General features: G+C 35.0%; 3 protein-coding genes, 1 long non-coding RNA gene and 1 other non-coding gene across 17 annotated transcripts; 4 read left to right on the top strand and 1 right to left on the bottom strand.

The window, feature by feature from the left end:
* Positions 1–6,740: 6,740 nt before the first annotated feature.
* On the bottom strand, positions 6,741–6,848 carry LOC112752555 (small nucleolar RNA R71). Its single transcript, XR_003176986.1, has one exon. It is a non-coding gene; the product is annotated as a small nucleolar RNA R71 (small nucleolar RNA).
* Positions 6,849–14,420: 7,572 nt separating this feature from the next.
* On the top strand, positions 14,421–16,784 carry LOC112750943 (uncharacterized). The gene is made up of 8 exons (XM_072217001.1): positions 14,421–14,710; positions 14,806–14,871; positions 14,954–15,452; positions 15,541–15,626; positions 15,695–15,823; positions 16,179–16,282; positions 16,353–16,446; positions 16,533–16,784. Exons 5-8 carry the CDS (start codon positions 15,698–15,700, stop codon positions 16,704–16,706), a joined length of 498 nt encoding a protein of 165 aa, XP_072073102.1. The 5' UTR covers positions 14,421–14,710; positions 14,806–14,871; positions 14,954–15,452; positions 15,541–15,626; positions 15,695–15,697; the 3' UTR covers positions 16,707–16,784.
* Positions 16,785–23,289: 6,505 nt separating this feature from the next.
* Positions 23,290–28,419, top strand: LOC112750945 (uncharacterized). 3 transcript variants are annotated; one of them, XR_011872365.1, is made up of 8 exons: positions 23,290–23,435; positions 23,741–23,818; positions 23,922–24,020; positions 24,128–24,196; positions 25,125–25,174; positions 25,472–25,593; positions 28,007–28,083; positions 28,200–28,419. It is a non-coding gene; the product is annotated as an uncharacterized lncRNA (long non-coding RNA). The 3 variants fall into 3 exon arrangements; XR_011872364.1 differs by having other exon boundaries at positions 25,376–25,593; XR_011872366.1 differs by having other exon boundaries at positions 23,736–23,818.
* A 3,685-nt stretch (positions 28,420–32,104) lies between these two features.
* LOC112750941 (uncharacterized) lies at positions 32,105–38,166 on the top strand. 9 transcript variants are annotated; one of them, XM_029293306.2, is made up of 6 exons: positions 32,105–32,745; positions 32,884–33,823; positions 34,893–34,936; positions 35,110–35,231; positions 35,336–35,433; positions 35,538–38,166. In XM_029293306.2, exons 1-2 carry the CDS (start codon positions 32,675–32,677, stop codon positions 33,812–33,814), a joined length of 1,002 nt encoding a protein of 333 aa, XP_029149139.1. In that variant the 5' UTR covers positions 32,105–32,674; the 3' UTR covers positions 33,815–33,823; positions 34,893–34,936; positions 35,110–35,231; positions 35,336–35,433; positions 35,538–38,166. The 9 variants fall into 9 exon arrangements, with proteins under 9 accessions (XP_029149139.1, XP_072073086.1, XP_029149136.1 ...); XM_072216985.1 differs by having other exon boundaries at positions 35,033–35,231; XM_072216981.1 differs by having other exon boundaries at positions 32,106–33,823; positions 35,538–37,786; positions 37,863–38,166.
* An 8,208-nt stretch (positions 38,167–46,374) lies between these two features.
* On the top strand, positions 46,375–49,676 carry LOC112750939 (uncharacterized). Of its 3 annotated transcripts, none has more exons than XM_072216977.1 (3): positions 46,375–48,107; positions 48,942–49,134; positions 49,239–49,676. In XM_072216977.1, exon 1 carries the CDS (start codon positions 46,509–46,511, stop codon positions 48,096–48,098), a length of 1,590 nt encoding a protein of 529 aa, XP_072073078.1. In that variant the 5' UTR covers positions 46,375–46,508; the 3' UTR covers positions 48,099–48,107; positions 48,942–49,134; positions 49,239–49,676. The 3 variants fall into 3 exon arrangements, with proteins under 3 accessions (XP_072073078.1, XP_072073079.1, XP_072073080.1); XM_072216978.1 differs by having other exon boundaries at positions 46,377–48,107; positions 48,942–49,141; XM_072216979.1 differs by having other exon boundaries at positions 46,378–48,107; positions 48,942–49,119.
* Positions 49,677–63,135: the final 13,459 nt, after the last annotated feature.

Here is a 63,135-nt window from a genome sequence, read left to right as displayed (position 1 = left end):
CTCAACAACAACTAAATAAACTCTTCGTAACTTCTACGCCCATATCCTGAAAGGGGAAAAATGTAGGGGGTGAAAACATCATCCTCGAAAGGGTTCTCAGTAGAGGGTTTTTGGGAATTACTGTAATAGGATACGTGAAGATAACCGCACCAGTGATTCATAACCGTCTTATGCCTCTTTTCAAAAACAACGGTTTACAATAAAAGTAAAGTCGGAAATCTTTTCTGAAAGAAGAACCGTTCAATTCTCAAAAACTCAAAAGCCTTTCAAAAAGGTTTAACCATGTTGAACCAAAATAGCCTTTCATATCTTTCCAAATCAGAAACACAAAACCGAAACCAACCATCGGCCCATCTCAATTCAACCACGGCCCTAGGCCCAAACAATCCAACCATCAACCAAATCACCACAATCCACCAGAGTCCCAGATGCAAACACAGATAAGAAGTTCAAGCACAAACAAACAGTAATTACAAGTAGAACAGTTAGCAATTAATCACATAGGCAAGCCAAGTATAATATGCACACCCAAACAATGTCACATAAATGCATATGATGCATGCCTGTCCCTAGTGGCTGATGATATCATCTGTCGATTATAGAGCCAACCCGACAAGTCCTGGTAGCTAACCATTGGACTGTCCCTCTGTCGTGTCTCCCCAACTCGAGTTATACTCAATATAAGCTTGATCATAATCATGATCCATATCCATCACCCTCACTAGTGAATATTTATCCATCACCATCACTAGTGAATATTTATCCATCACCATCACTGGTGAATATTTATGGGGGTGAGCTCGTCCGGGAATTTCATAGTGCCCGGCCACCCTGACGACATAGGGAAACTCAAATCTCCGATAGTGAAAGTGCAAATCACAATTATCAATATCTCAGCATATATGTTTTCATTCTCAGCCATGGATCAACATCCATGTCAGCCATCCGGCTCTCGGTTCAATCCAGAACCAGCCAATATTCATAATCATACACAGCCATTCCGGCTCACAACAAAACAGCACTTCCACATTCAAAATCATCAAATTCATGAAATCAGCATTTAAGCCATAAATCATTTTCTGAATTCATTTCATTTTGAAATCAAGTTTCAACCCTTTTCAGCCTTGGCTTTAGAAATCTCGTTTCTCAAATCATCTCAGGCTCATAAGCCAACTTTACTCAAAGTGAGTTCCCTTTTTAAAACAAAGCCACTCTCGACATTCTCTTTCCAAAACTTCCAAAACCATGGAAAGTTAAAGATTTATTTCAAAGTATTCAAAATCACCCACCCAAGAATGGGATTTTATATTCAAAGGTTTCTCGGCAGAGTCCCAAGTCTTTAGGGGAGAATAACATAACTCATTTCGCCAAATTCATTTAAAATCATTAAAACATTGGCTTTCCGATTTGAGTAATAAAATAGGATCTAAGCCAAACCGAGTCACGTAATCATTTACTTCTTTCAAAGCCGTTTCCTTTACTTAGGCAAAAACCAACTTCAACCCCATGATAAATTCTAAAGCGTTTCAACTGTCCAAAATTGCCTTAGTCTTGCAAGAATTCAGAATTCAAAGAGTACTTAAACCTTTCTCAAAACATTTCAAAATGAAACTTGTCAATAGAGATTCAGGTTCTCTCAAAGTCATTGAAACTTCTTTAATTGAAACCCCCAAGTCAAATTCAAAGGCATAAACCCTTTTCACATTCAAATAGCTTTAAAACACAAGTTTCATATAAATAACTTTCTCCTGAAAGAGATACAATGCATTTCCTAAGAAGCAAGACTAAATCACAATTTCTTCTTTACTAACTCATTTCGAAAGCATGAATCATCTTTTTCTTGATAATTCAATTAAAATAGTAGAAGTCTTTAACTCATCATTTGCCAAACAACATTTCAATAAAGACTTGGATTTTATAGAAATTTCGGTAGCACCTCCCCTAAAACTTGGACTTTGCCACCCGGTTCGGGTCCCAACTAAACCGTTTCACAATCCTTTTCAACAGCCCAAATTTCAAAATCAGTCCAAGGCAAGCCAAAATCCAACAGTTATCTCAATTCCATATTTCAAGAAAACCGTTTCAACATCAAATCATTATCAGCCGAATAAACTCATTTCTAAAGCTTTAAAGAAACGGTTCAGCAACAATCATTTATCAAAATCCAGATCATTTAAAACCAGCCAGGCTGAAATCAAGAGTGTATTCTATTTTACACATTCTCAAGAAAATCCATTCAATTCAAATCAATTTCCAACGGATTCAACTCAATCTCAAAGCTTTAAAAGAATCAGTTTCAAAAGCATTTCGTTTCACAAAGCCACCCAACAGTCGAGTCAAACAAACACCCACAATCATACAAAACAACCAAACAATACATAGGACTGATACAATCACCAAATACACATCCTCACATCAGTACCCATATGTAATAATTCCAATATACAAAATATAGTTTTCGGAAAGTGCTCCTACCTCAAAACGCGAATCCATAACCCAAACGCGTCACAGGAACCTTCTATCTCAAACCGAAATCACCAACAACCACAACCTCGGCTCCAAGCCACTCCTGCGGTAACCACAGCAACACTAATCGCGACATATAACAATAGAAACTCAATCTTATAGCAATTGATGCCGCAAAACCTTAGTGTATGAAGCCAGAATAGTAACTAGAGAGCTTTCAAATCGAAAACGCTTACCGAATAAAGAAGGAACAGTTGAACCGACACAACGGCGGTCTCCGAACCGGCTCGGTGGCAGCCCGGCAGCCACCTCAAGCGGCAGCGGCGACAAATTCCAATCACAATGACTGAAACCAACAGGCAGTGACCATAGTAACCTCGGAATTCAAAAAGGACAGGAACCTCAAATAAAACCCTTGCCGGAAGAGTTCTCTAGCGACGGCAGTGAGGTTCTCCGACGACAGAGGCTCAGCCTGAAGTTCCGGCGGTGGTCCCGGAAGTCAAAGAACTACTCCTTGCGGTCAGAAACATAGAGGCGCAGCTCCCTTCTTCAGCAGCGGCACCTGTGGCGGTCTGAACCCTCTTCTGACTGCGGTTCAGCTTACCATCACCAGCAACGGCAACTACCATCAGCAGCGGTGAACGGCAGTAGCTCCGGTATGGTTCCGACGGCCACAACAACTCCGGCGGCCGTACGCGACGGGCGACAACCACTGCAGCATCTGGTTGGGCAGCGACAGCTTCTGACGGCAATGGAAGCTCCGGCGGCGTCGCGGGTGGCCTTCCCTACTCTCTCCTGTAAGGCCGTCTCTCTCTCTCTCTCTCCTCGGGTGTCTCCGACAACAACGGTGCGAACGTCGGCGACCACCGTGGCTGCGAGCGGCTCCTTCGACGGCAAGGAACACGGACCCAATGACGACGGCAATCGGTAGCTCTTTCCCCCTTTTCCGCGGCACTTCTCAATCTGTCTCTCTCTCTGTTTCGTGCGGTGTCGGCGGAAGCTCGACGGGATGGCAGCGGCGCGAGCTTGGCGGTGGCAAGATGGGACGGCATCATTGAGCAGGACGGCGGCGCGATGGCGGCAGTGAGACCAGCACGCCGGCGCAAGTCTTCCTCTCCTTCTTCCTTAATCCGCGGCCCCTTCCCCTTACCCCCATTCTTCTTTCTTTTTTTGTTCTTTCAGAGGAAAAAGGAAAGTTTGTGTGTGTGTGCTGCCGCTGCTGGGTGTTTGGGGGAAAGGCTCGGTGGCTATTAGGGAAATATGGTAATTTCAAATAAAATTGGGTATAATATAGTAATTGAAACCCAAATTAAATCCAACACTATTGTACATAGAAAATACTATTTGCTCATCAATCTTACAAATTATTTTTAATAAAATGCCCAAATCCAATAATTAGAAATAATATAATTAAATCATTTATTTTTCAAAGCAGCAGTATTAATATTTAAAATATTACTTATCTAATCCAAATCATATAAAATCCTTATTATTTCATAACTATCAACCTTATACTTTAAATATAGAAAATAATCCAATGATTATAAAATTGGATAATAATCATAACTTATCTCAAGTTCAATAAATCAAAACTTGCCTTAATTATCTTTAATAAAATAATTTCTGAAATTAAGGCTATAAATAACTATATGATTTGAGACTTGATCATAAAAAGACTTTTCAAAGATTCTGGGTCTTACATATATAGTTGAATCTAATGGACAAATAAAAAATATCTATATGATAATGTCTTAATATTTTAGTATATTATAAATCATATTATAAATTTATATATCATATTATAATTTTAAGTCAACTCTTTAAACACATTATAACATAAACCATCTAAAAAGATACACCAAATTAACAAATATCACATGGGTCACACACAACATATATACACTCTAAATTATTACGATATTTCAAATAAAAAGAGTATCAATACAGCGAAATTAATGAATATAATTAAAATTAGGGATGACAAAACTCTTCGAGACGCAGGGATACCTGCGGGTACTGCCTCGAATGGAGATCCGACTGTGGGAAATTTTCTCCGCAGAGATGGGGACAGGGGACAAAATTTTCCCGATGCAGGCGCGAAGACCTGAGCGGGGATCCCTGCCCCATCTCCGCTAATCCCCGAAGTTCATAAATTTACTGAATTGTCGTTAATAGTATATTTCTCATATATGTTTTTTAGTAATTTCACACACACACACACACACACACACACACATATAGATATATATAAACCCAAAACTCCTAATCCTAATTTGCATAACCCTTCTTCAATTCAGAGATCCCTAACGCTGTCCATACTCCATCCAACCTCTCTGTAGCCACCCCCTCGCCACTCTCCCTTCTCACCGCATCGTCACACCTCACCGTGCCATCACCCTCATCGTGTCGTGCTCTCTATTTGTGACGTTCCTTTCTGTAACTCTGCCATCGTGTCCATTCTCCTCTCTGTTGCCGTGTTTCCCACCTCGTCCACTGCTCTGTCCTCTAGCTCGCCATTGCATTCCACCACTACGTCATTTTGAAAGAAGTCATCATCTTGTCGTCTAGATTTTTTGTATAAAATATTACTGTTTTTGTATATGATGGATACTTGCAGCTCTATTCATATGAAAATTAATAATTAGTTAGAACTATCAGATAGATGGAGAATGGGGATGGGGAAGGGGAGCAATATTCCCCGACGGCGGGAAACGGGGACGGGTACGAGGAGCAAATCTGGGGGTGGGGATGGAGAGCAAGGAGGCATCCCCCGCCCCCGCCCTATCCCATTGACACCCCTAATTAAAATAAAGAGCAACAAAGAGACACACGAAAAAAATAATAATAAAGAGAATCAATAAAAATATTAAAATATAAACTACATACACGAACAATGTATATATTAATTGTGAATCACAAAAAAAAAGACAATATATATATATATATTTAAAAGAGTATGCACCTAATAATAAGAAATTAAAATAAACAAAAAATTTAAAAAATATAAAAAAATAAAATTTATAAATAAAGATAAAGAAAAATAAATAAATAAATTACGAAAATTGTATCCTAAACGAGAGAGAGAGAGGGGGGGAGAGGGAGGGAGGGAGGGAGGGAGGGAGGAAGAGAGAGAGAGAGAAAAAAGAGCGAATGAGTAAAAAATATTTGATCTTGTATAAATAGATGGTATTAAGAAAAATAAACTAATTAAATTAAGGGGCCTGCTACACATACAAGCAATTAAGGCCTACAAGCCTTACAAGTTGGCCCAGCCCAGAAACTTATCTTTTCAAAATTGGTTTTCAAAATTTGTTTCAACTAACTAACTAACTTTTTGTTTGTTTCTTAACTTTTTCAAAACTACCTAACTAACCCTCTCTCTCTAAATTTCGAAAATATCTTCCCTCTTTTTCAAAATTTCTTTTTAATTAACTAATTATTTTTATTTTTTATTTTTGATTTCAAAAATTTTCGAAAATTACTAACAATTTTTCAAAAACAATTTTCAAAAATCACTAACTCCTTTTCAAAATTAATTTTCGAAAATTCCCTCCTTCTCTCTCATATTATTTTATTTATTTATTCATCCACTAACATCTCTTCTTCACATCATCACCAAATTCGAACCCCCTCCTCTATCTGTGTTCGAATTTCTTCTTCTTCTTTTCTACTAACAATAAGGAACCTCTTTACTGTGACATAGAGGATTTCTCTTCTTTTCTTTTTCTCTCCTCTTTCTTATGAGCAGGGATAGAGAAAAAGGCATTCTTGTTGAAGCTGATCCAGAACCTGAAAGGACTCTGAAGAGAAAATTAAGAGAAGCTAAATTACAACAATCCAGAGACAACTTGATTGAAAATTTCGAACAAGTAAAGGAGATGGCAGCCGAACCCAACAACAATGCAAGGAGAATGCTTGGTGACTTTACTGCACCTAATTCCAATTTACATGGAAGAAACATCTCCATTCCTGCCATTGGAGCAAACAACTTTGAGCTGAAACCTCAATTAGTTTCTCTGATGCAGCAGAACTGCAAGTTTCATGGACTTCCATCTGAAGATCCTTTTCAGTTCTTAACTGAATTCTTGCAGATATGTGATACTGTTAAGACTAATGGAGTAGATCCTGAAGTCTACAGGCTCATGCTTTTCCCTTTTGCTGTAAGAGACAGAGCTAGATTATGGTTGGATTCTCAACCCAAAGACAGCCTGAACTCTTGGGATAAGCTGGTCACGACTTTCTTAGCCAAGTACTTTCCTCCTCAAAAGCTGAGCAAGCTTAGAGCTGATGTTCAAACCTTCAGACAGAAAGAAGGTGAATCCCTCTATGAAGCTTGGGAAAGATACAAACAGTTGACCAAAAAGTGTCCTTCTGACATGCTTTCAGAATGGACCATCCTGGATATATTCTATGATGGTTTATCTGAGCTATCAAAGATGTCACTGGACACCTCTGCAGGTGGATCCATTCACCTAAAGAAAACGCCTGCAGAAGCTCAAGAACTCATTGACATGGTTGCTAATAACCAGTTCATGTACACTTCTGAAAGGAATCTTGTGAGCAATGGGACGCCTATGAAGAATGGAGTTCTTGAGGTTGATACTCTGAATGCCATATTGGCTCAGAACAAAATATTGACTCAGCAAGTCAATATGATTTCTCAGAGTCTGCATGGAATGCAAGCTGCATCCAACAGTACTCAAGAGGCATCTTCTGAAGAGGAAGCCTATGATCCTGAGAACCCTGCAATAGCAGAGGTAAATTATTTAGGTGAACCTTATGGAAACACCTATAACTAAACATGGAGAAATCATCCAAATTTCTCATGGAAGGATCAAAAGCCCCAACAAGGCTTTAATAATGGTGGAAGAAACAGGTTTAGCAATAGCAAGCCTTTTCCATCATCAACTCACCAACAGACAGAGAACTCTGAACAAAATGCCTCTAATTTAGCAAATCTAGTCTCTGATCTATCTAAGGCCACTGTAAGTTTCATGAATGAAACAAGGTCTTCCATTAGAAATCTGAAAGCACAAGTGGGCCAGCTGAGTAAAAGGATCACTGAAATCCCTCCTAGTACTCTCCCAAGCAATACAGAAGAGAACCCAAAAGGAGAGTGCAAGGCCATTGACATAAGCGCCATGGCCGAACCTGTGAGGAGAGGAGAGGACGTGAATCCCAAGGAGGAAGACCTCCTGGGACGTCCAGTGGTCAATAAGGAGCTTTCCTCTGAGGAACCTAAGGAATCTGAGACTCATCTAGAGACCATAGAGATTCCATTGAACCTCCTTATGCCCTTCATGAGCTCTGATGAATATTCCTCTTCTGAAGAGAATGAGGATGTTACAGAAGAGCAAACTGCCAAGTTTCTTGGTGCAATCATGAAGCTGAATGCCAAATTATTTGGCATTGATACTTGGGAAGTTGAACCTCCCTTGTTCATCAATGAACTAAGTGATCTGGATCAACTGACATTGTCTCAGAAGAGACAGGATCCTGGAAAGTTCATAATACCCTGTACCATAGACACCATGATCTTTAAAGCTCTGTGTGACCTTGGTTCAGGTATAAACCTCATGCCCCTCTCTGTAATAGAGAAACTGGAAATCTATGGGGTGCAAGCTGCTAAAATCTCACTAGAGATGGCAGACAGCTCAAGAAAGCAGGCTTATGGACAAGTAGAGGACGTGTTAGTAAAGGTTGAAGGCCTTTACATTCCTGCTGATTTCATAGTCCTGGATACTGGAAAGGAAGAGGATGAATCCATCATCCTAGGAAGACCTTTCCTGGCCACAGCAAGAGCTGTGATTGATGTTGACAGAGGTGAAATATTCCTTCAATGGAATAAGAACTCCCTTGTGTTTAAAACTCAAGGATCTCCCTCTGCAACCATGGAGAGGAAGCAGAAAAAGCTTCTCTCCAAGCAGAGTCAACCAGAGCCCCCACAGTCAAACTCTAAGTTTGGTGTTGGGAGGCCACAACCAAACTCTAAGTTTGGTGTTGAACTCCCATATCCAAACTCTAAGTTTGGTGTTGGAGAGTCTCAACAAAGCTCTGCACATCTGTGAGGCTCCATGAGAGCCCACTGTCAAGCTATTGACATTAAAGAAGCGCTTGTTGGGAGGCAACCCAATGTTTATCTAATTCTTATTTTTATTGTTTTTCATGTTTTCTTAGGTTCATGATCATGTGGAGTCACAAAATAAACAAAAAAATTGAAAACGGAATCAAAAAACAGCAGAAGAAAAATCACACCCTGGAGGAAGCATCTGCCTGGCGTTCAACGCCAGAACAGAGCATGGTTCTGGCGCTGAACGCCCAAATGGGCAGCATCCTGGCGCTGAACGCCCAGAACAAGCATGGTTCTGGCGTTCAACGCTAGAAATGGCAACAAATGGGCGTTGAACGCCCAAAATGGCCACCAACCTGGCGCTGAACGCCCAGAGTTGGATACAAAGGCATTTTTACATGCCTAAGGGGTGCAGGGATGTAAATCCTTGAAAACCTCAGGATCTGTGGACCCCACAGGATCCCCACCTACCTCCACTCACCTCTTCTCACCACTCTCTTTCACACAACCCCATAAACACTCTTCCCTAAAAGCCCTTCACCAATCACCTCAATCTCTCTTCCCCATTAAACCTTCACCACTCACATCCACCCACTCTTCCCCATAAACCTACCTCATAAAACTCCACCTACCTTCAAAAATTCAAAACCAATTTCCCACCCAAACCCACCCATATGGCCGAACCAATACCCCCCTCCCTTCCCTATATAAAGACCTCCATTCCTCATCAAATTCACACAACACACCCCTCTACACTCTCCTTGGCCGAAACCACATCTCCCTCTCCCTCTCCATATTTCTTCTTCTTCTTCTTCTATTCTTTTGTTTATTGCTCGAGGACGAGCAATATTCTAAGTTTGGTGTGGTAAAAGCATAGCTTTTTTGTTTTTCCATTACCATTGATGGCACCCAAGACCGGAGAATCCTCTAGAAGAGGGAAAGGGAAGACAAAAGCTTCCACATCCGAGTCATGGGAGATGGAAAGATTCATCTCCAAAGCCCATCAAGACCACTTCTATGATGTTGTGACCAAGAAGAAGGTGATCCCTGAGGTCCCTTTTAAACTCAAAAGAAATGAGTATCCGGAGATCCGACATGAAATTCAAAGAAGAGGTTGGGAAGTTCTAACAAATCCCATCCAACAAGTCGGCATCCTAATGGTTCAAGAATTCTATGCCAATGCATGGATCACCAAGAACCATGATCAAAGTAAGAACCCGGATCCAAAGAACTATGTTACAATGGTTCGGGGGAAATACTTGGATTTTAGTCCGGAAAATGTGAGGTTGGCGTTCAACTTGCCATACATGGAAGAGAACGCATGCCCCTACACAAGGAGAGTCAACTTTGATCAAAGGTTGGACCAAGTCCTTATGGACATATGTGTAGAAGGAGCTCAATGGAAGATTGACTCCAAAGGCAAGCCGGTTCAACTAAGAAGATTGGACCTCAAGCCTATAGCTAGAGGATGGTTGGAGTTTATTCAATGCTCAATCATTCCCACTAGCAACCGGTCTGAAGTTACTATAGACCGGGCCATCATGATACATAGCATCATGATTGGAGAAGAGGTGGAAATTCATGAGATTATACCTCAAGAACTCTACAAGGTGGCTGACAAGTCCTCTACTACGACAAGGTTAGCCTTCCCTCACCTCATTTGCCATCTATGTTACTCAGCTGGAGCTTTCATAGAAGGAGATATCCTCATTAAAGAGGATAAGCCCATCACTAAGAAAAAGATGGAGCAAGCAAGAGAGCCCAGTCATGGAGCTCAAGAGGCACAAGAAGCTCATCACCATGAGATTCCGGAAATGCCTCAAATGCACTTTCCTCCACAAAACTATTGGGAGCAAATCAACACCTCCCTAGAAGAATTGAGTTCCAATATGGGACAACTAAGGGTGGAACATCAAGAGCACTCCATCATGCTTCATGAAATAAGAGAAGATCAAAAAGCAATGAGGGAGGAGCAACAAAGACAAGGAAGAGACATAGAAGAGCTCAAGGACATCATTGGTTCCTCAAGAAGGAAACGCCACCATCACTAAGGTGGATTCATTCCTTGTTCTTATTTCTTCTATTTTTCGTTTTCTATGTGATGTGCTTATCTGTGTTTATGTCTTCATTACATGATCATTAGTAGTTAGTAACTTTGTCTTAAAGTTATGAATGTCCTATGAATCCATCGCCTCTCTTAAAAGAAAAATGTTTTAATTCAAAAGAACAAGAAGTACATGAGTTTCGAATTTATCCTTGAACTTAGCTCAATTATATTGATGTGGTGACAATGCTTCTTGTTTTCTGAATGAATGCTTGAACAGTGCATAAGTCTTTTGAAGTTGTTGTTTAAGAATGTTAAATATGTTGGCTCTTGAAAGAATGATGACTAGGAGACATGTTATTTGATAATCTGAAAAATCATAAAAATGATTCTTGAAGCAAGAAAAAGCAGCAAAGAACAAAGCTTGCAGAAAAAAAAAAATAGGCGAAAAAAAAATAGAAAGAAAAAGAAAAAGCAAGCAGAAAAAGCCAATAACCCTTAAAACCAAAAGGCAAGGGAAATAAAAAGGATCCCAAGGCTTTGAGCATCAGTGGATAGGAGGGCCTAAAGGAATAAAATCCTGGTCTAAGCGGCTAAACCAAGCTGTCCCTAACCATGTGCTTGTGGCTTGTAGGTGTCAAGTGAAAACTTGAGACTGAGCGGTTAAAGTCAAGGTCCAAAGCAAAAAAAGAGTGTGCTTAAGAACCCTGGACACCTCTAATTGGGGACTTTAGCAAAGCTGAGTCACAATCTGAAAATGTTCACCCAATTATGTGTCTGTGGCATTTATGTATCCGGTGGTAATACTGGAAAACAAAGTGTTTAGGGCCACGGCCAAGACTCATAAAGAAGCTGTGTTCAAGAATCATCATACTGAACTAGGAGAGTCAATAACACTATTCGAAATCTGAAGTTCCTATAGATGCCAATCATTCTGAACCTCAATGGATAAAGTGAGATGCCAAAACTATTCAAGAAGCAAAAAGCTATAAGTCCCGCTCATATGATTGAAGCTCTGTTTCATTGATAGTTTGGAATTTATAGTATATTCTCTTCTTTTTATCCTATTTTGATTTTCAGTTGCTTGGGGACAAGCAACAATTTAAGTTTGGTGTTGTGATGAGCGGATAATTTATACGCTTTTTGACATTGTTTTTAGTATGTTTTTAGTAGGATATAGTTACTTTTAGGGATGTTTTCATTAGTTTTTATGTTAAATTCACATTTCTGGACTTTACTATGAGTTTGTGTGTTTTTCTGTGATTTCAGGTATTTTCTGGCTGAAATTGAGGGACTTGAGCAGAAATCAGATTCAGAGGTTGAAAAAGGACTGCTGATGCTGTTGGATTCTGACCTCCCTGCACTCAAAGTGGATTTTCTGGAGCTACGGAACTCGAAATGGCGCGCTTCCAATTGCGTTGGAAAGTAGACATCCAGGGCTTTCCAGCAATATATAATAGTCCATACTTTGGCCAAGAATAGACGACGTAAACTGGCATTCAACGCCAGCCTTCTGCCCAAATCTGGCGTCCAGCGCCAGAAAAGGATCCAAAACCAGAGTTGAACGCCCAAACTGGCACAGAAACTGGCGTTCAACTCCACAAATGGCCTCTGCACGTGCAACACTCAGGCTCAGCTCAAACACACACCAAGTGGGCCCCGGAAGTGGATTTATGCATCAATTACTTACTCATGTAAACCCTAGTAGCTAGTTTATTATAAATAGGACATTTTACTATTGTATCAGGAATCTTTTGATCATCTTAGGATCTTAGGATCATCTTTGAACGCATTGTTCTTAGACCATGGGGGCTGGCCATCTCGGCCATGCCTGGACCTTCACTTATGTATTTTCATACGGTAGAGTTTCTACACTCCATAAATTAAGGTGTGGAGCTCTGCTGTTCCTCAAAGATTAATGCAAAGTACTATTGTTTTCTATTCAATTCTTCTTATTTCTCTTCTAAGATATCCATTCGCACCCAAGAACGTGATGAAGGTGATGATTATGTGTGACGCTCATCATCCTTCTCCCTTATGAACGCGTGTCTGACAAACACTTCCGTTCTACATGCAACAAGCTAGAATGAATATCTCTTAGATCTCCTAACCGGAATCTTCGTGGCGTAAGCTAGAATGATGGCGGCATTCAAGAGAATCCGGAAAGTCTAAACCTTGTCTGTGGTATTCCGAGTAGGATTCAATGATTGAATGACTGTGACGAGCTCCTAACTCGCGATTGCAGGGCGTTAGTGACAGACGCAAAAGGATAGTAAATCCTATTCCAGCATGATCAAGAACCGACAGATGAATAGCCGTGCCGTGACAGGGTGCGTGAGCATATTATTCACTGAGAGGATACGATGAAGCCATTGACAAGGGTGATGCCTCCAGACGATTAGCCGTGCCGTGACAGGGCATTGGATCATTTTCCCGAGAGATGACCGAAAGTAGCCATTGACAATGGTGATGTATCACATAAAGCCAGCCATGGAAAGGAGTAAGACTGATTGGATGAAGATAGCAGGAAAGCAGAGGTTTAGAGGAACGAAAAGCATCTCCATTCGCTTATCTGAAATTCCTACCAATGATTTACATAAGTACCTCTATCCCTGTTTTATTATATAATATTCGAAAACACCATTATCACTTTATATCCGCCTGACTGAGATTTGCAAGGTGACCATAGCTTGCTTCATACCAACAATCTCTGTGGGATTCGACCCTTACTCACGTAAGGTATTACTTGGATGACCCAGTGCACTTGCTGGTTAGTTGTATCGAAGTTGTGACAAATTATAAGTGTGTAATCACGATTACGCGCACCAAGTTGCTCACGTTGCCAGGGATTGTTCGAGCCTGGACATCACAATTTCGTGCACCATTTGCCTACCAGAATTGAATCCAAAAAAAGGAAGAAAAATCAGGAAGATTCCGATTCAGAAACTGAATCGAACGATGAGTAATGTTCTGAAATTATCATCGCTTTCTTTTCTGTTTATTCTCAAAATTTCTTGTATTAACAGTGCGTTTCTTATTAACTTTCAGAAGCGAAAAATCATCACCAATAGAAAAATAAAAAACATAGAAAAAGAGCAAGCTCATTGTTGAGGATTCATCTCCTGAACAAACTCATTCCTATCATGGGTGGGATATTTTGTAAACCTATACTACCATTTGTGTTCAAAATTATATTTATTAACATGTTGTTTTATGCATATGCTATCAGATCTGAAATTGGAACTGAAGAATTAGAAGAATTATTGAGGGAATCTAAAAAGAAGAAAAATAATGAAAAATCTGCTGCATAGGGGTTTGTAATTTTTGGGGTGTATATTAAACTTTTTTTTGGGTGTTTTCGTTGCTAATAGCTGTTTTTGGTTTCCCAGGGAGAAGGGAGCTGGCTTGCAATCGACAGAAGATCACTATGACTCATCTGAGATGTAAGAACCTTTATTTGATAAAATCTTGTTATTCTGATTTAACCATATGGTATTTTTACTGAATGATATCTATTCCATCTTTAGAATACTGGACATAAACTTAGGAAGTGATGATCCTTTGTCTCAAGGACACACAGATCAAAGCAGCATAAACAAACCAGCAGAGAGCATGTAATTTTTCTTTCTAATACCAGTTGCTTTTATCTTTTATTACCTTATGCTTCTAATTCTGTATATATTTTTTTTAGAAAAAAAAAGCCTTTTTATGTTTTATTCGAGAAAAAAAAGGCAGGAAAAAAAGCAAAATCTGCAGGTACGTAAGTTCTCAAAAAAACAAAGCTTGTGTTTCTTTTGATTACTTCGGGTGTATTTTTTACTTTCTTTGGGTGTATTTCAGGTTGAGTCTGGTTGAAGAGTCAGCCAGTGAGCCAACTGAAGAGAACATGATGGTTGTCCGGTTAGAGACACAATCACAAACGGAAGCGCTTTCAATATGAGTTTTTCAAGAAAATTTCAACCTTATAACCATTTTATTTTCGGTGGCGTTGTTAACCTTTTGTTTTTCTTCTTGTTTAGAGTTCCGATTCAAGTTTGTCTACCACTATCCCAAACAGCCCCTGTGCCAGAAATTGAACCAACCCCTGCAAAGTCTCCAAGTGAAAAAATTAATAAAGAAACTACAAAAAGGTAAGGAATAATCTTGGGGTGTATTTGTTAATTGTTTGGGTGTATATTGTCCTTGTTGGGGTGTATATCCTCACAATTGTTCTGTAACACTGCAGTACTCCAGAACCGCCGCCAAAAACTAAAGAAAGCACACCCACGCTTCCACCAGCTTCATCTAAAGTGTAAGTTCAGCAGAGTAAAATTTTGTTTTCAATATCATTCATCTATTCTTATTCTTATAGTATGTTATATCTCATCACGCAGTAATCCAGCCCCAGAAGATGTTGCTGCACTGATGATGATGGCACGGACAGCATCGTACATTCCTAAAGAAGGTTCGATGCCATCATTCAGCCTCGACTTGATTGGTTCAAGCCAAGAAGAAGCAGCAACGCAAGAGGGTGCAGCAACGCAAGAGGGGTAGAGGGCGAAAACTCCTGAAACGCCAAAACTAATAGAACAGTTAGGGGAGCTGGTGAAAAAAATTGTAGGCAGTGGGGTGAAAATAGAAGGTAAAACTCCAGCTATTCATAAGCAAAGTGGTGAACAAAGTTTTGAAAAGTTTGAAACTCCTGCGAGGACAAATGAAATGAGTGCTGAAATGAAAGAGAAATGCTACATCTGGGCCACACGTGTCAAAACATCCGCAGATGGACGTACTAATGAGTATGACGCCGTGTGCACACTCATTGCCCAAGATAAATACATTTTGTCAAAACTCCACTTCGCATCTCTCCAAGCTGATACACATATAGAAGCTGAGGTAATATTATAATAACATTAATGATTTTATCATGAAAAGTAACTGCAATATCAATTTATGTAAAATTGATTTGGGCTTTTATTTCTAGATTGTCTCTGCCATGTGCCTCATCCTTAACTAGCAAAAGATTAAAAGGTTTCAAGAAGAAATATACTGTCTCCCCCTGATATTTTGGTAAGTTGTACTGCAACAAATCTTGGGTGTATTTTCTGTATTCATTTAGTGTTTCACAATTTTTGCAGAACATGGCCATTGCAAATCATCCAGAAGGGGTATTCTTACAGCCTAAAACTAATAAGCCATTCAGGGTGGAAGACTACCCAATGTTTATATCCTTCTTGGACCTCAAAAAATTAGCATCGCATCGTTATGTAAGTTTTCATTTCTAAAACTTCTTATTACCATTCTTTACTTATGTGCCAAATAAATTAAAACACTGTTCAATCTGGACATACTTCAAATTTTTGCACCTATTTGCCAATCACAACATTGGTGGTTATGGGTGGCTGATACAAGAAAAAAAACTTTTGTACTCGACCCATATCACACGACTTGTCCAGCCGATGAAAGAAAGAACATAAATTTATTCGCTGTAAGTTGGTTTGTGTTCTGTATTTTAATATTTGGGTGTATTTCTGTTCAGTATAAGGTGTAGGTTTGTGCTCATTTGTTTATATTCCTTTATTAAATTTATTCATATATTACTGATTTGTTTTGTGTGTTAAGGGACATGTAATTTCAAGAATGAGAGTATATGCTGGGGCACCTCTAAAGAAAGACGATCACAAAATTCATACACCATACATTGACATCTCAGGCCAAAAGACAAGGTATAAATCTTTTAATCTGAAAGTTAAACTTTCCTAGATGTAATTTGCTAAGTTATTTCTTGTTTTTCAGCTATGACTGTGCTATTTATGTAATGAAGTGGTTTGAGATAATTCAGCCCAAACACGTTAAAAGGGAGAAGTATGAGTGGGACAACTGGACCAAGGTAATTGTGTTTAAAAACTATATAACTCTATATTACCTTACTAAATTCACATAGTTGATTAAAAAGAAAATTCTTTTAAACTTCAGGACGAGGTGGACCACTTTAGAGTAGAATATGCTTTCCGGATTCTATTCCATGAGATGAATCAAGACAAAGTTGAAGCCATTAGGGAAAGTAATGCAATAAGACTGTCCAAGCCATCCTCATTGTTATTGAGTTCATATTGTCAGATAGATTCTAATGATATTGACACTGATTAATGTAATTGTTATATAGTCTTGTAAGAAATTGAATAGATGCTGTAAAAATTTGCCAATTATGAGTAAAATTTTTTTCCATAATTAAATTCTCTCTGCTGTATTCAAAATGTCTGAATTACAGGTACTATAATATGAAGAAAAATATCAAACCAAATATACACCCATGCATAACCTGATATTTTACACCCAAAGAAAGTTGAATATACACCCAAACATTTATCCTCTGATGATTTATCCCTAAAACCCTAAACCATAAAACCCTAAAACCCTAAACCCTAAAACCCTAAAATCCTAAACCCTAAAGCTCTAAAACCCTAAACCCTAAAAATACTAAACCTTAAACCCTAAATGCTAAATCCTAAACCCTAAACCCTAAACCATAAACCCTAAACCCTAAAACTCTAAACCCTAAACCCTAAACCACCCAACCTACTATACACCCAAATCATTGATTCTTTACACCCATAAGATCTTATTTTAAACCCAAGGAAAGTTAAATATACACCAGACTTCTATCCACTAATGCTTTATCCCTAAACCCTAAAATCCTAAACCCCTAAACCCTAAACCCTAAAACCCTAAACCGTAGTAAAAAAAAAATAAACAATATTTTATAACATAAACAGCAGATTGTGAAATATATGTGTGTGTGTAAAATGTGAAACACAAGAAAATTCAGAAATACACCCAAAAAACAGTGCTTTACACCCATATTCTATAATTATATACCCAAAAAGTTATCCACTGCTACTGGTTCCCTGAACTGATAATTCATAACACATCCTTGATATTGGCTGGAATTTGGACACACCACAGATGCAACATCAACGAGGTTTAACTAGATATAATAAACTCACATATTAGCTAAACTATTAACGAGAAAATTAAACTCAATCACCACATATTTAAAGAATATCACTTTTACCTCGTTTAAAGCTTTCGTTTTCTTCTTCTTTGAGGCATTTGCAATCTGTTTGTCCAACTTTGAACCTAGCCTATTTTTTGGACGTCCTCTTGTTCGAATCCTTGGAGTGCTTTGAAGCTCGTTAACGGATTCCAAGTTGGCGTTTTCGTGAGATAAAGAAGATGTCCCCTCCTTTTGGCTTTCAATGATTCCATCTCAACCATGATGTTATCGTACGCACGGTGCAGAATTGCAGTCAGCTCCTCCGATTCTGATGCAAATTCGCAAATATTTTGCGAACGAAAAATCAATTCGTCAAACCTCTTACTTCTTGGCTCCAACAATGGCTCGTCGTGGCTGCTCTTGATGTGTGTGTCTCGCCTCTTTATCTTCTTGCTCCATCGTTCCAATATATATCTCGATGACACTTGGCTTACTCGTTCAAAGCTTAACACACTTAGTGCGTGACGACACAATATCCATCTTGACTCGAATAATAAGCATTGACATTTTACCTCGGCTGCTACTGAGTCGTAAGTAACCACAAATTTGTTGAATATTGAGCTGGAAACTTGTTCTCCAACTTCGTATACTGAATAGCCTAGAGCAGAATTCGTTAATCTAGTGATGCAATTCACCTTTCCTCTAAATTGTGTTTGGACTTCCCTAAACTTTTGATGAGTGTACACATCTTGAAACTGAGCTTCAATGGAGGATTTGGTTGCACATGGTATGACCGTATGAAAATCTGCAGCATCTGATTCTCTCTCTGCTTGCTCCCTGCTTCCGAGGCAATTATCATATTGTTTGACAAATTGAATAAGCGAGCTGTTTCGGGTAATAAACTTGTTAAAAAATGAATGCATGATCTCGCTCCTTTGTGTGCTTTTCATCCCTGCCCAGAAGTGGTGATCCAGATAGATTGAAACTCATATATGACAGTCTTCATAGAGATCTGCAGAATACACCCACAAAAAGACTATAAATACACCCGAAAAAACATGCAATTTACACCTCTGCTGCAGATTTTAAACAACATTACCTGAAAGCCACTTGTTGTCCACAAGACCAAAATTCAGCAGAAAATCATTCCAATTCCTATCAAATGAATCTTTACTATGAGAGTTCCAAACAACTTGGCTCAATTCTTGTTCAATTTCAGCATGTCCCTTGTACCCATTTAATTTGCTTGGGATCTTCTTCGTGATGTGCCAAATACACCAACGGTGAATTGTTGTTGGCATACAAGCCTCTATAGCCCTTTTCATTGATGCGCATTGATCGGTGAGAAACCCTTTTGGAGCATTTCCCCCATGCAATGAAGCCAACATTGAAATAACCATTTAAACGACTCAATTTCTTCGTTTTTCATCAAAGCGCATCCAAGAAGTATTGACTGACTGTGGTGATTCACCCCGACAAAAGAACGACAAACCAACTTATACCTGAAACAAATTACGACATTGCAGAATGAAAATCATTACGTACATCCATATAATGAATTTATACACCCAAGGAACATCCAATATACACCTCTGCAGCAGATTCATAGAACAAAATTAATTTAGCAACATAAACAAGAACATCATATTACCTGTTTGTATTGTAGGTGGTGTCAAATGAAATAATATCTCCGAAATACTCAAAGACAGCTCTGCTCCTTGCATCGGCCTAAAAAGCAAGCTTAATCGATTGATCGTCCTTGAGTTCAAGCTCGAAAAAGAAATTCTGATTCTTCTCTTTCATTCTCAATAAATATTTCCCGAATTTCTTTGCATCTTCTTGTTCCGAAACATTCCGCAATTCTCTCGTGATGTAATTCCTCGCGGTGACCCCCAGCTGCCGCAACGAATGATTGGAATGTTTTGCTTGGTCTGATACCGGCCTCCTCATTATTCTCTATTGTACAACGAACGGACATGCTTAGTTCCCTGTGCTGTTTGAGCATCTCTGCTTGCGTTGGACAGCAAGGGTGCGAATGATGCAGCACGACCTTTGAAATGATCCAAGCACCAACATCCTTCAATGTGTGTATATAAATTCTTGCAGGACAATTTAAACCAGCTGTGGGATTTGTCTTCTCGGTCGAAGATATTTTAGATTTCCATTTTCCCTCTCTGCTACATGTAATCAATTGATTCTTACTTTCGTTTCTCTTTTTATTTGTACTCTGAACTCTTGTAGAAAAACCTGCAGCCTTGGCATAGTCCTTGTAAAATTTGTCAGCATCTTCAAGGGTTTTAAAGGTCATTCCAACCTTGGGAACAAGCTGCTCATCAACAACAGAGAGGGGCTGCAAAAATACATGTTTAAAACAAGAAAATACTATAGAATTTCTGCACCTCATAAAAAAATAACAATCAAAGTAAAATACACCCAAGGACTCCTGATCTACACCCGTTACGACAACAAGTCAACTAAAATAACAAGAAAAACCATAAACTGTAAATACACCCAAACTTCCCCTAAAATACACCCAAACTTCCCTAAAAATACACCCAAAAAGTTCTGATCTACACCTGAGCGTCTGCTATAAATTGCAGATAATTAATCAAAACTAATACATTAGATTCAATCCACAGATTATGTTCACGCATTAATTTCACAGTCTATGTTCACGAATTATTCAGCTAGACAATCATAGACGAATAACTGCATCAAATTCAGATTAATCTTAATTAGCTGAATCTAAATCAAATCTCAGGAACTTTGTTCGATTCAAATTCAAAATCCACTTCGCCCTGATTGAGCTGACAATCTGAGGTTGAATCATCCATTATCTTCAAGGTTCGTTCAAAATTTGATTTCAGAAACCAGAAAATCGAAATAAAATGAAGCTAGAGTTACAGTAAGAGAAACTGAGGTGAATGACGAAGAACAAATCAGTAATAAACGCAGAAGAAAGAACGATCGAAAATACAAGCAAAGAACGCAAGAAGGAGAACGAAGAAACTTGGCAAGAGATTCGAAGAAGGTAACGAAATCTTTTGAAAATTGGAAATTATATTATTCACGCGTTAATTGATTTTGATTGATATAATATTCTGTTATATAGCGCGTGACTTGTACGTAACAATTGGAGCGCATTTAAGGTGTTAGTAAGCTTCAGGACTTGTAACACTTGTAAGTGTTAATCGCTTGTATGCTAAGATTAATCCTTAAATTAATTCATATATTTTATTATTATATTTATTGTTTATTAAATAATTTGATATTTACTTCAATCAAATCAAATAATTAATATAATTAACCAAATTAATTAATTGATATAATTAATTATAATTAATCAATTCATATAAATTATAATAAATGGTGAGATTTGAATGTCTAATCAAATTAATTAATTGATATAATTAATTAATTATAATTGATTTACTTTAACGACTTAAATGAAATAAATTAGGAAACACCTTAAGAGTATGCCACATCAGTTCCATCATTAAATGCAAAAATTCGATTTTTATATAATAGAATAGAATAGATAGATAATAAAGATATTTTCTTAAATTAATATAATTATGCATTATTTATTAAATATTAATTGTAATATTGTAATATAATTATAATAAAGATATTTTTCTAAAATAAATTTATTTAGAGAAATATAAATTGGTTATTAATAACCAGTGCCATTATCATATCATTATCATATTTTTTATTATTATTATTATTATTATTATTATTATTATTATTATTATTATTATTATTATTATTATTATTATTATTATTATTATTATTAAATGATTAAAAATATTTTCGATTGATAATTGATAAGTAATTTAATAATGCATTAAGTATTGATTTTATATAACTATAATAAAGATATTTTCCTAAATTAGTATAATTATGCATTATTACTTAAATGCTAATTATAGTATAATTATAATAAAGATATTTTTATAAAATAAACTTAGAAGAGAAAATAGTACATTCATTTTGGCGGAAAAATGGATTAATGAAAAATCGACACCTCACTTCCATTAGTTGAGGAAAAAACCCAATTTTAGTATATAAAGTAGAAGTAGATAGATAAGTAGATATTTTCTCTTAATCCCATCTATAAAATATATGGTAAGAAATCACATTTTATCCCCTCAAATAAAAAAAATTAAGAGATCCAATCTCTTAGTTCTTTAGTTTTGACAAATTTTAAAAGTAGAAACAATTAAACAAAGAATAAATATCCATCTCCATCCCTAGAAATTTCTTCTAAGGACCAGGAGCCCCAACCAAAAAAAATATCAATTTTGGCCCTCGTTCTTTAACATTGTGAGACTAATTAGTCCTCACGTTAATGATATCTCTTCAGAATATATTTATGTGACACATTAATCATGAATATATTCTCAATTTAATTTTTATAAGTAAAAATAAATTAAAAATTACTAATATTACTTAATTTTACACAATAAATTTAACCAATGTATTTAAAAACGGTAACAAAAATATATAAAAAAAATCTAAACGACCCCAACAACTACCCAAAATACCAGACTCGCAACAAAAAAACTATCAATCCTAATTAGTTTTTAACAGATAAATCAATAGTTTAATATGTCACACAGGTTTATTTCGTTAATATAGAAAAAAATATTAACAAAAAGATTAATTAGTTTTACAGAAATAAAGATTAAGGATTGGAGACGTAATTTTTGAGTAATTACCCATATCAATCCCAAGGATTTTAAAAACGGACATTTTAGTCTCCAAGAAAAATTAATGTATAAACCAATCTCCAACATTTCTCTCCATTAGACATGACAGTCCTTCATCCAAAAATAAAATAATAATAATAATAATATTATTATTATTATTATTATATTATTATTATTATTATTAATTGCACAAGGTGTATTTTTTTGTATTTTTTTAATGATAAATTTATTCATTAGATTCTTATATATATATAGTCACTTAATAATAATAATAATAATAATAATAATAATAATAATAATAATAATAATAATAATAATAATTATTATTATTATTATTATTATTATTATTATTATTATTATTATTATTATATTTTTGGACGAAAGATTATTATGTCTAACGAAAAGAAATATTGGGTATTGATTTGTACATTAATTTTTTGGGGACTGATCTGGATAATTATTCTACCGGAAAATGAATTGGGGACTGATTTGTCTGTCAAAATAATTGTAAAACCTTGGAGATTAATGTGTATTAATTTTTCTTGGGGACTAAAATGTCCAATTTTAAAATTTTTGGGAACTGATTTAAATAATTACTCCGTAATTTTTTATTAAACCTCACTGTGAGAGCCGTTTAAAATTTTCTCTTAAAAAAAATAATCTAAAATAAATTTGATACTATTCTCACTCTCTAATATGTTTAGTTAAAAGAAAAGAAATAAAAAAAATAAGAAATAAAAAAAATTGAATATATTTTTATTTTTCTTAAATATATTTAAATAAAAAATATTATAAAAAATAATTTTATTTTTATATTATAAAATATATTAAAAAAAAGAATACTATTAAAAATAAAAAACATAACAAATTTTTTACTCCTTTTCTTTTAATATTAAAAAAATTTATTAAATCCCATCAATTTTTTTACATTATTCAACTTTTTATTTCTAACTTTTTTCTGACTAAACAATAAAAAATAATCAATTTTCTTTAATTAGTAATTACCTTTCCTCCCTTTTCCTTTGCTTCTATTTTCCTCGCAAACCAACATAGTAAGGTGGAAAGCACTCTTCGACTCAACGCATTCCATTTTACCATACTCCTCTAGTCCTCTTGAGTTTTGATTGCAAGAATGTTGTCATTGTTCTCATCCTCACCAATCAAATTAAGGTATGCTTTTCAATTCCCAAATTCTGTTCCCCAGTCCGCTCTCCGTCTTTGCTTCCCTTCAACTTCATCCCTACACTCTCCCTCTCAGTCCCAATTACTTGATGAAGCTGTTGATTCCTTCACTCGCATGCTCTTGGATTGTGTGTTGTTGTGACGGAGGTGTTAAAAGTGAAACAATACAGAACTCTTTGAAATTGAATTTGATTTTATTTGATGAATTTCTTTACATTTATTTATTATTTTGATTAATGTTGTTCTAGAAGGATTACTTTTAATGAGTCTGAACTTTATATTTGCTAGTGCAGAGGAAGTTTGTATAGACTAATTCATCTGCCAAACAATCAACTAGATGAGCAAAGGCAGTTGAGATGGCCCTCGATACTGTAAGATTCGTTTTTCTTTTATTGCGATGTAGTTTCATTAAGCAAATTATTGCCATAATCAGTGAAACTCAGTTGACGTGACATATATCTCTTGAATCTACAGGCCCGAGGAATAAACCATTTGCACAACTGCACTCCAGTGATTGTACACCGTGATTTGAAGTCACTAAATCTTCTTGTTGATAAAAATTGGGTTGTGAAGGTGTCAACTAATTGTCATGTTTGAATTTTCTTGATAGCATGCTGAATGCTATCTGTAGATATGGTTTAATTGGTTTTTTTCACCCTTTCTTTTTTTCTTTCGTATAGTTATGTGATTTTGGCTTATAAAGAATGAAGCACATTACATTCCTTTCTTCCAGATTAACTGCAGGAACAGTAAGCTGTCATAATCCTTATTTCTAAGCTCAAATACTGTGTCATACCCTCTGCATTCTGAATTATTCGTTCTTTCATGTTCTTGTTCTACATTTTGCTGCATATTTTTTATGTTCGTTGTGCTTTATATTCTTCTAAATCTATACAAACATACACAAATGGAGGCATTTGCTATTATCTTTTAACAAAAAATTTGGAAAACCAGGAGCTTCTTGCCGTTTAAAAATTCATTATGTTTGGCATGTTATATTAATCCTTTTGTGATGATGAATACCTATCTTTAGCCTCGGCTTATGTTATGTTCAATTTATAATACAATTACAAGTTCTATGTGCCAAGAAAATGTCAATTGAATAGGGTTTGAGAGAATGAGAGAAGGAAGAAAACAGAGTGAGAAAGAGAAGAGGATTTGAAGAGAAAGACAAGAAATTTATGATCTGCATTACTAGTGAGCTTATCACTAATCTGTGCTTATGTATAGAGAAGGGTAGCTTGCTGTGCAAGCTAGTACAAAAGGCACAACAGTCCGTTCATTCTTAAGTTAGTTATAATAGCTGTAACTAACAGCTCTCCTATGTAGCTGGCACTGTTCTAACAGCCAACAGTTCTTTCATAACCAACTCTTGTAACTCTTCTCTAGACTTTACCAACTCACTCTACTACGATGAATGGTCTTTGGTAACAAATGAGCAAATCTTTCTTAATTTTGTTGAGGCCTAAAGTTATTGTTTGGTAAGAGTTTTAAATAGGTCAGTGTCCTCTGATAATTGCCAAATGGGGCCTTAGTGTAACTACATGCTTTTCATCTCTACCTCAAGCTCCTCTCTTTCATATGCGTGATCAGTTTCAATATTCTGCACGCATTTAGTTTTGCTGCTAAGCGTTTGTTTGGCATTGAAATATATTCATTTTTTATGACATGTTGCAGGCCGAGTGGATGGTGCCTGAAGTATTAAGAAATGAACCTTCAAATGAAAAGTAAGCTCAGTTATCATTGGTTTTCGTCATTAAATTTTTCTTTATTTTGCTTGTGGAGGAGGATTTCATAGTCTGTGTTCCTCTCTGACCTGAATCATCTGGCATAGGAAAAAATAAGTTGGAGTTTTTATTACATATAAGTGTTGTTCTTTGGCTTCCTTGTCTCGTCGTTCTTCTCATTGGTTTTGCCACCCTTTTAAGGCATTCATAATTTTATGATAACAAGTGGTGATTGGATATCCCGGTGCGATGTTTATACTTTGAGTCATATTATGGGAGCTCTCTACTTTGCAACAGCCCTGGGGTGGAATGAATCCGATGCAAGTTGTGTGTGCTGTCGGTTTCTAGCATTGTTGCCTTGTCATTACAGATGATATGGATCCTGCTATCACGGATATTATCAATCAATGCTGGCAGACGTGAGTGTACTCTTCAATCATTTTATCCGTATTCTAAGATATCAGAACTCTTGCTTATAGCATTCTGAAAACCACTTGTTCTATCTGATATGAATAATCACATGAAAGGAAATACACATTTGATCTTGCCAAGGTACAGTTTTGTTTCAATATAACCATTTTTTAATAAAAAATCTTTATAAAGTGCAAGCCAGTTTCAAGAAACCCCTTAATGACGACTCGTTCTCTTAAAGATTTTTATGCTCTTAAAGATTTTTATGCATGATAAGGACTTGATTACACAATTCTTAAAGGAAAAGTCTAGGAGGCGAGCAACTTTTTCAAATTCTAGCCAGCATGTAACCAGCAAAGAAATGTGAGCCATTGGATGAAATTTCACACCAATCTCACACCATTAAAATCATCATTGATGGTTATTTGATGGCTACAAATCACAAAAGTTGCTGCCCCCTAGCACTCCTCATTTTTAAACTAGAAGACTTGGTTGAAAACTAGGGACTTGACGAGTTGTATAGTATTTTTGCTCATTCAGTCCTATGAGGCTCTGATTCTTTTCAGTCTTGACCCTTTCTTTTCTTTTTTTTTATTTTCTTTCTTCCCAGTTACTTTTTTTTTTTCAGTGGAGTCATTGTCAGTTTGTACCATTTGTTTGTGTACACAATTCTTTATAATTTTGCTGTAATCAATTCTAAATTTTAATGTGCATAAATTATGAAATGTTGCAGTTGTAGCTTGAATGGAAAAAAAAAAAAAATTGATAGTGCATGGAAATTGTTTGGTGCTGGAAATGCAAATTGGATAAGCTTTTTATTCTTTTTTTGTTTTACATTTTTTTATTTGGATGGGTCCAAGTGTTACGTCTAACGCTTTGGTTTGGTAAAATTTTTTGAAAAAGTGTTTTTCATTTAAAAACACAAATTTTTTATTTTGCATTTGGTATATAAGAAAGATTATGTATTTGTACTTGCAAATTTTAAAAGATAGAAGTGTTTTTAAAAGCATTTAAGATGGAATTTTTCAAATATAATTTTGCATATTAAAATTAAAAAATCTAATATAATCTTATATATTAATTGATATCTAAATATAATTTTTATATTAATGTATATTATAGTATTTTTAAAATTTAAAAATTATTTACTAAATGCTATTATTACTTATATTTATTGAAAATTAGTTTTAATTTAATTTATTAAGTATAAATGTTATAATTTTTAAAATGTTATCTTTTAAAAGTTAATTTCTATAAATTACTTTAAAAAAAAGTAAAAATTTTACTAAATAAAGCATAACTTCTTCACCTTTCTTGCTAAAAAATAATATTATTTATATTTTTATCAAACTCGTAAAAATAATGTCTTTTGTTTAAATTTGATGGAAAAAAAAAAGTATAAAAGTGCTTTAGTATTTTATTATATACATATATTTAATACGTGATGTTATATTTGTAAAAATAATATGAATAGTTATTTAAGATATAAAATAATTTATATTTTCTGTATATTAAAATTAAATGTCTTTTATCTTTTAAAATGACCTTTTTAGCCGATCAAACATAAATTTTTGTTAGTTTAGTCAACATTTCTTTTTCTTTTAGAAAAGTAATTGAGAAGCCAATTCAAACGGATTAATTGTAGTAACAAAGGAAAAAGAGTAAATACTCAAATTGATGCATGAAAGATTATTCGATCTTTAAAATTGGTCTTCGAAAAATAAAATTAATCAGAATTGTCCCCAAAAAATTTAAAAATACTCACGTTAGTCTTTTTGTCTGTTATTTGACAAACAACGTCAACATTTGCTTACCTGTCCGTTAGTGTCACAAGTCAACAAAAGCTTCAAAGGTGTTGTTTTCTTTGGTCACCTTTTTCAATCCTTTTTCATTATGGTCTATTCCATCTTTCTTCTCAAAATAGAACATCTCTCTAATCCAATCCTTCGTCTTTGATTCTCACCTCCAACAAAAAAGGATGTTTGGCTTTGTGACGTTTATTGATCCACAAACGGTTAAAACCATTTTAGACAAAGGGAATCCCCATTATATTCGTGGGTCTCGAGTGCTTGTTAAATCTTATCGGGAAAAGTAAAAGGTTATTAAAAGGTACTTCCTTGTCTAATGTTTCTTCGGTTAATTTACATTTGCAGCTCAGAATTAAATGCTTAAACTTGACATTAGAAAGGGTTGTTGTTATAATTTGATTGTTTCTTGGTATAATTGTATCAATATCTGATTATCTTAAGGTTAATTTAGAGAAATTTATATACGATAATAGTATATATTAATTAATTTACTTTCGTCCTTTGTGTATGAATGAAATTTAGTAATTTAATTTTATCCTTTGATCATGCTAGTTATGTTGACAAATACCTCTTTTTCAAGAAACTTTTCGTATCAACTTTAATTTGGTTGCAGAAAGTATGCTGATAGAATTTAGCACTCTATGTGTTACTCACCTCACCACATAGACATGGATTCTAAAATGAACTCAAGTGAGTATCATATTATCTTGTTTGGAATCTATATTACTTGTCCTGTTCATATGGCTTGTTCTGTGATCATTCTCTCATTAGTCATTAAAATAACTATTTTCAATTTTTTTTTGTAGTTCCAAAAAATTGTGGCAATGCTAGATTTCTTAGGAGACAACTGATGAAATACAAAGGAGACGTTTTTGCCCAAAATTGTCTGCCTACTTCACCCCATTTTCGCTTCTCCACGAATGTAACGAGAGCTTCAGAATGTATGTAGTAGTAATATGAATTGCATTTATTTATTATGAGTACATTCTTTGTATCATTCTTTATAAGGCTACTTTACATTTTTCAGATCATTTTAATTTCAACTTTCATCTTCAAGAATCTTTCAAAAACACACACGGAAAGAAATATAGAGTTTAAATAGCCCAAGGCCAAAGGCATCAACTTTCTTTTGATACACTATACAGTACCAAGTAGCTTTGAAGTTTAGTCAAAATCTCTGGCTTTTAAGATGAAGGTAGCAGCAAGAGGATTATAAGTTATTAGCAGTAATATATATTATATTATGCATAGTTTTCAACCATATTGTATCCTTGTCTAGACTCCGGCCAACTAGATGCTGCCTATGATGTAGTTCAACAACAATGGTATTTAACGAGGATAAAGGATTAGGGTTTATTCTCTTTAGGACTAATTTGACAAAAATTTCTAAATATATCTTGTCATCAGCCATTCTGCACTAACCTGTCATGTTGATATAACACACTAACGACTACATAAGTAAGATTTAACGTCGTTACTGACAGAATGAACGGAGGGGAGACGGAAGAACTAACGTGACCATTTTTAAATTTTTTGGGAACAATTTTGATTAATTTTTTCTTTCAAGAACCAATTTGGAGACCGGGTAATTTTTTAGGGACCAATTTGAATATTTATTCAAAGAGAAAATATATCTTTTCAATTTGTTTTTTTTTAATTAATGTTATAAAATAGACTTACATTAAATTATCTTTATATAAAATTAATAATTAAAATTTTTGTTAAATAATAATTTAGTAAAATTTATTAAATTATTTAATAATTTTTAAATATTATTTTATATAAAAATATTTACATGTAAGTTGTTGTCTATAAAATATAATTTTTATCGGTATTTTTTAAGTGAAATAAAAAAAGTAAAGAAAATGTGATATAATAAAAGACTATTGCTATGCTAATGAAACTTTTTTTTTCTTCACATGATGAACACAAGTAGCATACTCTAGAGCAAATACATTTACCAAGTCTTGCACAGCTTTTCTGCTTCGTTACAGAAGTTTTGTTTCTTCTATAGGATAAATAATTAGTGAAGTTTTTCTACGGATGGGCTTCGAGACCTTTTTTGTGTTTTTTTTAATTTTATTGATTGTTGTTCCTATATTTTCTCTTTGCTTTTTGAGTTTTTTTTGGAATGATGTATATTAGAATCTCTTTTTGGGGGGGGGGGGGGTTATTTATCAGGACTCAGATTTGGTCTTCTGCAGGTTTTCTATTGTATGTCCAAGACTCCAAATAGTAGTAGCTATTGGGTTTAGTTTGGGTAAATAATTTAATTAAATTCTTTTTAAAAAAATAGCTTAAATAATAAATAATTATATTAAAAGTAATTTATCAATAAGTTATTTTGTGTTTCGGTTTTTAATTTTAAAAGTGCTTATTTTATAGAAATGTAATAAAAAGTAGTAGTATTAAGAGAGAAGTTATTTTTTTAAATTTTTTTATAAGCTCTTAAATAGCTTCTTAAAAAGCTACAATTTGATTTTAAAAATTGCACTAAACATTAATACTACTACTTTTTATAAGTCAAAAAGCTTAAAAAATATATTTTTGAAGCTTCCCAAAGTCCTTAATGTTTAGAAATACATTTTACCAAAAAAAAACATGTTTAGAAATACATATTGTTGAATGAAGGTTTAATTCGTTTCGCGAAATTTTCAATTAGGTTCCTATACTTTTTTTTTTCTTTTAATTAGGTTCTTGCACCAAATTTTTTTTTTCAATTGAGTTCTTATATTTTTTTTATTTGAGTTTCTGCACCAATTTTTTTTAGTTGGGTCCCTATATAATTAAGTCAATTACTACCAAGAGAGACATAATTGAAAAAAAAAATTGGTGTAGGGACCAAATTAAAAAGGAAAAAAAAATATAGGAACCTAATTAAAAATTTTGCGAAACTATAAAGATCAACAGAATAATTAAACCTTAAATGAATTCACATTAAAAAAAATTATTGAAATTAATAGACCTAAAGAGTAGTCATTATTTTTTGGTAAAAAATTATTATTTAGCGTCTCTAATTTTAATGATAATAACTAATAGCTATGGGTGCAATATTTTATTAGGTGACAATTTTTTATTTATTCCATTCAATTTTTTTCTAATAATAAGTTGATTTGTCAATATTATTTGATAATTTTTTTAATATAAATAAACAATTATCAAGAGATAGAAACAAAAATTAACTCTGATTAATTGTTAGAGCATGAATATTCTCCAAGTATAAATTTCCTAATATATTCTTTCCTAGCATAATATTAAATATTTTTGGTCTTCCACTTCACTCGAAAAAATATATAGTAGAGTTGGACAAAATTTTATAAACAGGTGTATATTAAGTGTATCAGCAAAATTATAGTAAGTGTGATGCTAACCACTTCAAACATACTAATTCAGCCTCTTTTAACTTTATATTATTCAACAAATTTTCTAAACCATAAACCCTAAAATTATCTGTCCATGTTATACTTTTCTAAAGATAACATATCTCTTTGTTGTTATTATTATTATATTTAATTATTTTATTAACATTTATAATTTTATCAAGTTTTTAATTAATTTTTTATATTTTAAAAATTTGTAATTAAATCTATATACTAGATTAAAACTTTCAGTTAGATCATCTCATTTTTTTAATTAAAAAATACTATTTATTTTAAAAGTAAATATTTTAAAATTATTTAAAAAATTTAAATAAGATTAAATTACACAGTTGATCCCTATACTTTAATAAAATTGTAAATTAGTCCCTACGCCAATGAAAGTCTTTGATTCTGCCAAAATAACGTCGTGTTTCTGACACTACCACCATTAATTTCAAAAACGGCTTGGCGGTGAGGCATTGGCAGACGTTATGGAAAGGGAAGAGGATGAGGAGCTTCCTGCGTTCCAAAATGGTGCGTTTGAGGTTGATGGCGGTGATGGTGTTGGAGCAGTGGAGGAAAAGACGTTGATGGATCGTAAATTCTTGGATCGGTATGTGTCTATGGGTGGGATCCAAAGACATACTATGAGGGATTTTTTTTTTGTGACTTTTACTATGAGGGATTTGATTAGTAAAATTGAGTTGTTAGAGAGAAGGATTTTGTTTATGATGAGAGAAAGATTTTAATTATTGATAATTTAAATATAATTGGAATGAATTGAATTGAGTTCATTCATGATAATAGTTCATATTATCGTGATAGTTTGTATAATTTTCGTTAATTTTAGTTTTTACTGTGTGTTCATAAATTTGATCATCAGCAATGATTTCGGCATTGTTGTTGTTAAAGTCGTATTATTGTTAAAGAAGAACAAAAATGCAAGAGAAGGAAAAAAAAAAGAGAAAAAAAAGAAGAAAAGAACATTTTAATAAATGTGCATTTTTTTTATGATAAATGTTATTAAAGACTTAATTACAACAAAATTATATTTTGTACAGAAATTTAATTATAAATTTTTAAAATGTAAAGACTAATTTGTAATTTTAGTAAAAAATATAAAAATTAGTGATATAATTTAACCTTTAAATAATAATTAATAAAGATTTAATTATAAAAATTTAATTATAATTTTTTAGATTCCAAAATTTTGATTAACAAAATAATTAAATTTTATTGTTATTGCGTCGTTGTTTGATAGATCACCTTTTTTTTCTCGAGCATAATGAAACCAGTAACCCCCAAGCCTTGTAATTTATTTGGTATATACGTCCAATTCATAAAATTGATAAAAAAAAAAATCAATAGAACCAAGTAAAACGGGACTGGAGTCTAGAGACCTTTCATTAGTATGGGGGGTGTTAGAAAACTTAGACAACAGCGAAAGTGCGAATCACTAAAATGTTGTCGTCCTCAACCTCAACGATCACTTTGATTTTTAGGTATTCTCTTCTCCGAATCCCTAATTTTGTTTCCTTCCCTTCCTCTTCATCCCTTCACTCTCATTCTGAGCCCCCATCCCTTCGTGAAGTTCATGAAGCTGTTGATTCCTTCACTCGCATGCTCTCTATGCGTCGCCCTCCATCCATCATCCAATTCACCAAGATTTTGGGATCTCTTGCCAAGACCAACCATTTCCCCACCGCCATTTCCCTTTTTCAGCAATTGCAAGCCAGGGGAATCGCTCCCGACTTGGTTACTTTGAACATCTTAATCAATTGTTGTTGCGCCATGAGTCGTATGACGCTTGCTTTCTCTGCTTTCGCCAAGATTTTCAGGATGGGTTTTCAGCCTGATGCCGTAACCTGAAAGGCCTCTGTCTCTGTGGGGATGTTGAAAAAGCACTGCACTTTCATGCCACAATGCTGGCTTATGGATTTCACTTCGACCAAGTCACATCAGCTGCTATTCAAGTGTTGAGAAAGATCCCACGGTATGGCATTGCTCCTAATGTCTTCATGTACAGCGCAATTATTGATAGCCTCTGCAAGGATACACTTGTAAGTCAGGCTTTTCATTTATACTCTAAAATGCTTGCTAAGGGAATTTCTCCTAATGTTATCACATACAGTTCTCTCATTTTTGGATTGTGTCTCGAGGGTCAATATAAGGAAGCCATTGATTTGTTAAGTGATATGGTGCTTAGAAACGTTACTCCAAATGTTCGTACCTATAGTATTTTGAACGATGGGCTATGCAAGGAAGGAAAGATCAAAGATGCTAAGAGTGTATTGGCAGTAATGGCAAAACATGGTGTGAAACCAGATGTAGTTACTTATACCAGCTTAATGGATGGATATTGTTTGGTTAATCAGGTAAATAAGGCAAAATATATATTCAACACAATGGCCCAAATTAGAGTGTTACCCAATGTTCAAAGTTACAGTATCATGATTAATGGCTTCTGCAAAAGTAAAATGGTCGATGAAGCCTTGAATCTCTTTGAAAAAATGCGTCGCAAGAACTTGGTTCCAGACACGGTAACTTACAGCACTCTTATTGATGGCTTGAGCAAATCAAAGAGAATCTCCCGTGCTTTGGAGCTTCTTATCGAGATGCATCATAGAGGTCAACCCGCTAATGTAGTCACTTACAATTCGTTGTTGGATGGGATGTTCAAAAACCAAGAACCTAACGAGGCATTTATGTTATTCAATCAAATGAAAGAGTGTGCCATTGATCCAGATATATTCACTTACAATATACTTATAGATGGCCTATGCAAAGGTGGAAGACTTATAGATGCAAAAGAGATTTTTCAAGATCTTTCCGTTAAAGGCTATCGTCCAAATGTGAGGACATACAATATTATGATCAATGGGCTCTGCAAAGAGGGCTTGTTTGAAGAAGCATTGGCACTCTTGTCAAAAATGGAAGGCAATGGTTTCTTACCAGATGCTGTGACTTTTGAAACTGTTATCCGTGCTTTGTTTGAAAAAGATGAGAATGACATGGCGGAGAAACTTCTTCAGGAAATGGTTGCTAGAGGCTTATTGAATTGATAAAAGAAGGTAAGATACATCAACTCAAATTGAAATTGCATCTCATTGTTGCTGAATATGTATCATAGTTTTGTAAATTCTGTGTCTGTCGGGTCAGAGGACTTTGGCAATGCCATGACATCAATATAATTTTGCACTTTCGATTTTTGCAATTGCTATCATCCTTTTTAATTCCACTACTTTATTGATTCTTTAGATTATATTCCTAGTTATAGCTTACAGATTTAGTGTTTAAGATCTGTTTATAGCAATCGAGTGTTCTTTACTGTTATTCTCTGAGATCATATATTTATCATGCTACAAACTAAGCAAAACTAAAATGATTGAAAATTTTGTTTTGTTGTTTGTTCTCTGTTATTCTGTTGTGCAACTTATTTTTCCGTAACTTTGTAGGTACCAAATATATATATATAATATCAAACTAATTCCTATGACTGTTTTATCATAAGCAACCATGAGCTATTGTTTATTTGATTGAATCCTCTGGGAATTGTCGTAAAAGGAAATTTAAGTAGGTAATAAGGATTTATTCTCCGGCTATATAGTTTTCACTTCCATCTTAAAAATAAACCCACCTTCTAAAATGCATGTCCCCTTTTTTCATCAACCTAAGCAACATTGAGTCAAGGTTAATATGGTTCATTTATCTCAAAATTTTTGGCCATTTTCTTAATGCTACTCAGTTGTATTGCGTGGAAATTGCTTCTGTTGAAAATATGTACATTATGAAGTATTTTTTCGGAGAATGTTTTTCTGTTAATTCTTAGATAAATTACCTCGTTATTTCTTGTGTAGACATTATTCTATTGTCTCTGTTTATTAGCATTTTGAAAAAAGTTACTAGCTTTGAGTTTTGTTTTGTGGTGTTTGAGATGGGAATGTTAAAACTTAAAAGTGAAACAATATAGAATTCTTTGGAATTGCAGTTGATTTTATTTGGTAAATTTATTTGCATAATTATTGCATTTATTTATTTATTATTTATTTTCAATTAGATGTTTGACTATGATATAGCTTTATTGCTGAATATTTCATATTTATGAAACTGATTTTGATCTTGTATTGGTGGTTGACTTAGGTTGAGGCTTGACATGGCTTTCATCCTTGTTTTTTTTCTCAAAGGTAGAATTTCATTTCATGAAAATTAGGATTTGGGTCCACGATGGACCACTTACAATACTAAAAGAGAGATTTCCCAACAAAACTTATCTAAATCAGGAAACAACATTGAAAGGGAAGGAAAGAGTAAAGTGAAAACTTCTTCAGACATTTCTAATCTTCTTCGCATTCCTCAGTTGAGCAAGCACGCTTGGAATTCTGATTCACTCCTTCTGGCTCGTTCAAGGACACAAGCCTCATCGAACTCTTCACCGTCAAACATGAATCTGTTGCGAGCCTTCCATATCTCCCACATCAGGTTTGCAGCTTCTCTCAATTTCTTCACGCCATTTCTGCTTCTTTTCAACTTCTCAGTTAACTCTATCCACTGTTGCCATACTTCTTGGTCCGTTTGACTTCCAGGGGCTCCAATTTCGGATCTGAGCCAAGTGGACCATGACTGACCACAGCTAATTATGCAGTGTTGGACTGTTTCTTCCATCGCGGTACATCTTCGACAGGTTGGTGGTATTGTTCTGATTCTTCCATGGAGGTGTTGGTTCACCGGCAATCCCTTGTGCATTACTTTCCAGAGGAAGATTCTTATTTTCGGTTGCACTTTCAGGTCCCAAATAGAAGTCCAGAGCTTCTTCTGCTGGCAGTGGAGTGGCATCAGATCGAGTGGAGGGTGGTAGAACTAGTGCGCCAGTAAATATCCTGAAGCCACGGTGTAGCAACCCTTTTTCTCCCTTGGCCAGGTAACTGAATCTTCCCCTTCCCCAATTTCAGTTTGTAAAATATTCTGTGCAATATCTGTACTGAATTGTTCTGCAATGAGCTGTTGGTTCCATTGCTTGTTTTCGTTTAGGAGTTGATTAACCCAAATTAGTTGTGAGTTAGTAGGAATTAACATCTGAGTAGATAATGCTTGTTGATTTTTGATCCAAGAGTCCTCCATTTACATATGGGTAAATACCAATCTACCATGTTATATGTATAAATTTAACTGGCTACACATTAATCCAAACTATGCTGAAGCTCTCTAGTGTGAATTTTCCTTTATACTTTGTTTTGTATTTGGCCCCTACGGAATCAATTGTGAGACACTAGAGTTCTTCTCAACTAATTTGGTTTCTTGTTGAATCCATACTCACTAGATTTTAAACTTCAAAAATCACTTCATCTCAAACGGATGAAATATTGCTGTTGCTATAAATTTTGCAAAGCCAATCTTTGCATTATAATTTGGTTCTTCATTTATATACTTCCATTCTAACTTTGTGTGGTGCGTGCTGCATAAAACAGTTGTAGACTTAAGCAAACAGTACTCCAAATAAACATTTGATACTGCGAAGGGAATAATTTTGCTTTATGGTGAGAGTATATGATATACAATGTGTTTTGGATATTGCAAGTTCATCAAGAGTTGTTTGAGACTCTACAGAAAGGGAAAATTTTAATATAGTTAACCAATTCTTTGTTCATTTTCACTGACATACAAAATGGGAGCTCAAGTTGAATAGTATTTTTTATTTTTTATTTTTTATTTTTTTCAGTTTTCGTTATGCAATCTACAATGCAGTTCTTTTCAGGTTTTACCATTTGTAGGCATAGGTAATTTAACTTTTGTTATGTCATTAAAAAGTTGCGATTCTACCTTGGAGCAGAAGAAAAAATGGTTAACTAAATTAAAAATTTTGGTGCTGGTAATTGTTGGCGCTATAAATTGTGACCGCTAGTATATTTTATATGGAGTATTTATTATGAAATGTAAATATAAAATTTACTAATATTATATGATAATTTTTTGTGTCAATATTATATGATAATTTATTATTTATTGTTAATTTTCTAGTATTAGGTCCTGCAAGATATCATAGGTTAAGTTTCACCTAATCAATTTATAAGAAGTTATTATATTGTTTTACATGTAACTAATTTTTTATATTATTGAAGTTGAATTATATTGTTTATTATTGTCTTATATATTATTGAATTTGAATTAAATTAATAATAATGTCATGTGACTTTAGATATAGTCTAGTTAATGCAATATAGTAGAAACAGATATTATAGTAAAAACATGAATCACTAATATATTTCTAGTCATGAGAACAAGATATTTGAGTGTTTTTCTTTTCCACCACCTCAATACATCAAATCTATTAGAATCTTTGGTTACATCATCTTCCAAATACCTATCTATCTTATTCTTATTGAGTTTACTTGGCTTTATTTTCTATGTTTGCTTCCATTTTCTCAAAGGATCTTTAATCATATCGCTATCATTTTCACTTATCTTTAAACTAAAATTTGGTTCGATATCTGAAGAAAAATTAGCATTGAGTGTTCGCTAATTTTGCCTCCAAATACTAATTTTCCCTGCACATATCCTTCTAATTCCTAATTTTCGATCATCGTTCATTCATAATTTGTCTCCAAATAATTTTTATCACCATCATTCAACGATGGTGAACACTTTCAGGACTCCAATAATAGTACTATACGTCTGGTATCTTCGTACCTTTTTTTGTTCTTTTCAAATTTAATACTCATGCTTTACTTTAAAATTTTTTGTTTGGTAAATTTTTATTTCAAAAGTCGATTACATTAATTTTTGTCAATGTGACTTACTCAGCCACCATAATCTATGCATGTTATGTAATTTTTGTCATTATAGTACGAATTCTATGTTATTATTTTTATCGTATTTGTTATGTATATAATGATATTTAAATAAATTTTCCTTCACGGAAAGTTCACATTCACGTAGAGCAGGTATTTTAATTTCTGTCTCTCCATTTATTCGCGGGGTTGATCCTAAAATTTTGCGGATACCTATTAGCCTTATTCAGTCGTGAATAATCCCAGCAGGTATTTACAGATGTAAGTTGTTTTGCCGAATATACAACTATGTAGCGATTTAACTATTCATATTGTTATGCAGCAGAGGCTTAAACCAAATGACAATCATATTGCCTCTTAATAAAGTTACACCAAATTCAAACTCCAGCTGAGACTGAGGAGAGGTTTGAGTACTAAAACCTCAAAGTGTGGGTGTGTGAGTAGTGTAATGACCAAAAAGAAAAAAAAAAAAAACTACTATTCAGATTGTTATAGAATTCATATCTAAGAATACTATCTTCTTCCAATTCTGCAGAATCTATTCTGCTTTCTTTGTCTCAAAAAATGTTAATATATTGAAGATACTATAATATTGATGACGTGAAATCTCATAATATATTCTCATCGAAGCAAGCAAGCCCCCATCCCAATAATAATAATAATAAAATTTCAGCATCAAATAAACAAAGATTCATATACATGAATTTTGTGGCTAAAATTTTTATATATGAATAATTTTAATGTGAAATACAAAAATATTTGATTATTTTGGTGTTTTATACGGTTGTGGTAGTAGCACAAAACATTCGTAATATTTTATAATAAAAAATATTATTTTAATAGAAGAAATACAAAACGTCACTAATGGTTTGTACATAACCATAGTAGTGTTTATCACATGGTTTGGTTCATCTTAAATGATTTCACCCTTAATAATATAATATTAAAAAGAAAAAGTTCGAATTTTGTTGGACTATTAATCTTAAATAGAGTAGCAGCCAACAAAACAAAAAATTTGGAACACCAAAACGAACGAGTCTCGTTGCACTTGATAACAACTAATAAATATCTAAGTATAAATTTTTTAATATTCTTTCCTAGCATAATATTAAATATTTTTGGTCTTTCACTTTATCCAAAAAAAATATATAGAATTGGACAAAATTTTATAAATAGGTGTATATTAAGTGTACCAGCAAAATTATGGTAGGTGTGATGCTAATCACTTCAAACACACTAATTCGACCTATTTTAATATTATATTACTCAACAAATTCTCTAAACCATAAACTTTAATTATTCTATTAGTATTTATAATTTTATCAAATTTTTATTTAGATTTTTATAATTTAAAAGTTTGTAATTAAATTCATATACTAGATTAAAATTTTTAATTAGATCATCTCTATTTTTTTTGTTAAAAAATACTATTTGTTTTAAAAGTTAATATTTTAGAATTATTATATTTTTTTAAATAATGACTAATAAAAATTTAATTACAAACTTTTATTTAATATAAAAATTTAATTGTAATTTTTTTAATTTTAAAAACTTAATTAAAAATTTGATAGAATTACAAAGACTAAAAAAATAATTAAATTTTTATTATTATTATTTGATGGGTCACCTTTTTTCTCGAGCATGATGAAACCATTACTCCCCGAAGCCTTATAATTTATTTGGTATCTAGGTCCAATTCATAAAGTTGATAAAAATAAAACAGGCGTGGAGTTTGGAGACATCTAATTATTATGTCGAGTTAATAGTCAAAATCGTCTCTGAAAGATATCCCGATTTTCATTTTGGTTCTCGAAAGATAAAATTAATCGAAATCGTCCCCGAAAGATACACGACTTGGTCACGTTCGTCCTTCCGTCATCTCTCTCGCTGAGTTGGCAAACGGTCGCTTACGTGTGTCGTTAACGGCCAGCGTGGCACACAAGCAAAACGACGTCATTTTGATACAATGCTCTCCCAGACTTGAAACGTTGTCGTTTAGTATTCAGAAGAGAGATTCAAATGTTGCAAAGTCTTACTCCCCTCTCATATCACCATCTCTCTCTGTTTCGCTAAAAAACGCATCGTCTCCCTCAAGGTATGCCTTAAGCCTTTCACACAAGTTCTGAACCTGCCATCAACATTCGTTAGTGTTGGTTGACGATCACAATAGAGGAGTTGTCGCTACTGGACGCAGAGTTGATCTTATCCTGGAGCAGCGTTGATAGTGGAAGAAGCCATAGTAACGGTGGAAGATAACGATGAAACTTTTTGCATGATTTTTGAGCTATAATGTGGTATGATGTATTCCTAATGTTGCGATCTTAGTATTTGTCTGATTTAGACTAGGGTTTGGGGTGAGCAAGGGTTTGTGTGAATGTTCTTTTATCATTTTAGTGTATTCGAATGTGTTGCTTTAACTGGCTCTGTGATGGTTTTTAGTTAGGAGTGTTTGATTTTAGTGATGGTTCTGTTGCATGTTCATTTTGGGGTAATGGTTGATTGGTACAAAGGGGGTTTAGTGGTTGGTGACACTTAGAGAATAGTTGTTGCTGCTCTGTTTCTTAATAGTGTTTTCGTGTTTGTAATTGTAGATAGAGGGTCCTCCTATGACATTTGTCTTTCACCATGGTGGGATGTTTAAACAGGAGAAGGATGGAGACATGGTATATGAACCTGATAATACAGAGGTATTGATGGGTGTTGGCGGAGACACACTCGATGTGTTTTTTATTAGGGGTTACTTTAAGGAGCTAGGATACATTGAAGCTGGAGACTGTTAGTGGAAAGTTCCTGGAGTTCCCCTTTCGTCCGGATTGAAAAAGTTAGTGATAGATGCAGATTTGCTTGCAATATGCAAGGACTGTAGGAGGAATCAACATTTGATCAACCTGTACTTTGAAAATTGCATCTCACAGTCATGTGTAGTGGACAATATGGAGGAAGATGTATTGTTTTTGGAAGCAAGAAGTAGCAAGAAGAAGAATACTTCCAAGGCTAAGAAGCACCATTCTCAACCTGCCAAGATGCCCCCTACAATGCCCAAGAAGCCAACTTCTCAACCCACTAAAGCAGCCTCACAGCCCAGTAAGCCTAATTCGCAGCCCATTAAAGCAGCCTCACAGCCCAATAAGCCCAAATCTCAGCTCACCAAGGCAGCCTCACAGCCCGGTAAACCCAATAAGCCCACTTATCAGCCCACCAAACCAGCATGTAAACCCATGAAAACTACCTCTCAGCCCTTGAAGGCTCCCTTGTAGTCCACAAAACTCCACTCTCAACCCACCAAAATCACCCTTCATGGCAAGACAATCCCACCTCATTCCAAAGCATTATCTCAACCAGCCAAGAACTCATAAACTAATAAGAACAAAGGAAATACTAGTGGGTGCAGAGTCACTAGATCTGAAAGATGTGTAAAGGAAGGTCTTATTCAAGAAGAGGATTCTCACACTCATGACTCATATAAAAGTGGTGAAGATGAGTTGTACTGGTCTCCCAAAGTTGTAGGAGACAATTTGTATAGCAGTGACAGTGATACTGACAGCGAAAAAGGTGCACCAAGAAAGAACAAGAAGTTTGAAGCCAGGGAGAAGTATCGGCCTCCTAAGTCTAGATTAGGGGACAAAGAAATAGACACTGATGACTCAAGCTATGAGGGGTTTGAAGATGAAGAAAGCTCTGACTCTGGTATGTTTAGAGTTTCCTTAGTGGTATTGATTTATTCATTGAAAGGGCAAGTGTTTTATATCATTCATGTTTTGATTTGGCAAATGTAGAAGGAGATGATGATGATCTTAATGGTGCCTTAGATGCTGACTCATGGCACTCAGACGATTCTGGTAAAGAGTTAGACTTTGATGAAGACTCGCCAGCTATTTATCCTCAATTTAATGAGAAGACCAAGTTTGGAGACCTGAAAGTTGAGGTAAGTATGACTTTCAAATCAAAAGCTGAATTTATGCAAGCTACTAGGGACTATACAATCCAATGGGGTAGAAATATTTTATTTACAAAGAACGATAAGGTTAGGGTTAGAGCTGTTTGTAAGTCAGAAGATTGTCCATGGGTAGTCTATTGTGCATGTAACAAACAAGACTTATCTTGGCAAATTAAAACTCTGGTTGATAATCATACCTGCCCTAGAAGGAGGAAAAATAGAGCTGCCACCCAAACTTGGACACTTAGTAAACTAGTGCCTAAGCTTAGGAAGCATCTGACTATGAAGCATCGAGAAGTGTATGATTGGTTTGTAAGAAAATGTAATGTGTACCTCAATAGCACTTGCATCACTGGGGCTCTGAAAGCAGCTAGAAACGTTGTGGAGGGTGATGAGATAGCACAGTATGGGCTGGTTTGGGATTATGCAAATGAATTACTAACTAGCAATCCAGGATCCACAATACAAGTTGGTGTCATCCCCATGCCTGAAAGTCTTCCTCTGTTGGAGCAGTTCTATGTGTGTCTTGATGCTTGCAAGAGGGGGTTTAAGGCAAGATGTAGACCCCTAATTGGGCTAGATGGAGCGTTTCTAAAGACACTGCATGGGGGACAAATACTGACAGCATGCGGACAAGATGCAAACAATCACATTTCCGTGATTGCTTATGTGATTGTCAGTATGGAAAACAAGGATAATTGACAATGGTTCCTAGAGCTCCTGCACAATGATCTCAGAGACTACACACAGAACAAATTCATCTCAGACATGCAGAAGGTAAGGATGAAATTGATGTACGATTACATGTTGTAGGGACTAATTTGATTTAATGAATATTATGTAAGGACTAATTTGAGTTAATATCTTTTTGGGTCTTGCCCTTGGTGCAGGGTTTAATCCCTGCCGTGTAGGAAGTGTTTCCAAGAGTTCACCATCGATTCTGCGTGTAGCATTTGTGGCGCAATTTCTCATAGCAGTGGGGGTAGCAGTGAGTTAAAAGACTTGGTGTGGGAATGTGCTCGGTCAAGGACAACAACCGGGTTTGATAGAAACATGAAGAGAGTAAAGTTGATCAACGAGAAAGCTTGGGAGTATCTTGATAAATGGCCGAAACAAGCATGGACGATGGCGCATTTCAATGAAGTTCCGAAAGTGGATAACATATGCAACAACGCATGTGAGTCGTTCAACGCAAAGATCAAGCACGAAAGGAGCAAGCCCATCCTAGCCTTAGCTGAAGAAGTAAGAAGAATCATCATGAAGAGTATGGTTGACAACAGGAAGAAGCTGCAGAACTATCAAGGACTTCTCCCTCGTGTTCAACAAAGTAGACTAGAAGCAATGACAATGTTGTCTCGCCATTTGGGCTCCTCAGTGGTCTGGTGATGAAAAAGAAGAATTGTACGAAGTGCATGGCTGGCCAACCAATATGGTGGTTGACCTGGGCAAGCACACATGCACCTATAGGTTTTGGTAACTCACAGGTAACAACTTCCAATGAATTTGATTTAATTAGTTGATAATGTCTTTAAACTAGATAAACAGATTTACTGAATATTTTAATTGGTTTCCAAAGGAATGTCGTGTATGCATGCAATATCAGCAATCCAGGACAACAATGACAAAAGGGCTGAAGAATATTGTCATGACTGGTTGAAAATAGAAGTTTGTAGGCGAACTTACTGTTTCAACGTCAATCCGGTTAAAGGACAGGATCTATGGGAAAAAAACTCTGCATCCAGCTCTAGTGCCACCCCCAATCAAGCCAAAACTTGGAAGACCGACAAAAAAAAGGAGAAAGGACAAGGAAGAACAACCAACTGGGTCAAAGACAAAGATGAAGAGAAAGTACAACCCAATCCGATGCATGTATTGTGGTGAGGTTGGACACAATAAACGAGGTTATGCTAAGAAGAAAGCTGTGGATGCTGAGGAACATGCCAGACAGATGCAGCTGCAACTAGCAGTTGTTGCCCCTGCTGCGACTGGTGCTGAACCCGAACTAAATACTGCCCCTGCTGATGTTGATATTGCTACAGAAGCAATAGAACCTTTGCCTGCACTTCCATCACCAATCTAGCCTCCAACAGTTATTGACATATCTCAATCCGAAAGTATTCCAGCAATCCAAACTACACAACAGGTTGTGTCATAACTACTCAACCTTAAAAAATTTCAGCTTTATTTAATTATTTAACAACTTTATTTGCTACTGGAATATGTAGGATCAAGTGGTAGCCAGGCCACCTAAGTTACAAGTGATTAAAGGAAAAACAAGAGCTATGTCCTCCCCAAAATCTACTGCAACTGCACCTGTGGCTGTTTATGCTAAGACCATCAAAAGGACAAGTTCTGCAACTGCTAAGAGGCTGGCCAACTTCATGACTTTTGTGCCTACTCCAGGCTTCAAGCACCCAAGGAAGAATGATAAAAAAAAGATTGATTAGTTAGAAATGTGTTGTGGTTGAATCTTTTTGTATGGGACAACATTCTCTTTTTTGTATGGTATTTATCTTTTTAGGACAATGTGTTGTGGTGTTATCAAAATCTCATAACTTTGCTATGGTGTTTATCTATTAAGAGAATGTGACAATTAGCCTTCAGTGACAACTTATTACTAAGGTTACTTAGTTTGATTACTTATTTTGTTTATGGCTTAGCATAACTTATATCAATAGTGACAGAGACTTGTTTGCAAAATTTCACAATTTATAATAATGAACATAGACTTGTTTCCAACTTTAAATAACTACTCCAATTCAGGCCATGGAGTTCAATACAGCATTACATTTTCACATAACATAACTGGGTTTACTTAGAAATACATATCAAACAATAAAGTATCACACTAATTACAACAACTCCAAACGTGAAAATCATTAGTAGTTTCTGTGCTTTAACCTTCAGCTTCCAAGCTGCTCAGTCTCCATGTCACTTTCAATCTCCATTTATCATAGTCACTTTCAACCTCCATATCAGTTCCTGCATCCTTCTTTGTACCACATACACCCACTTCTTCATAGACATCATCATCAACCTACATAAAATAATTACAGTGATTGTCCTTCTGCAATTTCAAAAAGGAGAGAGCAAAAAAATAAAAAAATACCCAACAACATAGAACAAGATGAAAATCATAAACTTTTTTCAACATCACTCACCCGATACCTTGGACATGCATGGAAGAATCTATTTGGGTTCTCTGCTGTCCCGAATTTTTTAATCACAGTCTTCAACCCACAGAAACATGATTCGTGATGTGTCTTTAACCTCCTCGTTCGCATTGAAACGCTAGAACCATGACTGTCGTGCGACGGATGCCACGAACCACCACCATGACCTCCATTTCCTGTCTCCATCCTCGCCGTGAACCAACAATTACACCTCCTACCGAGGTCTATTCCCACCCAAAGCGTTGACGGCAACTTATTTATCGTTGAATTTGGGATTAGGGTTTATCAACTCAGGGACTAATTTGACTTGTTATAATGGATTTATCTTGTCAGCAACACCATGGTACAACTTGGCTTCTGTCACCGCTGGTAGTTAACGACACACGTAAGCGACCGTTTGCCAACTCAGCGAGGGAGATGACGGAAGGACGAACGTGACCAAATCGTGTATCTTTCAGGAACGATTTCGATTAATTTGATTTTTCAAGGACCAAAATGGAGATCGGGTATCTTTCAGGGACGATTTTGACTATTAACTCTTATTATGTCATTAGGATTAAGGCCCAGTTTGGATAAACAACTTAAATAAGTTCTTTTGGAAAAAGAGCTTAAAACATAAAGATTTTTATTAATAGTAGCTTATAAATAAGTTATTTTGTATTTGGTTTTTTAGTTATAAAAGTACTTATTTTAAAGTTGTAGCGTTTGTATAAATAATTCAAAAAATACAATTTTTTTACACAAGAAATGAAAATTAAAATAACGATGATAACAAATACTTTTTAATATTGAATGTTGATTTTACATAATCTAATCACTAAGATTACAATCGTTTAGGCAATTGATTCTTTATTTGCTCTCTTATTAGTTCCATCTTTTAGACAATTAGTTCTTGCCATGTAATATCATTAGAAATTGGTTCTTCTACTTCATTTTCACCCACAACGGTGTTATTGAATGTGGTGAATAGTAATAAAATTTTAATTCATAATAATCTTGATGGCAATGCTAAAAAAAATTATTGTGTAGTTAGTGTTTGTTGTTTTATTGTATTGTGTATGATATGGTAGGTAAAAATAAAAAATAAATATAAAATATGTGTCAATGTATATTTTGTTGCTATTTCTTTTTTTTTTACTCCTATTAGCCTCCACCTTTATTAGGGTCAAGAACTTGTTATAATTAACTATAAAAATAATAGCAAACTATATAAAAATAAAATCACATGTAAAAAAAATAAAATTAAAACTGAGATTTCATACTGCAAACACTATTAAATACAAATTTAATAATATAAATAGAGCGATAAAAGAATAAAAAAAAACTAGAAGAAATATATGCAGTAGGTGATTCAGATGAAACATTATTTTAAATGGTGGTAGAGGGTCAATATTTTTAGCATATAATCATTACGTGAAAATGATGGTACAAACCTTAGTGCTTCTAACAGATAGAACATTGCTTAAAAATAGTAATAGAGGGCCAGTATTTACAACGGAAACAGAAAACATTTTCACAGAATCAAATAAAAAATAAAAGCATATTTTTTTGTTTTGAAGTCAATTTTTTGTAGAAAAATGATAGAATGCCTTAACAAAAAAAAAATCATATATTTTTACTTTCTTAAAAAATTGTGAATTAATTTGTCTTAAATTTTTTTTTTAAATAGTACCAAACTCGTGTGTTGTAAATCTTTATAATCCGGAAAAAAAAAAATAGCTTGTGCAATTTTCCAAACAAGCTCTAAAGCGACAGTGGGGGATAGGAACAGAACTAAAGCTGACAAAATTGAGAGGACTATTTCCGCAGAATTAGCAAACTCCCTCAAACTTAGACAACAGCGAAAGTGCGAATCACTAAAATGTTGTCATCCTCAACCTCAAGGATCACTTTCATTTTTAGGTATTCTCTTCTCCAAATCCCTAATTTTGTTTCCTTCCCTTCCTCTTCATCCCTTCACTCTCATTCTGAGCCCCCATCCCTTCGCCAAGTTGATGAAGCTGTTGATTCCTTCACTCGCATGCTCTCTATGCATCGCCCTCCATCAATAATCCAATTTAACAAGATTTTGGGCTCTCTTGCCAAGACCAACCATTTCCACGCCGCCGTTTCCCTTTTTCAGGAATTGCAAGCCAGAGGAATCGCTCCCGACTTATTTACTTTGAGCATCGTAATTAATTGTTGTTGCGGCGTGGGTCGTATGACGCTTGCTTTCTCTGTATTGGCCAAGATTTTCAGAATGGATTATCAACCTGATACGGTAACACTGAATACACTCGTTAAAGGCCTCTTTCTCTGTGGTAGTGTTGAAAAAGCATTGCGCTTTCATGACAGAGTGCTGGCTCATGGATTTCACTTCCACCAAGTCACTTATTGGACCTTGATCAATGGGCTCTGTAAGGCCGGACACACATCAGCTGCTATTCAAGTGTTGAGAAAGATCCCACGGTATGGCATTGCTCCTGATGTCTTCATGTACAGCGCAATTATTGATAGCCTCTGCAAGGATACACTTGTAAGTCAGGCTTTTCATTTAGTTTCTCCTAATGTTATCACATACAATTCTCTCATTTTTGGATTGTGTCTTGAGGGTCAATATAAGGAAGCCATTGATTTGTTAGGTGATATGGTGCTTAGAAACATTACTCCAAATGTTCGTACCTATAGTATTTTGATCGATGGGCTATGCAAGGAAGGAAAGATCAAAGATGCTAAGAGTGTATTGGCTGTAATGGCAAAACATGGTGTGAAACCAGATGTGGTTACTTATAGCAGCTTAATAGATGGATATTGTTTGGTTAATCAGGTAAATAAGGCAAAATATATATTCAACACAATGGCCCAAATTAGAGTGTCACCCAATGTTCAAAGTTACAGTATCATGATTAATGGCTTCTGCAAAACTAAAATGGTCGATGAAGCCTTGAATCTCTTTGAAGAAATGCGTCGCAAGAACTTGGTTCCAGACACGGTAACTTACAGCACACTTATTGATGGCTTGAGCAAATCAAAGAGAATCTCCCGTGCTTTGGAGCTTCTTGTCGAGATGCATGATAGAGGTCAACCCGCTAATGTAGTCACTTACAATTCGTTGTTGGATGGGATGCTCAAAAACCAACAACCTAACAAGGCATTTATATACACTTACAATATACTTATAGATGGCCTATGCAAAGGTGGAAGACTTCTAGATGCAAAAGAGATTTTTCAAAATCTTTCCGTTAAAGGCTATCGTCCAAATGTGAGGACATACAATATTATTATCAATGGGCTCTGCAAAGAGGGCTTGTTTGAAGAAGCATTGACACTCTTGTCAAAAATGGAAGGCAATGGTTACTTACCAGATGCTGTGACTTTTGAAACTGTTATTCGTGCTTTGTTTGAAAAAAATGAGAATGACATGGCGGAGAAACTTCTTCGGGAAATGGTTGCTAGAGGCTTATTGAATTGATAAAAGAAGGTAAGATACATCAACTCAAATTGAAATTACATCTCATTGTTGCTGAATATGTATCATAGTTTTGTAAATTCTGTGTCTGTTGGTTCAGAGGACTTTGGCAATGCCATGACATCAATATAATTCTGTTATTCTGTTGTGCAACTTATTTTTCCGTAACTTTGTAGGTACCAAATATATATATATATATATCAAACTAATTCCTATGACTTTATCATAAGCAACCATGAACTATTGTTTATTTGATTGAATCCTCTGGGAATTGTTGTAAAAGCAAATTTACGTAGGTAATAAGGATTCATTCTTAGGCTATACAGTTTTCACTTCCATCTTAAAAATAAACCCACCTTCTAAAATGCATGTCCCCTCTTTTCATCTAAGCAACATCAATTTAAGGTTAATATGGTTCAGTTATCACAAAATTTTTGGCCATTATCTTAATTAATGCTACTCAGTTGTATTGCTTGGAAATTGCTTCTGTTGAAAATATGTACACTACGAAGTACTTTTTCAGAGAATGTTTTTCTGTTACTTCTTAGATAAATTACCTCGTTATTTCCTGTGTAGACATTATTTTATTGTCTCTGTTTATTAGCATTTTAAAAAAAGTTACTAGCTTGGAGTTTTGTTACGTGGTGTTTGAGATGGGAATGTTAAAAGTGAAACAATATAGAATTCTTTGGAATTGCAGTTGATTTTATTTGGTGAATTTCTTTGCATAATTATTGCATTTATTTATTTATTTATTTTCAATCAGATATGGGACTATGATATAGTTTTATTGCTGAATATTTCATATTTATGAAACTGATTTTCATCTTGTATTGGTGTTTGCAGCTTCTCTCAATTTCTTCACGCCATTTCTGCTTCTTTTCAACTTCTCGTTAACTCCATCCACTGTTGCCATACTTCTTGGTCCGTTTGACTTCCAGGGACTCCAATTTCGGGTCTGAGCCAAGTGGACCATGACTGACCGCAGCTAATTATGCAGTGTTGGACTGTTTCTTCCATCATGGTACATCTTTGACAGGTTGCGGGTATTGTTCTGATTCTTCCATGGAGTTGTTGGTTCACCGGCAACCCCTTGTGCATTACATTCCAGAGGAAGATTCTTATTTTCGGTTGCACTTTCAGGTCCCAAATAGAAGTCCAGAGCTTTTTCTGCTGGCAGTGGAGTGGCATCAGTTCGAGTGGAGGGTGGTAGAACTGGTGCGCCAGTAACTATCCTGAAGCCACGGTGTAGCAACCCTTTTTCTCCCTTGGCCAGGTAACCGAATCATCCCCTTCCCCAATTTCAGTTTGTAAAACGTTCTGTGCAATATCTGTACTGAATTGTTCTGCAATGAGCTGTTGGTTCCATTGCTTGTTTTTGTTTAGGAGTTGATTAACCCAAATTAGTTGTGAGTTAGTAGGAATTAACATCTGAGTAGATAATGCTTGTCGATTTTTGATCCAAGAGTCCTCCATTTACAATAGGTAAATACCAATCTACCATGTTATATGTATAAATTTAACTGGCTACACGTTAATCCAAACTATGTTGAAGCTCTCTAGTGTGAATTTTCCTTTATACTTTGATTTGTATTTGGCCCCTTTCGTAATCAATTGTGAGACACTAGAATTCTTCTCAACTTATTTGGTTTCTAGTTGAACCCATACTCACTAGATTTTAAACTTCAAAAATCACTTTTCTCATGAAACTCAAACAAAAATCACTTCATCTCAAACGGATGAAATATTGCTGTTGCTGTAAACTTTGCAAAGCCAATCTTTGCATTATAATTTGGTTCTTCATTTATATTCTTCCATTCTAACTTTGTGTGGTGGTTGCTGCGTAAAACAGTTTTTAGACTTAAGCAAACAGTACTCCAAATAATCATTTGATACTGCAAAGGGAATAATTTTGCTTTATGGTGAGAGTATATGATATACAATCTGTTTTGGATATTGCAAGTTCATCAAGAACATGATGGCTCTGTCATCAAGAGTTGTTTGAGACTCTACAGAAAGGGAAAATTTTAATATAGTTAACCAATTCTTTGTTCATTTTCACTGACATACAAAATGGGAGCTCAAGTTGAATAGTATTTTTTATTTATTTATTTATTTTTCAATTTTCGTTATGCCATCTACAATGCAGTTCTTTTCAGGTTTTACCATTTGTAGGCATAGGTAATTTAACTTTTGTTATGTCATTAAAATTCTACCTTGGAGCAGAAGAAAAAATGGTTAACTAAATTAAAAATTTTGGTGCTGGTAATTGTTGGCGCTATAAATTGTGACCGCTAGTATATTTTATATCTAGTATTTATTATGAAATGTAAATATAAAATTTACTAATATTATATGATAATTTTTTGTGTCAATATTATATGATAATTTATTATTTATTGTTAATTTTCTAGTATTAGTTCCTGCAAGATATCATAGGTTAAGTTTCACCTAGTCAATTTATAAGAAGTTATTATATTGTACATGTAATTAATTTTTTATATTATTGAATTTGAATTATATTGTTTATTATTGTCTTATATATTATTGAATTTGAATTAAATTAATAATAATGTCATGTGACTTTAGATATAGTCTAGTTAATACAATATAGTAGAAACAGATATTACAGTAAAAACATGAATGACTAATATATTTCTAATAATGTAAAAAAGAACACGATACTTAAGTGTTTTTCTTCTCTACCACCATACATCAAATCTATTAAAATCTTTAGTTACATCATCTTCTAAATACCTATCTATTTCATTCTTATTGAGTTTACTTGGCTTTATTTTCTATGTTTGCTTCCATTTTTTCAAAGGATCTTTAATCATATCGCTATCATTTTCACTTGTTTTTAAACTAAAATTTGGTTTGATATCTGAAGAAAAATTTGCATTTTGAGTGTTCGCTAATTTTGCCTCCAATTCCTAATTTTCCCTGCACATATCCTTCCAATTCCTAATTTTCGATCATCATTCAATGGGCAATTTACCCAAATAAATAAAGTTGGTGAAAATTTTACCCAAATACACAAAACAGAAACATGTTACGTGCATGCGCATTTTCACCTTTTTATGTAATTCATGGGAAGCAACCACGGTTTCTCATTTCATATAAACCGTGGCTGCCAGGGACGAATTATGAATGGTGGGTGTTGTGTGTAAACCGTGGCAAGCCGCAACGGATTACAAAGGGAGAAAGCAAGGCATAAACAGTGGCTGACTCCCACGGTTTATGAAGAGGGTGTAGTAAACGTAAACCACTCTAGCTTCCCACGGTTTACGTGTTAGGGGCTATAAATACATAATTCGTTGAAGTTCCAATAATAATTATTGATATTCATCCAATATGATTTTTTTTTGTTTCTTATTAAAAAATAAAAAATTTTACTCCAATCACAGTTAGACATACTGAAATATTATCACGTATCAGTGTGTTCAATTTTATTTTTAATATGAATTTTTAAAATGAATTTAGAAATAATATATATTATTATTTATTAAAATAAAAATATTTTAAATACTTTATATAATTAAAAGAAGATATTAAAAATAAATGGCTAAATGTGTCCCAATAAATAGGGGTGAAAACAGGTCAGGCCAAGTGAGACTTTTTATTTAACTTGACCTAACCTAGAATTTGTTAAAAGGCCTAATAATTTTTTTTTACTAAAATAAAAATATTATTTTTAAAAAATTAATTTTTAATAAAAATATTTATATATAATATATCATATTTAATATTTATAAAAAATTTAAATTTTTAAAATATTTAAAATATACAAAAATATTTAATTATAAATATAATAAATTTAAAATAAGTTATTTTTATTGATAGCAGTTTATAAATAAGTTATTCTGTGTTTAGATTTTTAGTTATAAAAATACTTATTTTAAAGTTGTAGCCTTTGGATAAATAAGTCAAAAAATACAATTTTTTTTTCACAAGAAATGGATAATACCAAATACTTTTTAATATTGAATGTTGATTTTCTATAACCTAATCACTAAGATTACAATTATTTAGGCAATTAATTCTTTGTTTACTCTCTTATTAGTTTCATTTTTTAGGTAGAAACAGGTTCTTCTACTTCATCTTCACCCATAACAGTGTTCTTGTATGTGGTAAATAGTAATAAAATTTTAATTCACAATAATCTTGATGGCAATGCCAAAGAAATTATTGTGTAGTTAGTGTTTGCTGTTTTATTGTGTATGATATGGTAGATACAAATAAAAAATAAATGTGAAATGTGTGTCCATGTATATTTTGTTGCTTCTTTTTATTTTTTTTACTTCTATTAAAATTTCTTTCTCTTTTATTGGGGTCAAGAACTTGCTATAACTAACTATAAAAATAATAGCAGCTCTATAAAAATAAAATCACATAGAAAAAATAAAATTAAAACTGAGATTTTATACTGCACATAATGTTAAATACAAATTTAATAATGTTAAATACAAATTTAATAATAAAAATAGAGTAGTAAAAAAAACTGGAAGGAATATATGCAATAGGTGGTTCAGATGGAACATTGTTTTAAAATGGTGGTGGAATGTCAATATTTTCAATAGATAAATCATTACGTGAAAATGATGGTGGAAGGTCACATTACGTGAAAATGATGGAAGGCCAATACTTCATAAACCGTTGTAGCCCACAACGTTTTATCATCACCTCTTAAACCGTGGTAGCTTGCCACGGTTTACACACAACACCCACCATTCATAATCCGTCTCTGTCAGCTACGGTTTATGTAAAAATGAGAAACCGTAGTTGCTTCTCACGGATAACATAGAAAGTTGAAAATGCACATGCACGTAATATATTTCTGTTTTGTGTATTTGGATAAAGGTTTCACTAACTTTATTTATTTGGGTAAATTGTCCTCATTCAATCATAATTTCTCTCCAAATAAATTTTTTTTATCACCATCATTCAACGATGGTGAACACTTTCGGGACTCCAATAATAGTACTACACCTCCAGCATCTTCGGACCTCTTTTTGTTCTTTTCAAATTTAATACTCATGCTTTACTTTAAAATTTGAGTGAACTATCAATCTGATCGCTATCCATTTTTTAGAATAATAATCCGATACCTTAAAAAAAATACTATCCACTTCCGTCCTTATTCTTTATTTCATGAGACAAAGCGGTCCGTTTCTCCGTGAATTCTGAACGAAAAATAATGACGTGTCAGATTTAAAAATAGATAGGAATTTAATTTCTCTAAAATTTAAATTGGTTAAGGATTTATTTATCTTTATTTTTTAAATGATATCTTTTTTAAATTATTTTTTATTTATTATATTCATATTCTTTTTCAATAAATTATTGAATATATGATATAATAAATATAAACTAATTAATAAATTATTTAAATTTAAAAATATTATTTATTATGAAACTAAATAAATAATTTTTAAATATAATTTTTAAATATATAAATAATAAACATTAAAAAACGGTTAATACATTAATAATGATCATATGATGTTAGGGTTATTAATTTAATGCAAAAATATCAAATAGAAATATAGAATTATTAATTTAGTTTAAAGAGATAAAAAATTAAATTTGTTATTACACAGAAAAATTTTACTATATATCAAATAATGTGTTTATTAGTTTTCACTTTATTGTGAAAATTATCTAGATTATAATACTTGATTTTGAGTAAAATATATGTAAATTTAATTGAATTTTAATATACGTAAAATTTTAATCAATCCACATTATTCTTATATTGATAAATCTTCATTGATCTGTAACCTTATGACAATATGTATTATTAATATTATTGATGCTTTGAGTTTGTTGAGTTTATAAATAGTATTCATAATATATATATATATATATATATATATATATATATATATATATATATATATATATATATATAATATTTTTATTTCATTTAGTATTAGTAGCCTACTCCTAATGTATTTTAGGCAAAAATATCAAATAGAATTATTAATTTAGTTTAGAGAGATAAAAAATTAAAGTTGTTATTACTCAAAAAAAATTATTATATATCAAATAATATGTTTATTAGTTTTCAATTTGTTGTGAAAATTATCTAAATCATAATACTAATAGTATATCATAGGATTATTATTATTAATATATTAACCGTATTTTAATATTTATTATTTATATATTTAAAAATTATATTTGAGAATTATTTATTTAGTTTCATAATAAATAATACTTTTAAATTTGAATAATTTATTAATTAGTTTGTATTTATTATACCATATATTTAATAATTTATTGAAAAAGAATATTAATATAATGAATAAAAAATTAATTTGAAAAAGATATCGTTTAAAAAATATGGACAAATAAACTCCTAATCAATTTAAATTGAGAGACAATTAGGTCATTGTTTACTTTTGAACCTGACACGTCAGCATTTTTCGTTCAGAATTGACGGAAAAACAGTTATAAAGACCACGTTGTGTCACTAAATAAAGAAGAGAAACAGAAGTGGATTATTTTTTTCTTGAGAGATCGCGTTGTCATTCTAAAAAACAGACATGACCAGATTGATAATTCACTAGTCTTAAAATTATTTATTTGGTAAATTTTTATTTCAAAAGTTAATTACATTATGTTTTTGTCAACATGACTTACTGAGCCATCATAACCTATACATATTATGTAATTTTTGTCATTATAGTACAAATTCTATATTATTATTTCTATCGTATTTGTTATGTATATAAGGGTATTTAAATAAATTTTTTTTTATAAAATAGTCACATTCACGTAGAGCAGGAATTTCAATTTCTGTCTTCCGATTCTATTTATTTGGCGGGGTGAATCCTCATCTCCGTGAAAATTTTACGCGCAAATACCCGTTAGCCTTCAGTCACAGATAATCCCAGCAAATATTTACGGATGCAAGTTTTTTTGGCCGAATATACAACCGTATAACGATTTAACTAGTTAGATGGTTATAGAATTCATGTTTAAGGATACTATCTTCTTCCAATTCTGCAGAATCTATTCTGCTTTCTTTGTCTAAAAAAATGTTAATATATTGAAGATACTATAATATAGCAAAATGATCAAAGAATTAAAAAATCATTGAATTGCTCTATGATAACTCTAAGTATATGTGTTTTGGTTGCAATTGATGACGTGAAATCTCATAATATATTCTCATCGAAGCAAGCAAGCCCCCATCCCAATAATAATAATAATAATATTAATAATAATTGATACGTAAGCAAATAAGCTCGGCTAGCTCAGCAAACGAATATCTCGGCCAAGCAAAACACCACAGAACAAGAAAGTATAATCAAATACTAACAAACCCACCTAATCCGGATGAATTGCGAGTAAGCTCGGAGTGTAATAAACATAATAAAGCCTAAACATTTGGGATAACTTCGGAATACACGGAGAATCCCGAGATTTACTGTAACCAAACACACAAGAAACGCCTATATAAACACATACCTAACCTCGGAATAGACAGGTCACAGAACTCATTCTTATTCATTTCTCTTATTCTCTCATAATTCACTTTTTTACTTGAGCGTCGGAGTGCTTCTTGCAGGTACTCCCGCCGCGGTGTTCCATCTCAGCCGACGTATACCTCATCCATCCGAGCATATTTGCAAGACGAAGGAATCGCTATACCTCGGCTCTATACGCACGGAACATTTGGCTCCTACCGTGGGGCCGGAGTTAATCTAACCCCACCTTTATTTCACGTTTTATTTGTTTCTTTCCTTTCGTGCAGGGATTTTCTGACCTTCCAGATATGGCTGAAAATGGAGCTCAGCAAAACGGAGTTCCACAGCTCAACCAAGCCGAGCTCCTAGCCCAGATAGCTGAGCTTCAAGCAGAAGTCCGAAGACTTGCCGAGCTCTCCACACAGAACAACTCTGGAAAACATGACGATGGAGGCTCTAAAAACTCGGCCCTGGGAAACTCAGACCCTTTGAGCATAACCCCACCAAAGGAAAAGTTGACGCTAGATAACCCATTCTCCGAAGAAATTACAAATTTCAAAATGCCGAAGAATTTTGTTTTGCCTAACTCTCTAGAGCCTTATAAGGGGATTGGTGACCCCCGAGCTCACATCAAAAAATTTCAATCCATGATGTTTTTTAATGGCGCTAATAATGAACCCATACTTTGTCGCTCTTTTCCCACTTACCTTGATGGTGCTGCTTTACTGTGGTTCTCTAAATTGTCTGCAGGGTCAATTTCATCCTTTGAGGACTTGGCAAGGTCCTTTATTGACTACTTCGCCGCTTCCAGGATATATGTACACGGATCCAATTATCTCGGGACAATTAAGCAAGGACAGCACGAAAGTCTCAAAGATTACCTAACCCGATTTGCTGAGGCCACGATGGAGATTCCAAACTTGGACCCTAACGTCCACCTACATGCTCTCAAGACTGGACTTAGACCCAGGAAGTTCAGAGAAACAATCGCAATCACCAAACCAAGGTCATTAGAGGAATTCCGTGAGAGAGCGGCAGGACAGATGGAAATTGAAGAATTGCAAGAAGCACAAAGGGCGGACAAACAGCCAAACAAAAAGGAAGAAGAAAGGTTATTTAAGTCGCCAGGCAGAAAAGAGCAAAACAAGCCGTTTAAGCTCACACCAAAGTATGATACGTACACCAGATTCAATACAAAAAGGGAGAACATAATCAAGGAGATCCTCAACGCCAAAATAGTCAAACCTCCCGTTAGAGCAGGGAGTTATCAAGATCAACGGTTCGTGGACAGAAGCAAACACTGTGCCTTCCATCAGAAGTACAGACACACCACGGACGAGTGCGTCATCGCCAAGGACTTGTTGGAAAGATTAGCTCGGCAAGGACTCCTAGACAAATATGTCGAAGGACGGACAAACAGAGAAACCAAAAAGGAGCCAGAAGAACGATCAGCAGACAAAGGAAAAGGGAAATGGGCAACAGCGGACCCCCCTAGAGGGATTATAAACTGCATATCAGGAGGATACGCAGGAGGAGGTGAATCAAGCTCGGCACGGAAAAGAAGCTACCGAGCAATGCTAGCAATTGAAGGAACAACAAAACACAGCACAACAGAGCCGGAGATAACTTTTTGCCAAAACGATCTAACAAGTCCAAACCTCGATGACCCAGTAGTAATATCCATCCAAACAGGAGAGTTACTGGTAAGAAAGGTCCTGCTGGACCCAGGTAGTAGTGCTGATGTATTATTTTATTCAACCTTTATAAAAATGCAATTATCTGAAAAAGCCATGCAGCCCTCATCAGGAGAACTAGTTGGGTTCTCCGGAGAAAGGGTCCCAATAAAAGGATATATATGGCTAAAAACAACCATGGGTAATCCCCCACTGGCAAAGACCATTGACATCCAATACCTGGTGGTCGATTGTCCCAACCCTTATAACATTATTTTAGGTAGACCCGCTTTGAATAATTTCAGAGCGGTAGTGTCAACATTACACTTGTGTGTTAAGTTTCAGATACAAAATAAAATAGCAACAGTACATTCAGACCGACAATAAGCTCGGCAATGCTACAATGCCAGCCTAAAGAAAACCCACACAGAACAACGGACAAGCCAGGGGACAATAATTCCTACAACATCCGAGGTCTTGACACTTGCAGATTTGGACCCTAAGGAAGATTTCCTGGAAAGACCCCAACCAATAGACGAACTCCAGAAGGTCCCACTAACAACAACAGCCGAGCAGTTCACCTACATTGGACGAGCATTGGAAGGAGAAGAAAAAACTAAACTCATAAAAGTACTCCGAGACAACGCCGACCTATTCGCCTGGAAACCAGCAGACATACCGGGAATAGACCCAAATGTAATCTGCCATAAGCTCGCCATAGATAAAGCGAGCAAGCCAGTGAAACAGAAAAAGCGAAACCTCGGGACCGAAAAATCAAAAGCAGCTTTAAAAGAGACCAAAAAGCTCCTAAACGCAGGGTTCATCAAAGAGCTCCGCTTCACCACATGGCTCTCAAACGTGGTAATGGTAAGGAAAAACTCAGGTAAATGGCGCATGTGCGTCGACTTTACAAATTTAAACAAAGCCTGTCCTAAAGATGATTATCCTTTACCATGTATCGACAAACTAGTAGATAGTGCTTCTGGATTTAAAAGCCTGAGCTTTATGGATGCATACTCTGGTTACAACCAGATCCTCATGCATCCAGAAGACCAAAGCAAAACGGCTTTCATAACAGAGCACGGAAATTTTGTTACAAAGTTATGCCTTTTGGTCTTAAGAATGCAGGAGCAACATACCAACGGCTAATGGACAAAGTTTTCCAGCAGCAAATAGGGCGGAATATAGAAATATATGTGGATGACATGGTGGCAAAAACCCCATCACAGGGATCACACTGCGATGACCTACATGAAATCTTCCAACAGATCCGAGCATATAACATGAGGCTCAACCCAGAGAAGTGTGCATTCGGAGTCCGAGGAGGGAAATTCCTTGGATTTATGCTAACCTCACGAGGGATCGAAGCAAATCCAGAAAAATGTGAAGCCATCCTTCATATGAACAGCCCGAAGACAGTTAAGGAAGTCCAGCAATTAGCAGGACGAGTTGCTGCCCTATCCAGGTTCATTCCAGCAATAGCAAACTGATCATATCACTTTTTTAGAACAATTTCAAAGAGCAAAAAATTCAACTGAACGGAGGAATGCGAACAATCTTTCTCAGAGCTCAAACAAATACTATCTTCGCCACCCATCCTTCAAAAACCAGAACTCGATAAACCGTTATTTTTATATTTATCAGTTTCTAACCATGCTATAAGTTCGGTGTTGGTTTCTGAAACAGGAAAAACACAGAACCCGGTGTATTTTGTCAGCCGAATTCTACAACCAACAGAGACCAGATACCCAAAAATACAACAGCTCGCACTAGCTTTAGTTACGACCGCAAGAAGACTGAGGCAATACTTCCAAAGCTACGTTATAATAGTAAGAACAAACCAACCACTGCGACAAATCCTGACCAAGCCCGAGCTAGCTGGACGTCTAACAAAATGGTCCATTGAGCTCTCCGAATACGACATACAATATCAACCGCGAAAATCCCCAAAATTACAAATACTGGCTGACTTCATTTCGGAGCTGACCAACGAGGATAGACAAGCGGAACAAATTTGGAGCTTATACGTGGATGGAGCTTCAAATAAAGAGGAAAGTGGCGCAGGCGTAACACTCAAAGAAGGAGAACAAGTCATAGCCGAGCAATCACTACAATTCTCTTTTGCAGCAAGCAATAACCAGGCAGAGTATGAAGCTCTTCTAGCCGGACTAAAGCTCGCCCAAGACTTACACATATCCCATCTTACAGTATACTGCAACTCACTACTCGTCGTTCAGCAGATCAGAGGCGACTTCCAGGTAAAAGATCCTTTGTTAGAAAGGTATTGGTTCCTAACAAAGGATCTTATTACAAAATTTGATAAGTTTGACATAGTACACATAAACAGAGAACAAAACACACGAGCTGATATATTATCCAAACTAGCCACCACTAGATCGCAATTACACACACCAACACTTTCACAACTAACGCTTAAAAAGACAAGCTTTGAAATTTATGGCATATTGAGCATTACACAGGAAAGGGATTGGAGAACACCATTCCTCGAATACATCACCACAGGGGTCATCCCGACAGACGAGCAAAACAAAAAACTCTTTCGAAGAAGAGCCAGCTATTATACAGTTCTCAGAGAAAACCTATACAGGAGAGGACTCTCACAACCTCTCCTAAAATGCCTCAACAAAAGCGAGGCAGAGATAGTAATGGCGGAGACACATGAAGGCATCTGTGGAAATCACATTGGAGGCCGAGCACTGTCCACAAAGATATTACGAGCAGGGTACTATTGGCCAACGATGAAAAGCGACTGTATCGCCAAAGTAAAAAAATGTGACAATTGCCAAAGACACGCCATGATATCCACAACACCAGCAGAAAAGCTACACACTCTGGAGGTAAGCTGGCCTTTCGATAGATGGGGGTTGGATATCCTCGGCCCCTTTCCGAAAGCGCCAGGACAGGTAAAATTCCTTTTGGTATCAATAGATCACTTCTCAAAATGGATCGAAGCACAACCCTTAGCACGAATCACGGCAGAAAAGGTGAGATCTTTCCTTTGGAAAAATATCATCTGCCGCTATGGTTTACCTAGAGTAATAATCTCGGACAATGGGAGACAATTTACAGATCAACACCTCGCCTCATTTTTACAAAACTTCAATATAAAACATCACTTTAGCTTGGTAGAGCATCCACAAATAAATGGCCAGGTGGAATCAGCTAATCGAGTCATTTTGCAGGCTTTGAAGAAAAAATTGGACAATGCTAAGGGAGAATGGGCCGACCTCATCCCAGAAGTCCTATGGGGCTACAACACGACAATTCAGTCATCAACGGGAGAGACCCCCTTTAAATTAGTATATGGGGCAGAAGCCCTCATACCCGTAGAAATCGGGGTACCAACCCTCTGAACCGAGCTGTATGATCCGAACATAAACAATAAAGAAAGAGCAGCCGATCTAGACCTTGTGGATGAAGAGTGGGAAATAGCGACGATAAAACAACTGGCGATGAAATAATTCCTACAAAAGCGGCACAACAAAAAGATAATCCCCAGAACATTCGAAACTGGAGAGCTCATCCTCAGAAAAACAGAGCAAGCGAGAAAGCCCAAAGCCCATGGGAAGTTAGCGGCAAATTGGGAAGGACCATTTCGAATTTACAAAGTTCTCGGCAAAGGGGCATATCAACTAGAAACCTTGTTAGGAGAGCCAGTATCAGGAAATTGGAATGTATCCTCTTTGAGGAAATATTAATCATAATGTACACAAAGCGGATGAAGGTACTCTTTTTCCCATTTGAGGTTTTTATCCCAAAAAGGGTTTTACTCAAAGGGGTTTTAATGAGGCCGGACGCCACAAATAATTTTTATCAAATACTTACCCATACCACGCATTCTCAATAAAATCTGGAAATATTCACAAAACATGACCCATAAGGGCAGCCGAACAAAATACTCAATAAACGTTTAAAACATAATTATATATATGCGCATATCAAAACAAGCTAAACCAAGCTTCATACTCGGCAAATCCTAACAAACATCAACGTCAAAATAAAACAACCAAAAAATCCAACAATATTTCAACAAACAACATCAACCTAACAGAATCATCATACTATTCTATCCCCTATGCTGGAACTCTCACTCTCCTTATCAGCTTCATCATCAATCAACTCACCATTCACAATGATCTTAGTAGCATCCAACTTCCCAACATCAACATCAGGAAACAAAACACGAACTTGTGCAGCAGCCCGGTCGAAACCCTGAGCAAAACCTTCATACACCTCACCCTCCAATTCTTTGACACGAGTAGCAAGCCGACCATTCTCAGACCTCAAGTTACCAGCCTCTTCAGTAACCGAAGCATGGAGCCTTTTTCCCTCATCCAATTCGGTAGCCTTTTTCTTCAGAGATGAGGACAGCTCACCAATTGTTTTCTCTTTCTCTTGAAGAGAGGAGGACATCTCACTAATTGCCTTCTCTTTCTCTCGAAGAGAGGAGGACAGCTCTCTAATTGTTTTATCCTTCTCTTGAAGAGATAAAGACAGCTCAGCAACGCTCAAAGACTCTTTCACCTCCGATTCGATAACGAGCTCTTGCACCCTTCCAACAGCAACTATCCTAGCACCCACCACCTGCAAGCAAAAACCAACAAAAGTTACACAACAAGAAAAGGAGAAATAACATTAACATCGACAAAGATACCTGAAGAAAGTGACCCATTCCCGCTCGCCCAACCTCCTCGATCATCTTCGAATCCTCAGGAAAACGACATAATTCGTCAGCAAGGGTGGCAAAAGGGAAGAATCTCGACCACAAAGATCTCATATTATCATCCTCACGGTAAGCATGAAGTCGCTTCTGGGATTCATAAGCAGCCTCAACAAGTGGCAAAATGGGAGAATCCCCCTCCTTGCTTTCAGCCTTCTCAGCCTCTTTTCTGGCCCGTTTCCTTTTCGGCCGAGGATTTGCCTCGGAAGGATTAACAGGAGCATCCTTTCGCACATTACTCGAACCCTCCTTCTCCGCCTTTTTTCTTTGACTAAAAAAGGACTTCAATCCCGCGGTAGTGATGGTAGGAGCTTTCTCAGCTACAAAACAAAACAAATAACAAAAATCGTCAAAAACAAACATTCAGAGCACCCAAAACCCTCACCAAAGTTAAACTACCTAAATAGTCCAAAACCGCTTCCTTATCCGAATCCCACTTTAAGAGTTCAGCTACTGACAAAAGCCCACTACTCCCCAACATTTCTAACAAAAACTCCAGCAAAACATCATCCTCATATACTCTATCATCAACATCAAGCACTTGAACAGGCTCCGGAGACCAAGACACAGGAAACCTCTCCTCTAAGAATTGGTTTAAGTAAAAAGGAAAATCCTCCTCCACGCTCCTAACCTTCACAAACATTGTCTTAAAGTCCTTATACGAAGACTTATACAGTGAGAAGACAGAACGCCGAGGGTAACTACTGAGATTCACCCACAACCCCCGTCTGACACCTTTTGCTTGAAATAAAGAAAAGAAAACCCTAAGGGATGGAGGACGCTCTAGCACATCCATTAAGACCTCAAAAGCCCGGACAAAGCCCCATGAATTGGGATGCAGCTGGGAGGGGGCACAATTCAACCAGAACAAAACTCCACATTGAAATTCAGAAAAAGGAAGACGAACACCCAACTCGGTCAACAAACATGTGTAAAGGTAAAAATAAGCCCAACCATCAATCTTTTCACACACACGGTCACTCTCAGAACAAGGCAAAACCTTTATCCTAACCCCAGAACCCTCTCGGACCCACACATCTGACCCCAACACCCTCACAGATTCAGAATCCTGAAAACACAACACACAACATTTTACTTGATCACTAACCCAGCTACAGGGATCACTCTCTAAAACTACAACTTTACCCTTA

Source organism: Arachis hypogaea, chromosome 15, assembly GCF_003086295.3.
Source record: "Arachis hypogaea cultivar Tifrunner chromosome 15, arahy.Tifrunner.gnm2.J5K5, whole genome shotgun sequence".
NCBI classification, from domain to species: domain Eukaryota; kingdom Viridiplantae; phylum Streptophyta; class Magnoliopsida; order Fabales; family Fabaceae; genus Arachis; species Arachis hypogaea.
The sequence above is the reverse complement of the archived record's forward strand: the minus strand, read 5'-3'. Positions and strand labels throughout refer to the sequence as shown.

Bases quoted from the DNA above. Each gene is read 5' to 3' on its own strand.
- LOC112750943 (XM_072217001.1), top strand. From the start codon at position 15,698: ATGGCCATTGCAAATCATCCAGAAGGGGTATTCTTACAGCCTAAAACT. The intron at 15,824-16,178 runs GTAAGTTTTCAT...TTGTGTGTTAAG, and splicing joins AATTAGCATCGCATCGTTAT to GGACATGTAATTTCAAGAAT. The intron at 16,447-16,532 runs GTAATTGTGTTT...TTTAAACTTCAG, and splicing joins AGTGGGACAACTGGACCAAG to GACGAGGTGGACCACTTTAG.
- LOC112750941 (XM_029293303.2), top strand. From the start codon at position 32,675: ATGCTGGCTTATGGATTTCACTTCGACCAAGTCACATCAGCTGCTATT.
- LOC112750939 (XM_072216977.1), top strand. From the start codon at position 46,509: ATGTTGTCATCCTCAACCTCAAGGATCACTTTCATTTTTAGGTATTCT.